Raw genomic sequence first — 60161 nt, forward strand, 5'->3', positions numbered from 1 at the left:
TTTAATGATTTTTTTTCTCTTCTTGTTTTTTTTTCTTCTTTTTTTTTTTTTGGTGTGTTAATTTTTTATAAAGCATACAATATTTTTTTTTTCTTTTTTTTTTTAGATTTAGATAAAGTCTCTAGAAGGGTAGAAGGAAAGAAAAAAAAAACATGCATAGAGGAGAGGCAAAGCGTTAATATATGCGACAATTTTTTTTTTTTTTTGGTTTGGGACCAGTTTAAGTGGCCCCATGCGCTGCTGTGAAATCGATATAATCACACCGATTGGATCGGATCGGATCGGAACGACAGCGTTTTGGTTAGAAAAACATTTGATCAAATTATGGCTTCATTCGGTTGTGCGCGGATTCTTGCCACACACACAGCAAGCCGAAGAAGAAGAAGAAGATGAAGAAGATCTGTAGCCACACACACATGCGTACACACACACACACACACACACCTTTTCGAGTGTGTACATATATGTTAATGCAAGTTTCGTTCAACCTTCGCTTAATTAGTCGTTCCGTTTGGTCTTATCAAATATATCAAAATGCCGTCTTGGAACGGATCGGATCAACATACATATACATAACTAGCAAAGACTTATTAAGTGAAAAAGAAACACAACTTGCCACTATAGCTTAACATTGATTTAAAACTGTTAGTTAGTTAGTTAGTTAGGTGGTTGGTTTAGTTAGTTAGTTCTCGCCGTTTGTCATGTTGCCAAATTTCAGTAGCTAAATTAATTTCCTTTCCCCATCTTAATTTTTTGTTGACAAAAAACAAGAGGGAAAGAGAGAGAGAGAGGGAGAGGGATAGAGAGATAGAAAAGATAGAAAAGAGAGAGAGAGGGGGGGAGAGAGAGAGAGAGATATTGCACTCATTTAAAAATAAAGTAATGTTTTTCACTAAACAATTCTCGACTTGGCATAATATATTTTCAATATTTTCAATCAACTTCAAATCTTGATAAATCTACAATAAATCGAACATTATCTCTATGCTAGTTATCTAGAATTCAGTTTCCAAATATAAAACTATTAAATTAAACTTAATTAGTATGAAATTTGAATACTTGTATACAAAACCAAAACAAAACTTTTGCTCATTAATTAACAAATAACAGATTCTTATTTATTTATAATTTTTTTTTTTTAGATTATCTCTATATTTACATGATTTTGTTTAATTTTTGCAATTTGTTTTATATTATTGAAAATAACTATAATTAAAAAAGTTTATAGAAATAAAGTTTGGGTGGGCTAAAGCTTAAAATTCTTGCATTAATTAAAAAAAAAATGAATATGAGTAATTATTCGGATCGTTCTACTCTATATATCACGAAACATCAGCGATGAGTTTATGAAATTTGGTATCAAGATAGTTTTAAATGTAAAACATCATATCCTTTAATTTAAATAGTCTATATAAATATCTAGATCTACCTAAAATTGCTACCTCATTATAAAAAGTTAGTTAGTTTCTTGAATATCTACTGCAAATTTTAAATAAAAATCTTTAGTTTTAATAGTAAAACTGGATCTGTCAAGATGTATATGTACATTCAGTGGTGGTCAGCAGGTTAGCCCCCTTTTTTTTAACTTTGAATTTGATTTTCTCGGCTTCTAAGAAATTTAATGAAGACATTTTTTCAGTTTTTTGCTGGTTGTTGTATTTACTGGTGCGTTTGAACGAAACGCCCCCCCAAATGCTGGTCAATAGTTTAGCCCGGTCTTTCCAAAATCTTTATTATAGTTAGACATGTGTATTCTTTGACGAAGTTGTAGATCTAGGTAATCTAAGATAAACTGCATACCAAAAATTTTCATTTTAGCCCCAGTATTTGTTTTGGGGCCAATCGAAATTTTTTATTTTTTGTATGTAATTCTGAGGTCCTTCGGTTTGACGCCGTTTTTCGATATCAATTTAACCTAAAGTACCTTTTTCTTGATTAACATATGAAAGTAAATTGAATTTCCCGTCAAATGATACATGTTTTATAAAAAACCTACAAAAATTCGACCGATTTCATCGCCCATCATTTCAAAAAACTAGCAAAAATTCCCTCACATCCTCCATCTCATCCATTTCTCTGCGTACGAAATTTACGTGTGGGAAATTTTGCTTACCTAGTTTTTGTATATGTAGTTATGTATGTATATGATCGGGTTTAGGATCAAATTTATCTTTTCGATTTGTCAATCAAAAGGAACATAGTTGAAAAAGTTTTAGTTCTGTTTCATAATTCTGTTTAATTATTGCAACTCTTTCGTTTAGATTAGTTTGACAATTTTCATTAGAAAATGTTGTCATATCATTAGGGAATTTTTGTTTTGTTTTTCTTCTTTAAATTCGAATAGAAAACATTATTTGTTAGTCCTCAATCCCTTTCATTAACCCCCATTGACACTACTTCCTTTAGTGTTCCTTCATCAGAGGGCAAACGACACCTACATCGGGGATCGAACTGTATCTATATAGAGGGATATATCTTTGTCTGTATTGTATATATGTATATTTCCAACTCTTATTTTGTTGTTGTCTTATTTTTTGCATATCTAAATGGCGAACCGGACTCAAATGAAAATTCATTAATGATGCTTTTTAATTTACGTTTTATGCTTAATAACATTTAAACGATTGCCGCACGGCATTCATTTTTCAGAATCAACCAAAATCAACAATAACAACAACATTTTGGTTTCGGTTTCTTGACAAATTATTTCGAAAAAAAAGGTAATTCGTAGTTAATGAAAACGTTAAAAGGGGTGGAGATGTGGGGGGGAGGCCTTTCAACAGCTTGTCATGCATAGATTTTTGACTAAGATGATCATGATGAAGATGATGATGATGAGTGTTGCCTTGGTTTTTGTGTTGATTTCTTCATTTCAACATTTTTGAACAAAAAATATCATAATCATAATCTAGACTGACATTATTAGAGTGATGGTGAGATATGATAAGGAACTATGAGGCTTAGATACATTTTTAACTGGGCCATTTGAACTCTTGTTTCGAATTCGGTCAGTCAGTCAGTCACTTCAACTTATAGATTGTTTAGTTACTTGCTAGTCTTGAACTATAATTGGTTAGATTCGAATAGATTTGTAACCTGTAACCCGAAACGAGTTTACAATGTCAAATAGCTGGGCTAGTTTCTAGCCAGAGAGGCCTCTAGAATGAGTCATCGAAAACACTTTAGTTTGGTTCCTAATTCATTGGAATTGAATTTCTTCGTAAAAGCTTTTTGCATATTCCTCTTGCCCCCCCTCCCGTTTTTCCCCTTCTTGCAAGCAACTTAAATAAGATCTATGCAAATATTATCATTATCACATTATTATTGCTCTGTTTTCGGCATATTGAACAAATGATTTGCAATTTTAATTAATTTTTTTTCTATGAAAAGAAAGTGTTTTTTCTTCTTGTTTTTTTGGTTTTTTCGCTTTGTGCAAATTAACAGTCCCCCAACGACTTGATACGCATCCATTCCCAGCTTCCCAACTCTTTGATAAATGCCGATTTTTTTTTTTTTTTGTTTTATGAATTAATTTAACTCGAAACAATAAAGAAAGATGTTGATGAACAGAGTGAGACGATGAGAAAGAGAGAGACACACACGAAGAGAGTGGTGGGAGGGAGGGGGCTAATAAATTAGCAATTATGAGGAAACTGAGAAACAAGATTTCCAACAATAAAAATTATTTACCCATAACAAAATATTCTTCTTCTAGTCGGTTTTTTTTTTTGTAAAGTTATGTAAACTTCGAACTAACTTACTAAATTTACGGTTTTGCGTCAAAGCCAAAGCATTTCGTTTCATTTGGCATGAAATCAGGCGTTATATTTGTAAGCCATGACTAACTTAACTGAACCATCAACCATCATCATCATCAATAACCAAAAAACAAACATCGAAGAAACCAAAACCCACACAGATAAAAAAACAGAAACACTTAAAAAATCAAATGCAATAAATTAGAAACTTGATTGAAAGTCTAAAAAGCATCTTGATTGCCATTTAGTTAAATTTTTTTTATGTCAAACCATTAAAAAAATCTCAATAATTTCAGTCGGAAAATGCAGCAGCATGAATAACAACAACAAGAACGTCAATAAGAAGTCTTTGCTATAAAATTTAAATCAAATAAAATTTAAATTAATTATGCCCTCTTACTCTAGAAGATTTGTTTTAGTTAAATATTTCCTTCCTTCTTTGATTAACCTTTTAAGTGAATACTTTATCCCATAATAGGGTGATGTGTCTCCCTTAAAGTATGCAACAGGCTGGAAGAGTATTCAATATTTTCAATAAATTCATTCAATTCATTTCTTAAGCTTCATACCTAAGAGGACTATAAATATTATTGTTGGTGTTGGTTAGCTAATATGTTTGGCAAAGCCCATTCTTTTTAGCCGTCTAAGAGGCCTGGCAGGTAGTAACCGTCTTGCGAGGATACTGCGGTGTCTACCGAGGATACTGCTATATCTGCTGGTGTGTCTACCGATCTGTTCCTCCACTGTGTGCAGGTTGAGGTCACGGTGAAATGTGGATCCACGCACATACCATAGACAGTTCGTTATGTTTGTAGTTGGATTTAGCCGCAATTCCCCAGATCTGCACACCGTACAGCCAGATTGAAGCAATGCAGTGCACGTAAACTGCTCTTTTGGCCCTGAGCGACATAGTGCTTTTCCTATTAATCAGCCACCTTAATTGCTGCATTCCATTCTTTGGCCACATTTTTTGCTGTGGCTTTAAGATGTTGGCCAAAGGTAAGGCGTTTATCGAGAGTTACGCCTTTTAGTTGCATAGCCGGTGTGTTGTCTCTGAGCGTGTTTAGTGTGTAAAAGGGATTTTTAGTCTTTTGTGCGTTGACTTTTAAGTTCCATCGCTTACACCAAGCTGAGAACGTGTTGAGATACTCCTGCATACAAAAAGCTGCCCCAGAGCGACATTTCGAGCTGTATTTTGTTAAATGGTTTAAAAAACGAATTCTTTGACTGCGTATTACATACTTAAGGGAGCAAGTTTTTCTTTTACTAGTAGGTAATTTGAAAATTTTTTGAAAATTGATTCTTTTTGAGAATGACGCCATTTCAAAATATGTTAAATTTTGATCACATTCAGATATAAATTTTTGAAATTGGTTAGAAATCAACCAAAATACAGTCTAAGCAAAGAGAATAGGAGGATAAAAGGATAATTGTTAGCATAGACTTCAGAGGATATTCAAACTGTAAAGTGCGAGTATCCGAAATTTGGCATCTGGCAACACTATCTCAAAATTGTACAGCTTCTTTTAGCCGGAAATAGCTACTTTTAGTTATAATCCCGCTAAAAACATAATTTTCCTTTTGCTAATTACACATAATAAATCGACAAGGCACACCTGAGGTCGTGATCGTGGAATTTTTCTCTATCGTTTGATATCAAATTTATGTAATTTAAAAAATTAAAAAAATTTCAGTGTGTTGCCATGCATTTTTCGTTGTGAACGACTACAGTCACACTATTTTGTTTTTTTTTTTGTATTGCTTCATTTGTCAAGTAGGCTGTGGCTTCAACTGGCATAAATAGATGTATTTTGTGGCATTAATATCATTCATTTGGGCGGCCCAGCAGAGTCAGCATCTATTATTTTCCTTAATTTTTCGCATCACATTAAAATTATTAAAGACATGATCTTTAAACAGATGAATTTTGTTTATTAGGTTCAACGGACAGTACATTTTGAATTCTACTATTTTCCTTATTTTTTCGCATCACATCAAAATTTATTGAAAAATAGTTAATACTATTCCAGTCCACAACGACAAATCATATAAAGTGACTCAAATTAACACTTGAGCAAATGCAGGGAACATTTCATTTTAGAGTCCATCCCGTCTGAATGCTTCAAATATGAAGACATGATCTTTAAACAGATGAATTTTGTTAATTAGGTTCAACGGACACTTCATTTTAGAGTCCATCCCTTCTGAATTCCACTATTTTCCTTATTTTTTCGCATCCCATTAGAATTTATTGAGAAATAGTTAATACTATTTCAGTCCACAACGACAAATCATATAAAGTGACTCAAATTAACACTTGAGCAAATGCAGGGAACATTTCATTTTAGAGTCCATCCCGTCTGAATGCTTCAAATATGAAGACATGATCTTTAAACAGATGAATTTTGTTAATTAGGTTCAACGGACACTTCATTTTAGAGTCCATCCCTTCTGAATTCTACTATTTTCCTTATTTTTTCGCATCCCATTAGAATTTATTGAGAAAGAGTTAATACTATTTCAGTCCACAACGACAAATCATATAAAGTGACTCAAATTAACACTTGAGCAAATGCAGGGAACATTTCATTTTAGAGTCCATCCCGTCTGAATGCTTCAAATATGAAGACATGATCTTTAAACAGATGAATTTTGTTAATTAGGTTCAACGGACACTTCCTTTTAGAGTCCATCCCTTCTGAATTCTACTATTTTCCTTATTTTTTCGCATCCTATTAAAATTTACTGAAAAATAGTTAATACAATTTCAGTCCACAACGACAAATCATATAAAATTACTCAAATTAACACTTGAGCAAATGCAGGGAACATTTCATTTTGGAGTCCATCCTGTCTGAATGCTTCAAATATGAAGACATGATCTTTAAACAGATGAATTTTGTTAATTAGGTTCAACGGACACTTCATTTTAGAGTCCATCCCTTCTGAATTCTACTATTTTCCTTATTTTTTCGCATCCCATTAGAATTTATTGAGAAATAGTTAATACTATTTCAGTCCACAACGACAAATCATATAAAGTGACTCAAATTAACACTTGAGCAAATGCAGGGAACATTTCATTTTGGAGTCCATCCTGTCTGAATGCTTGAAATATGAAGACATGATCTTTAAACAGATGAATTTTGTTGATTAAGCGCAGGGGAGCCCATCCCCTCTGAATGCTCCAAATATTATGCTTAAATAGATGTATTTTGTATATCCAATGAAAAGGACATTTCATTTAGAGTCCATCCCCTCTGAATGGTCCACGTATTAGGTATCTTGCAATGCCTATCTCCTTATTTTTTCATACAATTGAGGGTTTTGACATTTTTGAAAAATTTTTAATAAGCAATGGTATTTGTTTGTTCTAGTTTAATAAAATTTCGGCGTAGAATGCTTTACAAATCTTAATCCTACCATTTAAAGTGCTTTATTTGAAACTTACAATGTTTTGTTAAGTGTTAAAAAAAGTTAATGTGACCAGGTTATATTTCTGTTGAAATTTCAGCCATGTATTTTTCCTTGTGAATGACTAGAGTCACACTATTTCCTTTTTCGTATTCGTCCATTCATCAAGTATAATTAGATGAATTTTGTGGCATTTTAGGCAAATATTCAAGCTATTTAAGGAAACAAATTCAAATGAAATATGATTAGTAAGAAAATTTCAAAACACTTGATCATATTGAGGAACTAAAAAGTAAAAAGGGCAACAACAACAACAACCACAACAAGAGAAACTTACTCAACAATTCTGAAATTTGAATAATAAATCAGAATTAATCCGAAATATATCTTCCCACACTCTCATAGATAGATAAATATTAAATCAGCATCAATTTCCCATAAGCCAAAAGCTAGAACACAATCAGCAAAACTCATTTGCATGGGGACAGATCCACAATAGATCTTTGGCCCCCCCACCACCTTCCACTTGTCCACTGCTCCCTTGACCCACCTTCTGTACCGACACGTTCCGCCGTCACGCCCAGCCCCCCCCCCCCACCCCCCCGCCATAACCACCTGCTGCTACCCCACCCAATTAGTTGGATTCGAGTGAACCATTCTATTCCATTTTCGATTTCAATTTGACGCCTCTGGTTTTTGTCATATTTTTTTTTCATTTGGTTAATATGCAATTTTTTGTTTTTTTTTCCGTTTTTTTTTTGGATCATTTAATTTGAATTAGTTATTATTATGGATATTTTATGACTGCATTTTTTTGTTTTTTTTTTTTTTCGTTGGCACCAATTTTGATTGTGAGGCAGAACATATTTGTGTGTGTGGTAGGAGTAAGTGTGGAAGAGTATTGTAGACCTTTTTGTTCGACTGGTTACTAAGTTCGTTCATAAATAATAACTGTCTAAATCATTTTTTTATAGTTGGCTTAAGGAAATACGCCAAATAATCGAACAAAAGATAAAGAATAAAAAAAAACCAAAACATAACAACAAACGATACCGGAATCAAAATATGATGAACCGATATTATTTATACCCTTTTCATCTTAATTAAAGTTGATGAAGTTATTCAACGGCCGATAAGGTGGATGAACTCTCTAATCAGCAGATAGATTGGAATGAGATCTCTTTTAGTCTTAACGATCAGAGATCTAACCTTGTTAGGATAAAGAATGAATACTACTCGGTGATATTAGCCCCTTAAAATATGCAATACCAACTCCGTATGATTAGAATCCCAAGATAACAAGGGGAATCTTAGAGACAACATTATCTTGGATATAGAATTAATACTATATAATCAATTGTTTTATTGGTTGATCTAGGGATGTATAATAAGGGAAACATGACCCCCTTAAGTATGCAGCAACTAAGCAATTATTTCAGTGGTAGTTTCTTCGATCAAAAGACAGATTGGAAAGAAATCTCTTAAACTCGAAAAGATCTCTCCCTATTAAAAGTTAGTAATGGTTCTAGTCTCTGTATGCTTTTTAGGATATTGAATTATAAAGATATAGAATAAACTGTTTAAAAGACTGATCTAAGGATAAGGCCCTTAGAGTATCAGGATACAAATAGAGTTTCTGAAAAATGAATTCTGTGCCTGTCGATTTGTTACATTAGGGGCGAATTTCACCCTTTCTACATGCCTAGATCAAGTTTTGTTGTGACTCCAAAAACAAAAAGTTATCTATGGATCGCCAAATCGTTTAAGCCATCGCTTATTAGCCTTATTGAAAGTGGGCTATGATTACAAAATTAATTGAATTACAAATATACCCGCAGGTGAAAATCTTTCTGAGTGACTCGAATACCCGGAATACCCGAAGCTAGAGTATGAAAAACCATTTTAGAACTAGAATCAGAAAACCGAAACAGAGACTGGTATTTTTTTTCTTCGTTTTTTTTTTGACCGGTTATGCATATGAAGATTTAAAAAAAAGAAATATATATATACAAAAAATCTATTTTTTTTTTGCTCCTTTTTATGGCTGTTTTCTACATAGTTTTTTTTCGGTTTAGTTGTTGTTGTTGTTTTCTTCTCCCTGCTGCTTATATTTATTATGGCTTACAAATAAATAATCAATAAAAAATTTGCATAAGTTAAATAGAAAGCTAAACACGTTTTGCTTTTACCCCACAACACACACACACACACACACGAAAACGAGCAAAAAACGTAAAAAGTTCGAGTAACATTTTCGTGATTTTAGTGACCAGTTTTGGTTTGAATTTAGCTCGTAAATTTCTAACCGTTTCCCCATTCAAGACTGACTGACTGACTGACTGAATAACTGACCAATACGAACGAACTAAGGCGTGACAACAGGTGCAACCCAAACTTGATACCGATACAGATTTGCGGTTTCTTCCTTAACATGGCAACAGACTAATAAAAATATTCGCTCCATACCCCATACCCCACAACCCCTAAGCTTCTTCTTCTCTATCCTCTTCGGAGGGGGGATGGGGATCGTAAAGCCAAATTAACAGGCTATAAAAATGTAAGAAAGAAGGGAGAAGAAACGGCCATAAAAATGCTCTATTGTCTTAGAGATTTGTCTTTTATTTCTTGTTTTGTTTTTTCATTATATTTTGAATACTAATTATATTAAAATTTTATACCACACACACACACACACACATGCGTACATATATATATATATATTTAGTTGTTAAATGATTCAACTATTAATTCCAACAGCAATCAAATTCGATTTTACGTATCGTTTATTAAATTATAATTTATTTGAGTTTTCCGTAAAAACCTCTCAACACAACAAATCCGGACCCAAAAAAAAAAAAAACATAAAATAAAAAAAAGTTATGGCTAGTTAGTTGAGTTTTCTATAAATAGAACTCGACTACTCGAAAACACACAAAAACATCAAATTATACGATCGTTCGGCTTTATCATATCACCTGATGCCCTACAGTTAATTACTTTTGAAAATTTGTAAAGGGATTAAAAGGGATTTCATTTCCATTAAAACAATTTGACTATTTTATAGTAGAAAAATATAAATTTTTAATGACTTTGCTTTTGGTTTGTCTGATCCATGTTCCATTTCTATGACACATTTCTGTGATGGATTTCTATAGAATCTCCTATTAACTTTCTATAAACCGTTAAATCTAACGGTTTTCCATACCCAATTGAGGTTAAATTCAACAATCCCTGGCTAATAATCGCATTAACTGTAGGGGGGGCCTTCCCATCTAGACACACATTTTATGGAAGAGCCACTATAATGGATCTGGTTTAAAGTATAAAAAAGAAAAAAAAAACAACGACACCACACAAATTCTCGAAATTCATGCAAATGCAGTCAAAATGAGTTAAAGCTAAAGCCTTTTTAGTTGTTTCCCCCATAAAAAATAAATTAAATACATACATCAACAACTATTCGATACGCTTTTAACAGCGCCCCGTTGAGCACTTAACAAATCATCGATTTCCATAAACATATACATACACACACACATCTACATATGTATAAATATAAAACGGAAACCAATACCAAAAGCGTATATATATGTAGATCACTTAACATTCACATCAAATGCCCAACACACTTGCTCTACTTCCTTCTACGTGTTGTTGTTGTTCTTACAGTGCAGACAGAGCGACTCCAAAACTCCGAGTCACCATGTGCTCAGAGCTCAGAGCTCGGAGACAGTCAGGCGATCGATCGCCCTCCCCAACTTGAGTTGGCTTAGACCCAATGGAAAATAGAACATAAACTGGAGAGTTTGAGAATGGATATAAATTATATTATCTGATTGATTTTCTAGCTTTAAATCAATACAAAATATTTTAAAATTATAAATAAAGTCATATACAGAAACATCAGACTATCAACCTTTATATAAACTAATTTGTTAACTCCAAACTCAAAGGATTTAATACCAATTTTTTTGAAATGATTTGTGATCCAATCCAGAAAAATAAGAAACACTGTAAAATTTATCCTACTATTTTCAACCACCTTCAGGTTTTTGAATTCACAAATTTTTCTTATTAATGTCGCTTGTTCATTACATCATTTCCAAAAAAAAATAATTTTGGAAATATGTTCGAAACTATATATTTCGGAAATTGTTTTGATTAGGTTCTCCACCTCTGAATGAATCAAGTATTCTGAAGTATTCTTTCAAAAATTCGAGTTATTTTCAATTATGTGAAAGCAGTAATTGTCAGAGTGTTGGTAACTAACTGGTAACTAACCAACACTCTGACAATTACTGCTTTCACATAATCCCGGGCTTCAGGTCAATAAATCTTAATAGTCTAGAAGATTTAAAATCATGGGCAGCACAAAAGGTGAGCAGGTTGTCTATATAACTATTTCAAGAACCACAAATTTCTATCATCAGCAGACTTCGCTAAAGAATCCACCTTTGTAATGGCCATATCATATCTTCAACGCTAAAAAAAAGGTCGGCTAAAACTCAGTTTTGATTAACTTCATTAAGGTCAAAATCTAGACAAAAACTCTTTAAACAATGTTTGATTCGGGATTTTGTGTTAAAGCAATTTGCACTGCGTATTGCATACTTTAGGGGTCAAAATTTCGTCTATTTTGCTGCAATAGTCAATATCTTTGCATTACATTTCTAACCCCCACAACCTTAAAAAAGTACGTGTTACTATATTAAAGTCCCATTGGGTCGTTTATCAATCAAGCTTTCAAGTTGTCTATGTGAAAGAAAGAGAGGGATAAATAGAGGGGCGCATTAGCGCGTGCGCGCCAAAGGTACAGTTAGACAGACATGCGCCAATACAAATTAGCTCCATATTCATGTGTCTAAATGTGTATGTGTGTGTGTGTGTGTGTGTGTGGGAACGCGTGCGCCGCATGCGCAGCTCATTTTTTTGTTTAATAATTTTGTTGTTTTTGCCAACTTAACATTATTTATTTTTCTTTTTTGTTTTACACATGTCTCGTTTAATGAACCGATCGAACAGTATAATTTGCGCACGATTCGATTATTCGATCATAAATTATCTATGATTTGATTATCCATAATTGTGTCAGCTGCATCAGCTGTTCGATGACAGAAGGAAAGAGCAAAGAGCAATTTCATTTAAGAGGAGCGGGGAGGGGGGAGAGAACAGGTTTCGTGTCAATTAAGGAAACATCCATCAATTAAAGTGAACATCGATTGAAAATCTCACCCCAGGGTGAGTAAATCTACGCACTAAATTAATAAATGTCCCCCCTAATGGCAGCTAGTGGGTGCCCAATTTTGCGTTCAAAAAGTTTTCGAATTGAAAACAAAACCAAAACATTTCCGCTTACTTAGGCCCAGCAATTTATGAATTGACAGCTTCCCGCAGTCCAATTAATCTTACCAAAAGCAGCAAAAGAATTGGTCAAAAGGCCAAGCTAAGCTAATAATACGATTAAAACAAGTTGCAACGACAAATGGATACCCTTTACTACAACGGCGTAACAGAAATAAAGACAGTGGGGCATTCCTTATTTAGAAATGAGCGAAATTTCTACCTTAAAATCAAGATTTTATCTCAACTTAACTCAATTTATACATTATAAAATCTAGCTAAAAGTTAATCTATATTCTAAGAGCTACTTTAAGTTGATGTTAGATAGAGAGAGAGAGAGAGAGGAAGTCATTGTCGGCTCTTAGGATGTGAAATGAAGGAGCTTTGCCCATAAAAGTATGCAATGAGCAGTCCAAGAATTCTTTTTTTTTGAAACATATAGAAAATTTGGATTGTTCTGTAGGTTAAAAAAAGACTTATCGAAGCAAACATTGCTTATAGACAATTATTAAGTTATAAATTCTGGTTAAAACATACTTTTCCAGCTTATTGCATACTTTAAGGGGCAGTTTCCCCCTAACTCACAACCCTAAAAAGACTTTGAAATACAAATCACTTTAAAAAAATATGCCCATTTTGAAACTAATTTTTATAGCTAAAGGGTATGTTTTTTGTTGTTTTTTTTTTTTTGGATAAACAAAATCCAGATAAATTGTTATAAATGTCTTAAAATGAAGTTCATAAATTAAATCATAGCCCATAAATTTTTCAAGTTTCGAATATTGAAAGTTGTGATTTAAAAAAGAGGTTTTTGGCATTCAACTCTTGCTTTTGCCCACTTCACACCGACGCGTCCCAAATGACCAACGGGTTTGGGTTGAGATTGGTATTAGAAAATATATATATACGATTAAACATATAAACAAATAGCTTGAAATATGTACAGTTTACTGTTAGATATCTACTTTTCAAAGTAGATCTAATAATTCGGCAATTGCATTCTGAAGAGTTATATTCTTTTTTTCAGTTTAAGTTTAATTTGAATGAATTTTGTTTTCTTTTTATGGTCAATTTAAAAACATTATTATTGCGTCATGAGTTGAATCCAATCAATAACGACTCGAATCTGTTTGATTGCATCATTTGTATACAATTCGATCTTTCTATTTTGGTTAAATTAATGGACAGACTCATTAATTAGGTGAAAGGTGCTGATTGGCTTGACGCTCTGGCAAGATTTGCAGCAAATGCGGAAGCAAAATGATCAATTTGTTCAATTTAAGCAATTGCCATCGATTATTTTGCCCATGATGGATAGCCAGATGTGGGTGTTCCGTCATGCCAATTAGTTGTGTGTGGGCGCAAATCATTTAATTCGTCTAAACAAATAAGTAAGTTCCTCCCTCTTCCCTAAGAATTGCTACTGCCTACAATTTTAAATGGCATGCCAAAAAGTAGGCTACAATTTTTGCGAGAAACGGGAAAAACTTTGAATTCAAAGCGAAATTGGTTCTTAATTATATCTTTGATTTTATGCAATTATTTAAATGTTCACCAATTTTGCTGTATAGCGTTATAGATTTATGTTATCGGTGTTGGAGGAACTTTATTATTATTATTAAAGTATAGGATATAGTTATAAACTATCAACCTAACTATATTTTACAAGCACTGGCAACTTAGGCCTTCGGCTTAGACGAAAACTACATCCATACACTAGCCTGGGATTCGAACCCGGATCCTCGTTGTTCAGTTGACTAAATGACTGGGCCACTTAGACAACTCATCTACCGAGGAACTATTTTTTAATCTTTCAGTGAATTCGTTTATTAATTTTGAGTCGTTTGGTCCAACACTAGAACATTTGTTCTTAGATATGATAAGAAAGTGAATTGTATAATCATGAAGCAAATAGAATTTATTGAAGAATGAAGCGAAAAGGTCGCTTCTGTTGCTTCTTTCATTATCCTTTTACACTCTACTGATTCAACGTTTACTTTAATTCAGTTTCTGACCACTTTCTTTAATAATATTAACTATCAAATGAGCCCAAATCTTTCCTTTTGTTATACTTACATACAAATGTAATTTACAACAAAAACTAATTAGAGATTTTAGTCGAATTTAGTTTTCTTTTTTTTGTTTTTATTTTATTTTTTTTTTTTGTTTTGTTTTTTTTTTTATTTAGGATTGGTTTTTCTTTTATTTTTTCATTTTGTTTTTATACAATATAACTTAACATTTTGTTGTTGGTTTTTTTTTTTTTTTGTTTTTTGCTTGATTTTGTTTTTTGCTTTTGGAATCGGTAATATACAATATTAGATATTGATTTTATATGCTGGTTAGAAAGAGAATCAAGTCAAATTTTTTTGTAATTTGCTTGCATTTGCATTTTATTTTGATTTGATTTGGATCGAAGTAGTTTCAGCAGTAGATTTCAGATATTGCTATTTTGAATTTAAATTGTTCATCTCTTGGTATTATTATTAATTATATTTATATATATTTATTTCTTTTTTTAAGGTTTATCAAATGCAGCACATTAATGCTTAGGCTGTAGGTGAGTGTTTGTGTAGGTGTGTGTGTATATGTGTGTGTGTGTGTTTGAAGGTGTGGCGTTCCATCTCGGTGTTTTCTTTCTTTAACTATTTGGTTTAGCTTTATACATACATCATTTAGTTTACCCTCTCGATTGCTAAATATATATATATATATTTCTTTTTTGTTTACCTGTCTCGATTTTGATAATTATTAAATAAGCCAAGGAGGAAATGTGAATTTGTTTCTGATTTTAAACGGTGGTTCTATTTAGCGAAAAGCTAACGCTCAGCACCGATTACAGTGATTCAAAAATATCATTCAAGCCAAGTATGTATGTCTATATGTATATATATATATTTGGGGAGTGGAAGGGAACAAAAATATTATTCTCAAGACTTTTACACAGTCCTTATAAAGAAAACAAAGCACGACATAGACTTAGGTAATTGGATCTATAGATTCGGTTACTATATGTTTATTTTTGAAACTGATATCGAAAAACACAATATAGAACCTTTTAAATCACATGGATTATGTATAAAAAAAAAATAATAATAAACAAAATACAAACACCTTGAGTTACAACTACTCGTTGCAATTCGAAACGTTTGAAAATATCAATTGGAACTTGTTTCGATAGCATTTCAAAATTCGCAAATTAAGAAACATTTTCATTTCTAAACTAGATAACTTTCACATGTTTTCACCATATGGCAATTCGACATCGAAATAAACCTTTGGCAAACATACATACATACAAATACATCTAGAGGACATATAGACTATATAAACTACTGCTGATCCAATTACTTTTTATATATCCCTCTGCCTTTTTTTAAATAATTTTTGTTCCATATTTGTTTGTATTTTTGATTTTTTCTTTTTTTGTTGGGTGGGCTGTGCTTGTAGGGTGAATGTATGTATATGGTTTCTTCACTTTACTATATTATTTTAGTTGTTCATCATCTTTTTTATTGCATCGTTTCATATATATATATATATATGTGTGTGTGTCTGTATGTGTGTGTGTATGTGTATATATGTGTATGTGGTGTGTATATTTTTTTTAAGGTTTAAACATTTAATTTACTTTCATCATCATCATATCATCCATTTCGTCATACATATATATATCATATATATGTATATAAATAAAAATAAATACATTATTCTTTATGTTAAATTTGTTGCTTTTCTTGTTGTTGTTGTTGTTGTTTGCTTTTCTATTTTTTCTCTTCTAACTTTAAGCAATCAAAACGGTTTTTGTTTTTCTTTATATATTTCCTTAACCTTTTACTTTCTTCTTAAAAAGCCACACTAATTTTACAATTACGAAAAAATTATTATACATATATATATATATGTATATACATATATAAAAGTCGAGTCACATTACAAAAAAAAACAAAAAAAAAAGGAAAAACAAAAAGAATTTCATATACATATATATATATATACACATATATATCGTTCCATAATATTGAATTTGATCAGCTTCTCATACATTTCCCATTATTTCGCGTCTGAACAGACTAACAAAAAGTTTATAAATATATATTTATTTTAGATTTTTTAATTGTTTATACCCTTGCAGCGGGTAAAAATTGTTTACTAGTGTGTAAATTGTTGGAAGATTGTGAAAAAAAAACCCTCCAACGGACTAAGAAAGTTTCCCATTGCAGATATCACACATCGAGCAATGCAACAAAATCTAGGAAAAGATCAGTTCTTGATCAGCTACATATATCTCCACATATGTATGTATGGATATATAAACGCCGCAAATTGAACTTGGACATTGCAGTAGATTGGGCATTTTATGCAAGGGTATAAACAAATTCGTCTTGCCGAATTTATGCTTAATTTTCTTGTTTTGTTTTTGCTTCTTAGAATTCTGTATATTATTACAATTTAATATTATTTTTTATTTCTTTTAAGCTGTAAAACTGCGCGCACATTGAGTTCGAGTGAGAAAGCAGCATTCGTCATTCTGTTTCTGTTTCTGTTTCTGTTTCTATCTTTCTGTTGTTGGTCAGAGAGCTTTTGGTTTGATTTTTTGTTTTGTTTTTTCGTTTTCTTTTACAAGCAGAGCAAAGTGTAATCAAAGAAAAAAAATATATAGAAAATGTAAAAGAAATATTTAAATATCAACAGCTTGCAACAATTTTTTCGTTTCGTATTGTTATTTGTTTGTTTTTGTTTCTTTTCCAAGCATTTCTCAACCGTTTATCGCCCCCCGCGCTATGCATGAGACCAAAACCCCAGCGGCTGACCCCCCGTCTACCCCCGCCCACCCCATCGATTAGTCCAGTTGTTGTTGTTTCGCCATTTCTCAAGCTCTTCTGTCGATTATTGCAGCACACAGCATCCCTTTTTCTTGTTCTTCTTCTCATCGATAACCACATGACTAGCCGAAGTTGGTCCAGGTACCACTTGCTTTGAGACTTGAGCCAGCGAGGTGACTCCATTATTGCTCTCAGCACCCTTGGCTGATGACGATGTCACTCCAGCTCCACCTTCTGCTGTGGATCCCGACACTTTACTGCTATTACCGTGGGAATTTGTACCGTTTTGTGCTGTTGCCTGATTCTGCGAGATCTACACCAGGTGAGAGGGAGAGAGAGAGAGAGTGGAATAGGTAAGTTGGCCCAATAATTTGCCTTTTCTTCTTCTTACATTTGTCTTGGTTACACTCTCGCCGACTGCTGGCCCTCCATTGCAATTATCATCAACATGTTGTGCGCTACCATTGCCTATTGTACGATCCTCTGTGGGTGTGATGGGTTTACCACCTGCAAACAAAAACAGATTATATATAGTAAACAACTTTTATATATACATAACTAGATAGGAAATAAACTGATCTTTTATCCTTATTGGTGGTACTAACTCTAAACTTTCTTTATATTTGTTTTGTTGCAAAGTTCTTCTCGTTTTTATTTCTCATATTTTCAAAGCTATCTAGAGAGAAAAAGTTGTTTAGCCTTTTCGATTTAAGATTCAACTGCATCTTCATTTGAACTACTTTTGGAAAACATAGTATAATACAATTAAATACAATACAATTTAAATAAATATTGCAGTATTTGATAATTTGTAAAAATATCTACAGATATAGAATATGATATGTTATAACACGATACAATATTAAGCCCTTTGTTTATGTGTTTAAAGTTGGGACTACTAGTAACATTTATAATTATACATTACAATATTGGGCCCATTTTTTGACAATGTCATAAACCTGTAAACAAGTAAAAATCTCTCCTGTCTTCTTTATCATATTTGACCAATATTGAGTATGTGTATAATTTCTGTCACTAATTGTCCAGAGTAAAGTGAGTAAAATGTCACAGGGTAAGGGGCAATCTATTTCATTTGATTTGCTTTATCGTCAATAAATAACTCGACTCAACTCGATTCGATAAACTTTCAAGTGATTAATTATAGACAACTCCTTAGAGATTCTTAAAATCTTAATTTTTTAATGCAATCTTCAATAATTTTTCTTTAATAACTAAGCTTGTTCGTTCTGATGGGTAAGATCTATCAATTTACATTTCACAACAGAATTTTCACGGAACCTCTCTAAAAATATCGCATTCCGAATATAAACATTAAACTTTAAAATCAATATCTATCGAAGTTCTTATCTTAAAACATTTCTAAACCAATAAATTGTGCGTTTGCATATACTAAATACATAAATTTGTTATTTTCTATTAGTATTTCAGATGTATTGAGAGACTTTTGGTGCTTTTTGTTGACATCAACATGTCCAAATCGTCTTATTTCTTAGGGAGTCTTACCACGTATCATGTTGACTATTTCATCGGCCTCTCTGGACAGATCACCGCCAGGGCGAAATGGATTATCCCAGCCAGAATCAGTACTGCACAATAGGAGAGATATAACTTTGGATTAGTTCGGATTGGGGTGGGGGGGTTGAAGGAGTCATTCTACTTACCTCTGCTGTCGGTCGTAAGCAGCACCAAGACCCACTGCCGGCTGCATTGCTGCCGTTGACATTGTTGTAAAATCTATGTTACAATTGTAGCTACTACTAAACGAATTATCTAGATTATCTGCAAAATTTGTTAACAAATATTCTGTTGGTGGACAAATTTGTTGGGGTTGACTGCTTTGGTATATGGAAACGCGCACAATTGAACGTTCCGATCTGAAAAACAAGATAGAGAGAGAAAATATATGATTAAATCTAATGAGCAAATAAATGTGTTTTAGAATAGTTTTTGGCGGCTCCTTCCCTCCCCCAGTATTCTCAGATTCTCATACGTTTTCTCAAATTAGTTGGAAAAAAATCACGCAGCCAAACATGTGACCTTAAAATAGTTGAACAAGTACGTCATCTATGGTGGATATCATCTACATACACACACATACACATACATATATAGAGAAACGAGTGGCCGGCCGGACGTACGGAGAGACGAACAGACAGACGGACGGACGTATGATCAACCTCAACCCGTTCCCATTCAATGTCAATTAAATTAAGCCATTTGCCAATTGCTTTCAACAATTTCTAATTCAATTGATTGAAATCTCGTCAGTCAGTCATCAAGCCTCGCCTTCTCCTCCACCTCCTCCTCCTGCCATGCCTTCTCCATCATCTCAATCCTTGACTCGAAACCAGTTTTACCAAATTTAACTAACAAGCTAAAGGCTGTCTGACCGGCTATTGACACCTCCCGCCGATAGATGAAATGATTATCGATATGCCATTATTTGTATATATCTTTTTCTCATACAATTTTGACTTGGGTTTCGGTGAATTTGCTTGAATTTTCATTTGGCCCACTGTTCGATTTGAACATTTCTTAGGAATTGCTTTCTTGGTTTCTTGTTTATTCATTTTGTATCCTTTTTGTTTTCGTGTCGCGTTAAAAATATACCAATATTTTATAATTTTGTGTTAACAATTTACAAAACTCATGAAAATTGACGTGTTTGATATTCAAAATAAGATTGATGTTTGTTTTGTTGTCCCAATCTTATACATTTTCCAATGTTTACTTCGGTTTTGGGTAAACAAATATTTTGCCAGATAAAGCTATGAAAATAAAGTGTCAATTTGGTATTGAATTTGACTTTAGTTGATGTCTAGTCTATTTAATCCAAAGATGGATTTAAAGGAGAAATATCAATTTGATCTTCATTTGACTTAAATTTCCCAACTATCCTCTGTTTCTGTCAGATTACTCATAATTTAGTAATTTTTTAGCTGTCCTTTTTTAAATTCTTTGAGATGTTTCCAAAATACATATCAATTTGCCTATAGAAAATCAATGCCAAAGGACGAGAACACTCATCAAAACAAATTTGCATTGCATACTTCTGGGGACTAAAACTAATTTAATTTAGTGTCATGGGAAATTTATGGAGCAATTGGAAAAAAGGGGGGAACAGGTCCCCCCTCTCCACCCCATCCCGGCCCACTCATTTCTTCCTTAAGTCATATAAAATTCATCGTGGAGAATATGCGAATGAGGGGGAAGTGAGGGGAGATGGGTTTAGTGTGGGGAAGTTATAAATTTAGATATAAGATAAATACGTAAGGAAATGCTTTCATTTTCATGATGAAGAGGAAGCACAAAGCTAAAGCCTAACAAGAGGAAGAGAAGTCCAATAAATTCTTTGTAGACAAAGACTGAGATTATTTTTAAATTTACAAAAAAGAAAGAAAGCAAAAACCTGAAATCAAATAAATTGAACACATTAAAGAGGCAAAGAGAAGCGAAACGAAGAAGGCGAAGGCAAAGTCAACTGACTAGACTCAGTTCTACCTTCCTCGATCAGTCCCTCCCTACCCTCCCCCCTCCCTCTAGTCAACGTTCTGCTGTACGTACATACTTCTCAGTGAGTATTTTATCTGTTTACATTTCAAATACACTTCATAATTCGAATGTTGCCGTTCTTGTTGTTCTTATTGTTTTTGTTGTTGTTGTTGGGCCAATGAACATGTGAAGAGATTACGTCATGTGCCGAAATTGATATGCGAAACAGCTACAACTACAACACCAACAACAACTACAACTATCTACAAACTGGAACAAGAACAAGACTTACATATGTACAAGTAACTTTACAATTGAAAATGCCCAACCAAAGAGATACCCTGCAATCTGCCTTGTACGCGAAATTATCAGTTTTTAGAAAGGATTTCGTAGTGGGTATTTGTGTTTTTTTTTTTTTTTGTTTTTTTGAAGGAAACAATAATACTATCAATTCTCTCACCTATCTTAGAGCATTCAATGACATAGTCAACTGAGCCAACAATTGTGTCTTTATTCCGCACTAAATTGGTCAGCAAATATGCAAAATGCAAATATTATTCTACTTGCAAAATATATGATCCAATACTTAGATAGTTAATATTAATATCGAGCCTAATAACTAGCTACTCTAATAGGGATAATCTTTGCGTGAAATCGAGCCTGCGATAAGTACAAATCTACCCTACTTTTAGTCATTTTGTTTATAGGGTATCCAAAGCTCAAAACAAGTTTCATCTTGTTACTGCTTGTCTCGAGAGTCTCGTAAAACAAAGAACAGCCAGAAGGGTCGGAAAGGGGGCATACGGGGGGATTAAGGGTTAACACTCATAAACTTTACTTCCAAAACTTGTTGCCAATTCTCTTTTTAACACTACTACTACCACATTGGCAAGTTGGCAAGGGCCAGGGCAAACAGCCGGTCAGCCAGCGAGCCAGTCAGTCCAGTCGGCAGAGGCAGAGGCATTCACGGCGACGCATTTTCAATTAGTTGGTCAGCCACAGGCCAGGCCAGGCCAGGCCAGAGGCAAGAGGAAGCAGAACAAGCAGAAATGAGAGCAAGAGTGTGAAGACGCAAAATTAATTTAACAAATTAAACGCATGTCTGTGTGTGTGTGTGTGGGTGTGTGTGTGTGCTGCTGCCCCACCCGCAAGCAAACAATCATTAAATAACAGAGAGCATGAAAAATAGAAGAAATTACTAAGAGAAAAAAAACACCTACTGAAAATGTTAATTGAATTTTTGCACTTGAAAATTGGCCAATAAACATAAGCCTTCAAAAAGAAAAAAACGCAGCAGCAGCGGGACGAAACGCGTTTAGAGGAGAGCGTGAGTACGTCAGCAGCGTGAGTGAATGATCCAATTCAAAAAAAAAAAAACTATGCAAAAGCGATCCTCACTGAAACAAGGAAGCAATCGATGGAGGAAAGGTTGCACATTTTCGATATTTTAGCTCTTAAACTCGTAAAAGCGGATTTCCCTTCTTATATATTCTGATCCCCTATATTTAGATCCCCCAATAAATAACTAATTGAGAATTTATTGCAGTTTAGGCCGAATTAGTGATCAAGGACCTCATTTTAGCAAGGAAGTGCCCTTATAAATGAAACATTATGATACAGTTACGTAGATAAGGGAATATAAAAGGAAAGACAATGACTTTAATACGAATTTCCATTGAAATTAAACACAAAAATATTGAGAAAGACAACATTACTCTCTCTCCCTCCCTCTAAATAATTTTCATTTATAGAGCCTACTTTTGGGGGCATTTTAGCTTACGAATTGTGGTAGGTTTGATAAGACTTATATATTGTATTAAGTTGCCTAAAGTTTCCATATGGTAACAGGTGAACAGGTTTTTCACCTTTCTTATGTTATTGTAGGTCACGAGTGAGGCAATCCATTTATCACGCGCTCATCTCTAATAACTCGGTTGTTGTTGGCGGCATTTGATTTTATAATTTCAGCAACACACAGACACACACACACTCGCACACAGTCGCACATAGACATGACGAGATATATATTTATATATATAAACATATATTGTATAATATACACCATATAAGTGAATATATATATAAATAAGTTTCAAACTAATTTATGTACAAACAAGGCACTATTTTAACACACAAACACACACACGGATACAGATACACACAACCGCTGTACAGAGAGAAAGAAAAAGAGCAATAGACACAGAGAGAGAAAGAGAGAGGCAATGTATTTTAATTGCGTTCGTTGGAGGTAGCGGGGGCCGGCCGAGGGGAGGGTGGAGGCACACAGCGGGTCACACTCTCTGTGTATATGTATGTGTGCCTATGTGTGTGTGTGTGTATTATTTTTTGCGATGAACTCACTTGTGCGCATCCCACCATGGAACACACACAACAAAACCAACAACAACAACAACTACTACCACAGAGCAACGGTACGGCAGGCAGGCAATAGGCAAAAAAATAAAACAAAAAAAATAAAAAAAATTGACTTTCACATTGTTTTAAAATTTCATTTGGCATTTAAATTTTTGTGCAGAGCTCTGATACACATTGAATAGTGGGAAGGCTGAGCGTGGAGAGGGAGGAGTAGGTGTTGGTGTTTGTGGTGGTGGTGCAAGCAGCACACCCACCCAATACACCGACCGACCGACCAACCACTTGCACTTGCCTCTCTCACCCACTCCCTTACGAGCGCTCTCTTTCTCACTCTCGCGCTCTCCCTCACTGATTGAGTAGTTCTCCCGCCCCCACCACACACACACACACAAACGCACTCTGGAACACACTTTGTATGTGTGTGTGTGTGTGTGTGTGCCCAGTGCTTGCTCTCTTCGGCACGCACAATTGACTCTTTCTGCGTATTGAAATGGCAAGGTAACGGTTAACTATAACTAACTTCTTTTCTTGTGGCTCTTTTTTTTCCTTTAATTTTTTTTATTATTTTGTTTAGCACAAATTTGTATATTACTTTTATTGCACGCACTTTTTAATAGGACATCTGCTGGATTAAATTACTACGCGCGTTTTCAATTGAACAACAATCACGGAAAAAAATAGCAGAATATACTGTGGAATAGAGGTAAGCGCGCAGTTTACGGTTGTTGTTGTTTTATTATTATTTTCTATTTATTTATTTCTTATTCGCTGCTGCCTTGGCGCTGTAGCTGCGTTTGCCTAGCTATAACTGACTGCCTGACTGTTTGACGATGCTTGCTGCTAAAAAGTAAAAGATACAAAACACACACACACACACACATGGAGAAGCAAGCACACGCGACTCGGCGCTCTCACAAAATGTTTGCAGGAGCGGACAGCGCATTTGAGAGAGAGAGAGAGAGGAGAGAGAAGCGTTCTCTCTCCGCTTTTGAAGTTCATGCCCAGTGGATGTGGGGGCTTTTTGGCGTTACCAGATTGTTGGTCAATTCAACTGTTTATGTACCCTAACACAATGTGGGATATACCCAATTCATTCAAACACTTTGCAAGTTGGGGGAATATACATACTTTTATATATACTTTTGACCAAGCAAGTTTAAATTGAACCATTTAATATAATTGTAAGATCGTATATTCATATTTAAACTACATTATAATATGGAATAAAAAATAAAACAAACTTCAAGATGGAGTGGGAAATTGGCTTTGGATGTAGAATTTTAGTCGCGAAAACGCATAAAGTGGGATATATGGGATATAATTTCCTGATCATCACAATAAACTAAGCTTTTAAGATAATTTCTGGATAATTGCTTCCAACATTTCTATAGCTTATACAAGGATTTTAACATTAAAATTATGTATATAAAGGGAGGGAGGAAAAATAAGATTAAAATCCATTTTTATTTACATTAAGTATAAGTCTACAAATACTTTAAAATAAAATTTTTTTTTTAATATTTGTTCTATGAAATGTGTGGTATCTTGAAATCGAGTCTTTCAAGCAACAATTCTTTGCACCTGTGTAAAGATGATATAGACATTTTTTTTATTTCTGGCATAAATATGTGAAAGAATTTTCGTTCCATCCATGCATGACAAGAGAAAAGAAATCCCAAAAATCCAATCATACCTATATTTAAATAAATTATAACGTCCTCCTCCGCCCTCCAAAAGGTCTCAAATTATCCAAAAATTTGAAGCCGACCATATAGCATCTTGTAGTCTGATGTTTGTGCCAAACTTTATTTTATGTTCCTATATGATTTTCACCTCTTTTAAATAGATTTTGTTTTGGGATTAGCAAAGCATATTTTGTTGATTTTTTTGATTTGTTTTGCAGTTCCCCGGTGACGTATGTAGATACGTGATGTTGAATGAAAATGATTTTAATGCGTTCTATTTTCAGATGAAAACAAAAAGTTTTTCCAAATTTTTCATGCATTTCCTGTATTTTGCCAGCCTCACCTTCTCCCTCTCACTTCTCCTCTGTATTGTATTGCCAAAAAATTGCGCGCCAAACAAAAACAAACAAAAGACAGACCCGGCGAAATTTCCTACAGATTTTCGGCAGCTGTTACAATAAAAGCCAAAAGATCAGAAACTGAATAATAATGGAAACAAAAAGCCCCATTGACACATACAGTCAACTCGCAGTGTTTTCGGCCAGGTAAAATTTCCATCCTTCTTTTCTAACTATCTGAGATACACTCCATAAAATATTTCATAGCATACTTATGGGCAACAATTTGTATGATTAAGATATCGCAAATATATTTTTCTAATTGATAACCATTCAATTTTGTTTGTCCATTTACTTTATAGATTCACTGTGCACATATTATATACATATACCGTGAATTTTTTGTTTTTTGCGTCGTTGTTTTTGCTGGCTTTTGTTGGTTGTAAAAGATGTGCGCAATAGCAACAATAACAACAGGCACAACAAAAGTGTGTGTAATAAGAACAACAAACAAACAACAATCAAAATGAAAAAAAAAAAACTAAGCCACATCTGGCAACGTTGTAAAAACCAACAAATATGACATCATTTGTTTTTGTTTTTGCGCACTCTCAAAAATGCAAAGTAATATGAAGGGAGTTAGCCCCAATGAGAGAATGATAGAGTGAGAGCGAGAGAGAGAGAGAGAGAGCGCGCGAGAGAAACAACTTAACTCTCTCATAATGTTATACACAGAACGAAAATAAAAAATAATAACAAAAAGCTAAAGAAGATGAAGAGAAAAACATAAACACATAACTACATAAAAGGTACAAAATAAATACATATGGGGAGCAGAACAAGAACAAGAACAACAACAACAACAAGAACAAGAAGCTGAGGATGAGTGATAAATGGAAATAGATAAAGAACATCTACAACAACAACAACAAAAGCAACAAAACATCAGCATTAGCAGGGGAATCAAAACGGGAGCAACATAAATGTTTGCGGCAGTGTGGGGAGCTGATGGAACAGGGTTGCCAACTGACAGATATGACAAGAAGAGTGGGGGGATAGGGGCAGTGAGAAAGAGAGAGGGGTAGGGGCAGGTGGAGAAGGGGCAACACACAGCGGCTAACTGGCACAGTGGTCGCCGGCACACCACAACTAAAAATCAAAAAAAAAAAAAACAAAAAAATTAAAAAAAATGATGCTGCAGGCGGGGGTAAGGGAAGTGGTGGGGCCATGGCCCCAAAGTATATTCTATTGTTGTAGTCGACTATGCCGCCGTCGCCGCCGCCACACAAAAACTATTTAGAACGCTCACACACACACACACACACTCACAAATTCACGCACACACACACCGCTGAGACTTCAATAGGCATTTTTTGATGCCACCCTCCTGTACCCTCACTCTGCCCCCCTTGCCCCATGTCCCCTCCATATTCCACGTAAATAGGTAATAGGGCTGACTGACTGACTGACTTACAGTGGAACCAAAACTAAAAATTGCTTTTTATACAAATTGTTTGTTTCATTGATAAAGAACTTTGCTAAATATAGACCAAGTACCTATGCAAATTGATAAGAAAAATGCTTCTAAAGCTTTGCTATGCTAATTTCAATTGAATGAAAGTGAGAGAGTGTAAAAAAAGTATAGCAGCAGTTCAAATAGAATACTTTTTATTTTTTTTTCCTCACTTGATAAAATTTATCTTTGAATCGTAAAGATAACGTTGTTAAATCTAGGGAAATCACACCAAAAGAAAAAAAGATTATCCAACCTGTAATATGAATTACTTTATATGTAGATCATCCAGTGATCTTATCTTTATGATTGAAGCTGGTTAGATACCACTGTGACCCCCACTGCGGTTGGTCGTTACGGAACGAAGGGGGAAGGAAAAACAAAAAAGAACAACAATTATATACCGCTGTCAATCGCTGCTGCTGCTGACCAACGGCAGTGGCAGGCGGCAACACACAATTACCGTTAACATTACAAACAATGTGACAATGGGCCTTAAAGCTCACGTTGAATGTAAATGTGAATGCGAATGGAACGGAACGAAGCGGATGATGAGATGATGACGATGACTATGGGCATGGGAGATGGGAGATGGCGCTCTCTTTTGGTCTGCGTTGTTGTCTATGCATGTCAAGTGTGCCGGTCCGGGGACGGCCCATGCCCAGGCCCAGGCCCAGGCCGAGCCAGACAGACCACCGTACTGTGCCTGGCCGTGGGTACCGGAAAATCAATTGAAACTTGACTGACAGCAGTTCGAGATGTACTTTCACAATACAGTATAAAACAGATGAGGTGGAGATGGGGCCTGGCAATGGGATACTTATCATAGGTGCCTACATATGTACATACATACATATCAAGGCGATCGAATTTCATTCGTGCATGTACATATGTATCTAGCGCACACTTGAAAGACAACAAAAAATCATGTCATGTCATGTCATGTCGTTTTGACCAGCTGTTGAGCTGCCTCTAACTAAGACCCCCATCATCACCTTTTGCTCTATCTTTTATTATACAATAACGGTTGAAAGTAGGGTATTCTTCAGCTTAAACATGGCTGAATAAAGCTAACTAACGAACTAACTGTAAATGTAGAAAGAAAGTTCTATTCTATAGAGCAAGTGTCGCATTAGCTCAAGCTCGAAAAAGCTGATGACATCACGTTTCACGCTCGCTCCATTGGCAAATTAAAGCTCTCTGCACACACACAAACACACACACCAATAGAAAGGTCGAAGAAATGTGAATGTACATGTGTGTGTGTGTGTGTGTGTGTGGTGTAGCTTAATCTAACTAACAAAAAAGAAACCAAAATTTAACAAAATGAATAGCATGTTACTTTAGTTTTTTGCACAAAAAGAAATAAAAGATCAAAATCTAAAATGGGAAAAACAAAATAGTTAGTACATCTTTAGATACCCTTCACTTTTTGTTTTGGCTGAGCATTTCGGATGATCCCTAATGGGAACGACAAACTTTCTTGGAAGAATAAGTCTCAATATCAAAAGCCAAATTGAACAAATAAATAGTATACCAACAGTTTTTCGGCTGATACTTTGGAAAACGATAATTTAAGGATATAAAATCAGTCTTGTATATCGAAATTTGGTTGGGACAGGAGAGGAGACGAATTTCACAAGGATTCTCAAGAACAAGGATACTTCCTTGAAACGTTTTCAATATAATAGGTTTATATATTTATATATGTATATTTTCTTTAAATTAACCCCTACTATATCTAATTCATTGTTTACTTTCTTTTCAAAGTAGTTTTCCTATATCTATCTCATAGAAACCATGCTGACAGAACAATTTTTTTATAATATAGAAAAGATATGATCTATTATCTAATAACAACTTTTTTGATCATAAGGAAAGTTTCTTCTTTCATAGCGAATTCATTTTTGCTAGACCTAATATGTTTTAAGAAGTTTATATAAGTATTGAAATGAATTATGATTTCTAAATACATGGGATTCATAATTGGAATTATTAATTAATCTTTCTTTAACAAATTTGTCAAAAGTTTTTTGGCGCGTTGGTGTCTGTTCCGAAACGATAAGCCTATTCGATTACTCAGCTTAAGAGCTTGGGTGGGCGTGTGTGTCTGTTATCGATGAATCGCTTTTGATGACAGTTTTTGTGTCCGTGTGTGTGTGTGTGTGTCCGTGTGTGTGTGTGTAGGGGCTTCCAGCGCTGTATGTGCTCTGGGTGCGGCATATATATGTATGTATGTATATTTATATTAGATACGAAGTGATACAACGAAATGCAACCGAAAAAGATGTGGGTCAACAACCACCAAATGAAGTTGACCTACAAACATTATGGTTTAAAATGCACACACACACACAAAGAGAGAGGGAGATAGAGACAGCTGACACAAACGACGACGACCACAGTCATTATGTAATCAAGCCAAAGACGAAGTGTAGTTTAACGGTATTCCCGAGCTGCAGCGCCGGCGCATTTTCAAAAAACTCCAATTTGAAGTTGAAAGTCGTTTATATATCTTCTCTCTTTGGTCTTCGGGGAGGTTGGCCAAAATGTTTACCAATTTTAAGGGAGTGGACTTTTAACGAAAACAAAAAAAAGGGGGAAAGAACGTTTTGGGGGGATGATTGAGGTTTGGCTTTGGGGGGGAATGTACAATACATAAACAATACAATGTATCACAATTGGTAAACAGAACCGCCGTTCGTGTGCCTTATCGCAAAAAACTAAAGCCCCGAAATGAAAATATATAGGAAACTCACTCAAGTTTCTGTTAATTATCGATTTAAATACATTTCGGTTTTTTTTTTCGGCACAAAGTTCATTGCATGTTATTTAGGTTGGATAATGATGATGATGTGAATGAGGATGGATGGATCATGGTGGCGTCAGTCTGGCTAATTCTACTTTTGCTTTTGGGCTTAGAGCTTAGTGTTTAGGCCCACTATTGTTTTTAGTGAAAGCGCAGCCAAAAAGTCATTTAATGTCGGAATTTTTAATGAGGTAAAAGTAGGCTTACTTCAACTATAAACATATCTACGCGTACGCGTACCGAAAACAATAAGCAACAACAGTAACAACAACCAACTGTTACAATTTTAGAGTAGGTACATCATAAAAAAACAGAAGAAGAAACCGGAAGTTAACATTAATACACCGAATGCCTATATACTCTTTGTGCAGTCAACTCTCACTGCCTGAATGAACTTCAGGAATGCTGTGTAGTGCAGAGTAACAAGAGGAATGTTGTTTTTGAGCCATTTTCCTGGGAACTTTTAGTAGTAGTCAGTTGTTAGCGAAATTGGATCGCCAGAAACAGGAAACTAAGCTTCAGTCTAAAGTACTTCTCTCTTTTTTCTTTAGGAATTCGAACCCATGCTACATTCCTTTTTATTATTATATTATATAACAACTTGGTGGCATCATCAACATCATTAGCAGCAGGTGAATGATAGCTACCCAAAGGCAAGAGTATATAATAAAGGTTTGGTTTGATTCATTAGTTTATGTGTTTTTATGGCATTTAGGCTAGAAATCTGATTTCTTAGTTCTTTCCTCTCCCCATTCTATCATTAGTAAATTAGTTAGATTAGATGGGGGAGATGGGGGCTTTTGATGATACTCACTCTTCTTGAACCTCAATGCCGCTGTCATCCATATTCACTTTTGCATAGTCACCATAGCTGCTGCTGCTGCTATTGTTGACTAGCGGTAAATGTGAGGCCGTAGATGATGATGATGAGTGCTGCTGCTGTTGCTGGTGCTGTGCCTGCTGACCAGCGGTGGCATCCGCTGCCGCCGCATCAAATCCAAATGTCGATTCCACATGCTCCGATAGTGGCGTTGGCGTCTCAAATACTAGAGTCTCCACCATGGAACCTTTGGATGAGCCAAAGGATACACTGTACACAAATTAAATTAAAAAAAAAAAAACAAAAGAAGAATATTAGATTTATGTAAAAAACAGAGGGAAAGTCTGTGATTTTAACTAAACTTCACTTATTATTTCAAAAACGTAACTAAAATTTTAAACGAGGAAGATTTCTTAGCTGCAGCAAAAGTAAAACATCCTTTGAATTTTGAAAATTGATAAAAGGTCTCAAAGAGATTACTTACTTTTGGCTAATCAAATATACTTGAGGCTGGAGCAAACTCAAATCTCGTGCAAAGTTGGAATGAAATTGCTAACATTTCTTCTTAAAGCTTTGGGTCCTTTGAATAAAGTTAATAAAAGGACTTAAAGTTATACATACAATTATGGTAAACCGTCTATCGGACGTACATACTTTGTGGCGAACCGGGGTTTATTCTATATGTTTTCTGAGAATCATTACCTTGTGGCATGCTTCACTACAGAAATGACTATGCTTTGGTTTCGAAATCTCTATTGGATGCCGATTCCTTCGTCAAAAATCATATATCATATCAAATTGTGGGTTTTTCTATCCTAACTTTTCTTTATTTTATATCTAAATATCCATTCCTGTATGCTTAATTGGTAAAAATACTGATAACGAAATTAACCGAGAATTTCTTCGCTAAGAAACCTTAAATCGTTTTTTATCTCGATTTATTCTCCACTAAATAACAATTTTTTCTATGGTATTCTTGATTCGTTTACGATTTCTTCGTCAAAAAACCATTATCATTGTTAATTGCTCTCGTCCTTTAAATTAAAAGCTTATTTAAAGATTGTCAAAGGGTTTCTTCACTTACCGTTTAAGACCGACACTTTTGTTGCCCAATTTACTGAGTTTGGGCTTCTTTTGATTTGTGGGCGGGCGTGGAAATTTATCACTTAGATCGCTGGACAGATCATCGCCAGCATCAATGTTATTATCCTGTGCCGTTGTCGATGAATTTGCCATATCGTTGTTGTTGTTGCTATTGGTCCTTGGATTGGCCAACAACTGGACCGTTGCATTGTTATTGTTATTATTAAGGGACGGATGCAGCGTTATTGTTGTTGCTGTGGCCGTTGTGGTATGGACAAGTGGCAACGTTGTGGGCGGTGATGGTGATGAGGCATTTGCGGCAGCGGCGGCGTCGGAGGATACAGCGTTTGCTGCGGCAACATTACCAGCTGTCGATGTAATGTCTTCGCTACTCAAGAGACGGGTTCGCTCATCGCAGGCTTCCACCACTAGAGATTGGGTGGGCGATGAGGTTGACGGTGTGGGAGAGGAGGATGCCAGCATTGCGGTTAACGGTGTTGCAAACTTGAGATTCAAAGTTGAAGCATTTTGTTGTTGCAGAGACTCGATTGAAGCTGGACTCGGTCGGGTTAGGGTCAGCATGTGAGTGTAAGTGTGACCGCGAGAGAGAAAGAGAGAGACAGAGACAGTTGAATGCACTCACGCGGCCCTGTGCACTCGCGCAATAATCACGTAACACACGACACACACACACACCTCACGGTGCTCACGAAATGATACTAAATAACGGCACACAAAACGCAAGGGACACGCACGGGACACACACACACACACAGTTACAAACAAATAAACAAAAACACACAGGAGAAGAGAGTTTATGAACGTTTTACCGCTTGATTGAATTTAAACCGGACGTTCAAATAGAATAAAATCAAATGACGACAATTCTTGCATACGAATGCTCTTATTGCTCTTCTTCTTCCACCTCTGTTGCTGCTGCCGCTTCTTCTTATTCTGCTGCTGCTGCTGCTCTGTTCGGTTCTACCATTTCTTTACATACACTGAGACACACAGATACATATTCACACACACATACATTGAGGGACGTTTTTGCGGTGAGACTCAATTTCCGCAACAAAAAAAAAAAAAGAAAAACAACAACAAAAAACCAAGTACAAAATAAATTATTTTTTCTTGAATTCTAACACATTAGCTCTACGGCAAAAAAAGAGATAAAAAAAACATCAAGCTAGAGCGAGATGGCGAACACTTATACTTTCTTATTAGAACTTTTTTTTTCGTTTTCGTTCTAGTTCTTCCCCCGTATTTACTTTAACATTGATTGATAAATTCGTTTGATTTTTCCGATTTTTCACTTCAATATCTTTCGTTTTAGACCGATTCGTGACTTTTGCGGCTTGTCTTCTGTTAAAAATTTGCGGTTCAACTGCGTTTTTGCCGTTGCGTTTGCGGCTGTTGCTGTTGTTTTTTTGTTTGCTAGTGTGCGTGTGTGTGTGTGGGTTTGTTGGTGTCTGCATGTGTTCCCATGTTTGTGTGTGTGTGTGTGTGTGTGTGTGTATCTTTGTCTCAGTATTACCTCGTTGGGATGAGCACAATAATACCAAATACCAAAAAGAATGTAAAAATACTAGCCCGGAATTTAAAAGTCAACTGTTTCATAGTTGTTTGAAACGTTGACTAGTCATTATTATAGTTGTTTGAAACGTTGAATAGTCATTCTCATAGTTGTTTGAAACGTTGACTAGTCACTTAACAAATAAAAGAAAATTATTTATTTATATTCAAATAAAATCTTACGTGTTCGCGAGCCAAATTCTGAGTAAACTTGTAAAAAGACACAAAACCATGGAACGTTTGCGCGCCAAGGAAGCCCGAAATGTGACCATCGGAAGCTATAAATTTATGCATAAGTTCGATGCCGGAGCATTTGGTGATATTTACCTGGGCACCAATATCCTTAATGGCGAAAAGGTGGCCATTAAGGTGGAGAGCCATCGTGTCCGTTATCCCTACCTGGCATACGAGTGGCGTGTATATAAGGCTCTGCAACCATCTCCGGGATTGCCGCAAATCAAGTACTTTTGCAAGGAGCCCAGTTTTAATGCCATGGTCATGGAGCTAATGGGTCCCTCGTTGGAGCATCTCTTTCAAAAATGTCACCGATGCTTCACCCTGAAAACGATTCTAATGCTAGCCGAACAGATGCTGCAGCGCCTGGAGTATGTACATAATCACGGATTCGTCCATCGCGACATTAAGCCAGAGAATTTTGTAATGGGTCGTGGCGGCAAGAGCAAAATGGTGTTTCTCATTGATTTTGGATTGGCCAAGAAATTCTGGAATCCCAGCACCGATGTTCATATACCATATCGTGAGGACTGCGGTCTAACTGGAACGGCGCGCTATGCCTCTTTATGCTCTCACGATGGTATGGAACAGTCGCGTCGAGATGATCTTATGTCTGTGGGCTATGTCCTTATCTACTTTCTTCGTGGCAGTCTGCCTTGGCAGGGGCTGCAGGCATCGACAAAGGAGCAGAAATACAAACTGATCCAGCAGACGAAGCAATCAATTAGCAATGAACGACTCTGTGAGAATATTCCCAGTGAGTTTACCATGTATCTGAATTATTGTCGCGGCCTGGGCTTCTATGACAAACCGGACTATGTCTATTTACGTGCAATTTTCAGGCACCTGTCGCAGTCAATGTATTTTAACAGAGAAAATTTGTACGATTGGGAAATGCTAAGAGTGGTTAAAACGAGTCACAACAATCCTGGCACTGGTAAACAAGTATTCCCACCCAAACTTCCCTCAGATGATGGAGACAGTGGTCGTCCAATTGTGTAAAATTCAAAGTGCAACAATCTAAGAAATTACTTTTTTGGCGGTTTTTCAATTTTAAGGATTTTTTAGTCTATTAAACTAAAATTGAATCAAAATTTTCTAACGGAAACAGCACAAAAATTAAAAAAAAAAACAAATACTAAAATACTACGAAATACCATCTAGTATAAACACGAGAATGTTGGTCACACTTCTCAAAAACAACATCCAACTCACCCCTAATACAAAATTACAAATTTCACCGCAAAGACAATTGACCACAATTTCGCAAACACACACAACACAAAATCAAAATAAACGCTTAACAAGGAAAATGTAAAAAATTTATTGCAGTGAAATGTTTAAAAACAAATGCAAAGTGCTTAATTGTGTTAAATGAGTTAAATTTTTACTGCAATCTCAAAAAAAAGTAAATGCGCAAAATATTCACTTTCAGTAAGTTTTTTTTTGGTAGGTGCAATAGTGTTGGGCTTAAAAAAAAACAAAGGCTAAAAATAATAACTATATCGAATACTCTCTCTTTTTGCTTTTCTTATTTGGAATGAGAAAGTTATATAATTATATACGAATTAGCTATACTTGAGTTCTAGTTTAGTCTCGGTTTAATTTGCGTTCTATTTGTTGTATTAAATTACACTGAGCTAACAAAAAAAAGTTATAGTGCCAACACTATTGGCTTATTCGCGCATGGGTGCATGTGTGCGTGTGTATATATGTATGTCTGTGTAGGTGTGTGTGAGTGTCAGTTGTTTTTGTGGCGTGCAAAACAAAAACACACCCAAAAAAAAGGAAAACAAAGGGGAGAAGAAAAATGGGGAGAAAACAATTCCTATGAATTTTCTTTAATTCTTTTCATTTGAAACTATAAACTTTGTTATTCACGCTGACTTTGCACATGCAAAATATATAAATTTTTGTCTCCTTTTCAAGTATATGGGTAAGTGTACTTGTGTGCGTGTGTCTGTTTGGAATAGTGAGCTTGTGAGTGAGTCGTTGGCGGTGGCATTAGTGGGGGAGGAGTATGAGTCACTATCCATCAATCTATATGTACATATGTATATGTATTCATAAACAATAAGAGTTATCTCGCAATAAGCCGAGAAAAAACATTTGCCGGTTAGGTAAACATTCTCTATGAAATGTTATGTTAACAGTGCAAAATGGGCTGTTACAACGAAATAACTGTAATGTTAATTTCAAATGATCTTCAAGTTTTTGATCATGTTACCAATAGTCTATAAAGTAACCTGATCATGAAGCTATAACATTATATTTGCATGACTCTTTTTCTTTTAAGTCCTAAACATGAGTTTGCTGATGAAAAGAAATCTCTAAAAGGGCAAACACCTCTTTAGAAATATGATCAGAAAACAATTGAAGGAATAGAAAGATATTTTACTAAACCTTAAACCCTTAATTTAACTATATCCTATTAAACATTCACATAATAAGGCCTATATTAATCTGAATTCTCTTAACTTTTTTGTATAGTTCCCCTAATGGTATTGGAACCATGACAAAAGACTACGATTATCTACTGAAAGTTCTCCTTGTTGGCGATAGCGATGTGGGCAAACATGAGATACTTTCGAATTTGGAGGATCCAACCACAGAAAGTCCATTTTGCAGTAATAATGGTAAGTATCCAACGCGATCGACCATTGATAGAGGGGTAATGGGAGGGGTTTCTATCCATACATGCATAAAATTCATGATTAATTAAGAATCGAATTCAGATTGCCACTCATCCTCTCACATCCTTCAAACGGTAGCATATAAAACCACAACCATATTGCTTGAGGGCAAACGGGTTAAATTACAACTCTGGGATACATCCGGCCAAGGACGTTTTTGTACCATAATACGTTCATATTCACGTGGTGCTCAAGGTATTATTTTAGTCTATGATATAACCAATAAATGGAGCTTCGATGGCATCGATCGTTGGCTCAAAGAAGTCGAGGAGGTGAGTAATGATAAGTAAAAGCAATTACAATACTAATTATATATGTATTTTATTGCACAGCATGCTCCTGGTATACCCAAGGTCCTGGTAGGCAACCGTCTACATTTGGCCTTCAAACGTCAGGTGGCTGCCAAGCAAGCCGAGTCCTATGCCTCCCGTAACAATATGTCCTGCTTTGAGATATCGCCACTATGCGATTTCAATATACGCGAATCGTTCTGTGAGCTGGCACGCATGGCCCTTCATCGCAATGGCATGGAGCACATTTGGCGCAGTAATAAGGGTGAGTTAATGATCAGAACAGGTAACGAGACTTGCTCATTCTGGGCTACAAATATTACGAAAATAGAAGTGAAATACTACGCAATGCTTATCTCTATTACAGTACTATCCCTGCAGGAGCTCTGCTGTCGCACCATTGTGCGTAGGACCAGTGTCTATGCCATCGATTCGTTACCCCTGCCGACGTCTGTGAAATCAACACTCAAGTCATATGCCTTGACCACATCGCAGTGTTTCAATTCGTTGACACAGAACTCAAAGAGTCGAAATCGTTGCAAGACACCGACGAGCAGTAGTCGAAATAGTTGTACAATCGCGTGATTGCTGGGGCCTGTAGGTAATGGTTATGTCCTTTGCATACAAGGAATCATCATTTGCCTACGCAACAGCCTGAATCTAATGATAATGATAACAATAATGATAATGATATATAATGATAACGATAACAATGATTAACTGACATGATGAGATGAGAATGAAAGATATACTTTACTACTCTTAGGCTAACACACACCCACACACACATACACAAGACACTTTTCATTCGCCCTCTTACTCTAACGCATTCTTTCTCACTCTCTCTCATGCATTGCTTAGTATTTTGTCTCTATAGTTTTATTTTTATTTCTCTTGTTTTTTTACTTAATTAAAAATTCGCCATCAGCATTAATATATTTATTTTATATTATTTTTATAAAAAATTTAATTTCCCCATCTATGGATTAATGTTTTTTTTTTTATTTGCATTACTAAATAATGTTGTTAATTTCTATTATTATTATTATTATTATTATTGTTTGCATAATTCTAATAACATAAAACACTTTTTTTTCGTTGGTTTTTATAAGAAATTCTTGAATATTCTTAGAATTATGTATGTAATTTAAAAACAAAACTATAATTATAATGATTATGAAGAAAATTGATGAATGAGGGGAAGAAACTAAAACTTAAAAATCAAACTATATTATTGTTTTTGTGTGTTTTCTTTCTCCTCTACGAAATCGAGTCCTTTACAGAAGCTATTTGGAAATAATCGTATATTTGTGAGCGGAGAATTGGAAGTTTTGATAATATAACTAAATCAAGAAGTTGAAAACCTTTTAAGGTGATAAAAATATGTTTATGATGCGCATCTTTTGTGTTTTGTGTATTTCTCGTTGTTTACATAGGACTATAGCTGTCCCTTTCATTTTCATAAAGTGAAAGTTGACTTTGTTAATACACAAAATACACACGCAAACACGCACATACATTTATATAACAAAAATCTATATTACTTCAAAAATTGGAACTTGGAAACAAAAAAACATGAAAAAAACACATGCTGATAACTAAGATATATAAATATATAAAAGCTTGATCAAATCAGTAATATCTCTGTTCCTATAAAACTCAGTGAAAGTTTTCTACTGAAATTGAAAATTTCCTTTATAAACAAACGTCTTTCAATAATTTCTACAAGCTAAGTAAAAGTAAACCGATTTTGATAGTGTTTAAACAAAAAAGGGATAGATATAGAAGAAAGGATAAAGAAAAGATTTATACGGAATTAAGTATGGAGTTATCTCAATTTCTTCATATCTCATCTCAATTTCTTCATGTGATATATTGCGAATGTTGAAGTAAATCGGAGGAGAAATTACCAAGATATAGCTTGTCAAGCGACTGTGTGATAGGCTAAGCGTTATAAAAGATAAAGTCGATTGCCTGATAGAATTTTTTCTTATAAGTTATAACCTGAAAGCTAATAGAGGAGATCTTTTTATGGATCAGAAGTAAACTAGAAAGTGAGCCATCGTTAAGTTTCTGTTTTCATTTTTGGAAATATTATTAATTGAAGCAAGCAAAAGAAAACATTCAAAGAAAAACATTATGAAAAGGGCTTAAAATCTTAAGATATTTTTCCCCCACCAGCCAACTCGCTTAACCTGCCCCAATTAGCCCCCGCACTCCCTTCTCCAAACAGACAGATCGTTTATATTTGTTTTTGATTAATTGCTTGACTGAAAACCCAATTTGATATTGTAATATTATTTAAATATTTTAATTGGTCACTAAATTATGCAGAAGAAAAAAGAAGGCTCGATTTCATTTTGAATTCGCAGCGACTTTTTACACAATACATAAGCCCCCCGATCTCGATTGTTTGTTAATCAAATTCAAATTATTCCAATACATCTTTACGTTTATATATTTATTTGGTTTTTGTTGTTTTCAATCTGTTTTCGTTTTTGCAGCTTCATCGTTACACATTAAACACAAATCAGGGAAGAGGGAGAGCCAATAAAATAGCTATAATAAAAGCAAATCAAATAAAAAAAAAAATACACCAAAACAAAAATTGTGGCAAAAAATTTGCATATTTTTTGTCTTGTTTTTTTTTTGCTTTGCCATTTCTTCTCGAAATTAATTTTGAAAAACCAAACTTGATACGCTAACAAGAAGGGAATTTTGCTATTTTCGATCTTTATAATAAATTGAATTATATTATCTTAGATATGCGAATTTCATAAAGGTAGCAATAAGAATATGTCTTAATTTAGTTAAATTTTGAAGTGAAAACATCTTTGGGTAACAACAAAGAGAGACATAAAAGTAAGAGTATATATGATAGGATCTAGGTATAAAATTTGGTTTAATTTCTGAAACGTTTTCGTTTTGATTCTTTCAAAAAAGTGAATAACGTTGATAAAGGAAAGTTTAAAATTTGAAGTTGTTAGTCAGGGTATCACAAGTTCGTTACTAAAATAAAAATTGTTTTTTTTTATCTTTTAATGTTGTTAGCAAACAATTTACAAGTTTGTGAGAGTGTGAAAGAAGGCTTCTGGTCAATAAAGAGAAAGTTTTTTTCCTAAATCAAGTGATTAATGTATAAATAATTATCAATTAGAAATGATTTGAACAAAAGGAATCAATAAGTAATGCCATTTCTATATAACATTATAGATGTGATATATTGTTCCTGATTAATCTCTTTCAAAATTATTATAAGTTTGAATACATTTTATTTACAAACTATTTATTTTAGAATTTCTAGATATATTTGCATTGATTCTTTATAGATTTGTGGAGTAAATATGGGAGAATCTTTCAGTTTAAGCTTCATGATCTGAGCTTCTGAAATGAATAGAATATTTCCTTCAAAATGTGAATGGCAAAACAAGAATAGTTGGCACTAAGTATTTAAACTTATCTCAATTTACTTTATTTACTCAATTTACTAAAGTCAGTTTTCCAATGGAAATGGTGAACCTTGTGATCCTTAGAAAGACTACAAAGTTCTTTAGTCTTAGATGCTGCTACAAATGATTCCAAAATATCTCCAAGATGCAAAAGTTAAGATGCGTTTGATAACCAATTCAGTCGATTTTGAGGTGGGCAGGTAGATAGGTATATGGCCTTTTGCGGATTATGTGTGTGTAAACGTTTGTGGCTTTTATTGATGCTGACCTGCTCGTCGGCAACGACCTAATTATGGAAATGCCCATCGTTTCGCGGCTGATTTGCATTTTTCAATCATTTATTTCACCTTCCCTCCATCACCATCACCATCATCATGGCTTCTAATCCGTTTCTACGGCCGGGGCGGGCAACGCATCCATCGATGACGAAATGAACGCTATGCAAATGGAGAGACGCTGGAGGCGAAAGCATTGGTCCATTGGCCATAGCCTAATCATGATGGGGTATAAAAGCGTGGAGCTAAACGAAGATTGTCATCAGTTGGCTGCATTCTCCGGCTTAGTGAAGTTCCATTTAAGGTTTTCGTACCCCCAAGCAAGAAACTTCCAGCAATGAGGGTAAGTTTTGGGAACAGATGGATGACTAGACGACGATTAATGGCAATGTGATTCCTTTTGTAGATCTTTGTATGCATTTTGGCTGCTTTGGTTGCCACCAGTTCTGCGGGCTTCATCGGTGGCAGCGGAGGCGGCGGTGGAGGAGGAGGCGGCGGTTACAGTTATGGAGTGGGTAGCAGTGGCGGTGGATACAGCGGTGGCCATCAGGAGGTCAAAACCATCAAGGTTATCCATCAGGAATCTGGTGGTCATGGCGGCGGCTATGGCGGTGGCTTTGGCGGCGGCTATGGCGGCGGTGCTGGTGGCGGACACTATGGTGGTGGTCACCAGGAGATCAAAACAGTAAAGGTCATTCACCAGGAAGCCGGACACGGTGGACACGGCGGACACTCGCACGGCGGCTACTCGGGTCATGATCATGGTCATCAAGAAGTCAAGACCATTAAGGTCATCCATGAGGAAGGACACGGCCATGGCGGTGGTCACTCTCACGGCGGTTTCTCCTACGGTGGCGGACACGGAGGCGGCCATGGTCACCAGGAGGCCAAGATCATCAAGGTTATCCATCAGGAAGAAGCTGGCGGACACGGACATGGACATGGCGGTTACTCTGGTCACTCTCATGGCCATGCCGGTGGACATCAGGAAATCAAAACCATTAAGGTCATCCACGAAGAGGGTCATGGCGGACATGGTGGACATGGAGGCTTCATTGGCGGCGGTGGCGCTATCGGCGGTGGCCATCACGAGGAAGTCAAAACCATTAAGGTTATCCACGAAGAGAGCCACGACCATCATGGACATGGAGGACATGGCGGTTTCATCGGCGGCGGCGGCGCTGTCGGCGGCGGTCATCACGAGGAAGTGAAAACCATTCAGGTCATCCACGAGGAGGGTGGCCATGGTGGTCATGGCGGTCATTCGCATGGTCCCGCTCCCATTAGCAATGAGTATCTGCCCCCTCTGGTGGTGTCAGCTCCTCAACCTGGTTACCTGCCCCCAAGTGGTGGCTGGAAATAAGCCACAACCTCATCCCTGATCTGTGATCTGTTAACTCTTTCTCCCCATTTGTTAAGTAGTTTTAGTTACACCAATTTTTTTTCACCCATTTTCGTTTGTTCCCTTATTCCAACACAAAAAAGAGAAACAAATAACGTTCACTAAATATATAAATTATAAAGTTAAAGTTATGATTTTTATTCATTTCATGGTTATTTTATGATCGTCTTATGTAATTCGATTCAAATTTAACAGTTTGCTTTGTGATCGATGACTAAAGTCAAGATTAATAAATCAGCAAAATGAAATTGTTGCACCGACTACGGTATACCGTGCATAGTATAAAACAAGATGAGCAATTTTAGCTCTTTAGCGCTACCACCGGCCAATTTCGCCCTCTTGTTTCATCCCCATAACTTGGCTACATTTTGTATGATTTTTTTAAAACAATATAAAACGATAGATAATATTAGCAAAATTAGTGTACCAAATTTTTTAAAGATTGATCGTTTATTGAATTGACAACATAATACCCAAACCTACATTCTGAACTTAACCCCAATTTGGTGAATATTTATCTTATTATTCATTGTGTAAAGACAAATTCTTGAGTAAATTTAAAATATATATCTAGAATGTCTTCAAAATGCATCGTGAGGGTTTTTTGGAATTTCAATATATTAACTAAAAAACCCAACTAATTTGGGGTTACAAAATTGAAGGGTAATTAACTTTTCTCTGTGAAAGTCATGGCATAGGCCTAGTCTGTAAATCTCTATAATTAACTGTACTACTAGCCAGCTTCACTTAGTTAATAATAACTACTTTTATAGTTGGCCATCTCTCAATGGGGGGAAGGCCCTTCTTAAAGGCTATAAACTAAACCAAATTGAGTCATAAACCTAACATTTGTATCAACAATACTAAACAAAAAGGTGGCAGACAAAAACTTATGGCTTTAACAAACTGAGATTTGGTTGACAGAAATCTCATAACTTGAAAAACATTTTCATGGACTACAATCTATAATAGATCAGAATGTTTTCTAATATTGTAAATTAAAACATGTTTAAGCACTTTATAGGAAAGCTGTTCATTTGACTTCTTTTCCATTTTCATTTCGTTTGTCGATTAAGTTTTTTAGTTTTCATTTCGGAGGTTTTCACTTTTCTTTCAACCGTTTATCATAATGGGAATAACTAAATCAGCGGTAGCCTAACGATCCGATTAACTGTCGAAAATCAAAGACCAATGGAGTCATATTCGTTAGGTGAATGTATCGCTTATATATAATTTATTTTCCAAGATGTGTGTGTGTGTGTGTGTGTTTGTGTCACGTTATATATAATATTATGAGATTTCTTATTTTACAACTAACATCACTTATATGGCCAAACTTTTTGCGGCTTAAACGATCGACGCTCGGCCTCATTCAAATGATTGCTGGTCAAATATTGATGAAGCGGCAAAGGTTTTGGCGACGATGAAGTGAATCCCATTCCCAAAGCCACTCCCATTGCCATTGCAGATCTTTCGGTTGTGGGCCGCCATTTGGATGGCAACCAGGGTGACTCATTGCCATTGTCATTGTCATTGATGATGCTATTACGAAAGGAGGCAGCAGCCGGCACTACATCTGTGTCTGTATGTGGATCTTTGTCTGCGCCATGAGCACCCTTCACTCCGTCATTGTGGACACGTAAATTGAGTAATAGTTCACCATCATCGTCGATTAGATTGTACATTTGCATGTCAGGCAGAGATTTGGTACGTTCCAAACGCACTTGTTGCTTTGGTTTCTTTTTCAACTTGGTTGTCCTATGCTGATGGGGCAGAACATGACGAGAACGTGAGGCACGATCCTGGGCATGTTGCAATTGCCTGAGTATGCCCAATGGCAATAGCAAATCCGATTCGAAGGGCAAAAAACCACTGGCACGCACTTTGATTATATTCCGACGCATCGGCAGGGGCAGATTGTAGGCCTCGCTCAGGCTAACTATAACACCGAGGATCATCACGAGCCACACAATCAGCACCATCATCATCATCACAAATTGTGGGAGCACAAGCAAAAAAAATGATTGATAAGTTTGTTATTATTATTATTATTATGGTTATTGCTGGAGCCAGAGGGGCAGAGCAGCTTATTCTAGGCGCGTATTGCACCAACTGACGCCAGACAAACAAAAAACCATCGAGTCGACCGTGCATCGAGCGACACTACAAACACTAGCACTAAAAACGAATTAATTAGAGAAAATACCGTCAACTTTTCAACATAACCGTGCATGTTTTTCTAGGTATATGTCGGTGTCTTTATGTGTATTTGTCTCACTCGCTCTCTCGCGCTCTACAGTGGCACAAAATCATATGAATATGTATTGAAACTTTGGCTTCCTTTTTTGTTAAGGCAACTGGCTTAGTTTTATCTGTCACTCATACTTAGTTTGGAATGAAAATTACTACTTGGTTAACCTATTAGCAAGGACTCATATACCCAGCAACTGGCTTAGTTTCGTACTTAAAATAGGCCAGTAGTTAGAGAGTCGGTTAGTTTAAACCGGAGCAGCAAATGGCTTGATTTTTGTCTGATCTTCTTAGATCTTTTGCTGTTTTAACTTTTGCTGCTTTCAAAAACATTTCTTATTCCTATATTATAATCCACATCAACTGAAACTAATGCAATTTCTGCAAAGCTAAGATTAACTTTTGTTATTTTCAAAAACATTTCTTATAGGAATAAGTTGATGTAGATTATTCCTAGATTAAAATGCAGCAATCAGCTTAGCAATATATTCTTAGACATGATTTTGCTCTGGTTGGTCTTATGGATATGGTCTACGAAGGCTCTGTTTGATATTATATACACAGCAACTGACTTGGTTTTAGCTATTAACTTTAGACAACATAAAACAGCAAACGATTTGGTTAAAATGCAAATTGGTAATAAGCAGCAACTAGCTTAATACTATTTGGTTTAGATAAGAATAAATCTCGGAAAAAGCCAAGCCTATTTTAAGGCCTTCTGTGGATTTCGAACCACTGTGCATTAAATGCCCAACGCTTTTCTGAATTGAATAAAAAAAAAAAAAACAAAAAGCCAACATAACTGCCAAGCTTTAACGTTTATTGTTGTTGTTGGCGGTTTTGTTGCTCGACTATGGCATTTGTTGTCACTGACATTTCTTTTCTTCTAGATCATTTTATGGCCTCAACACAAATTTATGAAAATGTCTCTCTCTCTCTCTCCCTCGCTCTCTCTCTCTCTATCTCTATCTCTTTTGTTTTCTCTTTCTGTTAGTTGGTTTATAACTGATTTATGCTACACTTAACAAGAATAATTCTTTTAATGCTTTCAAACTGGTTCAACACTCGGACAATGCTAACACGAGAGATTTAAGTAGAGGTGGCAAGGTGAGGGGCACTGTGGGGGAGGGGCCAGTGGTCACTCTAGCTAAACAAAAACCCCACGAAAACAAAAATTGTCACTGACTGTCATTAGCATTTGAACAAATGAAATGAATATGGAAATTTTGAAACAAACGGAAAAGCGCCACAAAAGGCATTAAGAATGCATTTTCACTTGGCCAGTTTTGCACTTGCCTACCAATGAGCCATTGAGAAAGAACGGGTCATCACCCAGAGATCAGATTCTCTTGACTATCTCTCAGAGAGTCTCTACTCTCTACAGTTTGCTGCAGTTAATTATCTCGAGTGGAGGGAATGGGAAACACAACAGCATGGGGAAACTTTTTTCGGGTCTATATACTCGATATCTACTCTGATCTGATCTGTCTGAGAATCTATGCCCAATCACCAAAATGATGTGCACAAATCGTCTATGTTTTTCGGCTTGTCCATTTTTTATTTAGCTTAGAGGTTACACGCATGTTTGTTGGATTCTTGACGCAAATCTGCAGATCCTGAAGTTTCTCCGTTCAGCCTTGTGTGTAAAGCGAGGGGAGGGGATCCGGTACCGTCCACATAAAAATCGGTGACAATTTAATCCAACTTTCCATGAGCATGTGAAGAGTATTGCATTCAGATGTTCGACTAATAATTAGAAAAAAAAAAAACATTTATTGCACAGCAGAAACTAAAAACAAAAGGAAGTGACTTACCACAAGTTTTTTTCACGGTATACAATTTTTTCGTAACATTATAAATTTTTTCGTCGCTTTATAATTTATAATCGTTTCCCATCTTTATTAAATTCAGTCGCAGTCCTATAGTATTTTTTTTTAGTTTTTTTTTTATTAAAGTTTTTTAAAATTTTTATAGTTTTTCAAGTTTTTCTTTAACTTGGCTTGGTTTTTTTTTTTGTTTTTTTGTTTGCAATTTTGTCCTTTTAATTGTTAAACTTCTGATACTTAATTCTGTAATTTTTGAATTTAATTTTTTCCAAACATTTTTCCGAAAAAGGATAAGCCAAAAGTTGTTTTTTTTACTAATAAATTTAGAATTTTGTGTTAATTTTGTTTAATTCCAAAGGTGTTACTCCAAACACAGTTGGATACAGAATGATTGTTATGGAGACCTCAAATCAGTACCTTGCCTAAAATAATGACATTTCCATGTCATGTCCTACTTTGATTTGAAAAAAATTTAAACAACTTTACTTTACTGACTTTTACAACACTTAAAAAAAACCTTTGACGCCAGACAAAAAAAAATCGGCCAACTTATAATAGTTAATTCATTATTCATAAAATAATCTTTCTTATATAGTTTTATATATATTTTTTCTTTAATTGTATTCCATAGATTTATATAGTACGTACGACTTTATATATATATACTTGCTTTTGAGTAGAATAAGATTATTTTTATATATATACAATTTGAGTTTCCTTCAGTTATATAGAGACTTAAAGACTTAGATATACACTGCGCGACAACGGATTAGCACACCCTGTTACCTCTCAGAGGAAATATAAATAATAGGCATCTGCATGAATGTCAAAAAAGTGACATTCGGATATACTACTCTCAAATTGAGTTGAGTGAATAAGAGTGCGAAACGGAATAAGTATGAGTGAGTGGATAGGCTTGCTTTATACTCGGCCGCACAATGTCAAAACAGAGAGTATAAATGAGTATGTTTCGAATGTATCCGAATGACAGGTGCCGACACAGCATTATATGCAATATTTGACTACAGCAGTTTTTCCTCCTTCCATTTTTGGGACTGCTGTGTCTCAACGATGCAAAGAAAATAAATACACAAAATATGTACCCTGATACTTAAATAACTCGAATGTTTTTAGATGTGTCAAATTTGCCACTCAGTACTCAGTCAGTACTCAGTGTCATTCAATTTGTTTTGTATGAGTACCAAAATATACTAATACTCATACACACTCACTCATTGTGCGTCTGTCACTCACTCTATTCAATTCTATCCGAGTATACTCTATTTTACTTATTAAGCGAATGAAGTCATGCAGCTGTCTAATAAATAACAAGTAACTGTAAACCTCTATCATGCTCTTTATATTTTTCTATCATTCTTCTGCATTTGTACTTAGTATAAAAGCAAATAGCATGCTCTGGAAGTTTACCGTTAGTTAGTCTTAATTTTTTCTTAGAAATAGATGAAAAAATCATGCCTTTTTTCTGCGACAGCCGATTAGCACACTTCCCTTTTAGTGTGGATTTTTGTGTGAAAGCTGTCGGATCTTACTACTTAAAGAGATTTATTATTTAATTTGATCAATTTTGAATTGAATAAATCGAAATTACTTAATTATGGGAAAAGCAAAGCAGTTAGATGAGGCAGAAAAAGGTCGAATAAAGGCTTACATAGAGTGTGGACTTTCAATCTCACAAATATCGAAAAATATTAAGCGCAGCCGTAAAGTTATTACCTCATTTTTGAAAAACGAACACTCTTATGGGAAAAACATGAAAGATCGGCCTTCTTCAGTAATAACAGAGGCTGACAAGCGACTGATTCTGAGGAACGCGTCTAGCTCACGAGACTCTGCGGCTAAAATCAAGCAAAAATCTGGTGTTAAGTCGAGTGTGCGGACTGTGCAACGCATTATTAAAAACGCGAAATACATAAAACGCCTTAAATTAAAAAAAAAAACCACCTCTAAACGCAAATAAAAAGATTCAGCGGCTTGAATTTTGTCGATCGAATATGACCTGGACTAAGGAGTGGCGACTTGTTGTCTTTTCGGATGAGAAAAAATTTAATTTAGAGGATGGCTATTCGTACTACTTTCACGATCTTAGAAAGGAAGAGCTTGTTTTAGATCGATTGCACAGCTGTGCTGGTGGTGTCATGGTGTGGGGAGCAATTGCCTATTATGGAACCATAGAACTTCAATTTCTGACAAGTCGAATGAATGCCACAGCATACAATGGGGTATTGCAAACGGCTTTTCCTGCAATAAAGGAAATTTTTGGACCCTTGAAGTGGAAATTCCAGCAGGATAACGCACCTATTCATACGTCCAGAGTTGTAAAATGCCTGGAGCACCATTTCATTAGACTACATTCAACAATTGTATGACTCTTTACCCAAAAGGATGTATGAGGTCATACTTAACCGTGGTGGCACAATACATTATTAATTTTGTTTATAAATAAGGTAAAACAGATTGAATTAACAATAAAAAATTTTATGATGCGTGGGTGGGTGTGCTAATCGGTTGTCGCGCAGTGTATATTGAGTATTTCTAGAGCATGACTTGACTAGCATTGATTATCTGAATCTGATGGAAATCTAAACCTAATGGGACAACATAAAAAACAAAATAAATAAACAAATGAGGGAATAAATCAACAAAAAAAAAAAATATATATGGAAAACCACAATTAATATGTACATATACAAATACTGTGTTGTACTAAGAAGAACGAAATAGTCAAAACAATAATTTAACAAAGTTATGTATAGATAGAGTATCTCGAGTGAGGGGGAATGGGATAGGCAAAAACATGGGGAAACTTGTTTCGGGTCTATATACTCGGTGTCTACTCTGAATAACTGATCTGTCTGAGAATCTCTGTGCCCATCTCCAAAACATGAAGTCAAGTTGTCTTGGCTTTTTAATTAGTCTATTTTTATTAAGCTTAGAGGTTACACGCATGTTAGTTGGATTCTTGACGCAAATCTGCAGATCCTGAAGTTTCTCCGTTCAGCCTTGTGTGTAAAGCGAGGGGAGGGGATCCGGTACCGTCCACATAAAAATCGGTGACAATTTAATCCAACTTTCCATGAGCATGTGAAGAGTATTGCATTCAGATGTTCGACTAATAATTAGAAAAAAAAAACATTTATTGCACAGCAGAAACTAAAAACAAAAGGAAGTGACTTACCACAAGTTTTTTTCACGGTATACAATTTTTTCGTAACATTATAAATTTTTTCGTCGCTTTATAATTTATAATCGTTTCCCATCTTTATTAAATTCAGTCGCAGTCCTATAGTATTTTTTTTTAGTTTTTTTATTAAAGTTTTTTAAAATTTTTATAGTTTTTCAAGTTTTTCTTTAACTTGGCTTGGTTTTTTTTTGGTTTTTTTGTTTGCAATTTTGTCCTTTTAATTGTTAAACTTCTGATACTATATTCTGTAATTTTTGAATTTAATTTTTTCCAAACATTTTTCCGAAAAAGGATAAGCCAAAAGTTGTTTTTTTATTTCTGTTTTTTTTTACTAATAAATTTAGAATTTTGTGTTAATTTTGTTTAATTCCAAAGGTGTTACTCCAAACACAGTTGGATACAGAATGATTGTTATGGAGACCTCAAATCAGTACCTTGCCTAAAATAATGACATTTCCATGTCATGTCCTACTTTGATTTGAAAAAAATTTAAACAACTTTACTTTACTGACTTTTACAACACTTTAAAAAAACCTTTGACGTCAGACAACAAAAAATCGGCCAACTTATAATAGTTAACTCATTAATCATAAAAAAATCTTTCTTATATTGTTTTTATATATTTTTCTTTAATTGTATTCCGTAGATTTATATAGTACGTACGACTTTAGTATATATCAGATATAGATATATATATATATATATATATATATATATATACTTGCTTTTGAATAGAATAAGATTATTTTTATATATATACAATTTGAGTTTCCTTCAGTTATATAGAGACTTAAAGACTTAGATATATATTGAGTATTTCTAGAGCATGACTTGACTAGCATTGAATGGTTTAGATTATCTGAATCTGATGGAAATCTAAACCTAGTAGGACAACATAAAAAATAAAATAAATAAACAAATGAGGGAATAAATCAACAAAAAAAAAATATATATGGAAAACCACAATTAATATGTACATATACAAATACTGTGTTGTACTAAGAAGAACGAAATAGTCAAAACAATAATTTAACAAAGTTATGTATAGATAGAGATATGTATGTATGTATAGAGTAAAGTATATTCTAGGGCTCTAATCCAGGGTAATGTGAGGATTTGTATAGGTGAAACCGTGAAACTGTTTCTGATCCACAGATGCTAGGATTTTTTTTGCATTTTGCACTTGAAATGCCGTTTTGCCTACCACTGATCCATTGAGCCAAAGAACGGGTCATCACCCAGAGATCAGATTCTCTGGACTCTCTGAGAGAGTCTCTATTGTCTACAGTTTGCTGCAGTTAATTATCTCGAGTGAGGGGGAATGGGATAGACAACAACATGGGGAAACTTTTTTCGGGTCTATATACTCGATATCTACTTTGATCTGATCTGTCTGAGAATCTCTGTGCCCAACTTCAAAATGTTTGCGAGTTTTTTCAAAACAACTTATTCCTCAACGCAATATCGAGCAAGTCCGTATCCTTATCATTTAAAAAAGGCTAATTGCATTTTCAATCCAGTGATTGATGAAAGTTCTCTTCTTAGCGAACCTAAACTAGTTAAACCTGTTTATTCTCCGGGGCCAGATGGTCTTCCTGGATGTGTACTCAGGTTCTGTGCAAACGCATTATGTAAACCCATTTTAAAATTGTTTCTATTGTCTATCGAATCTTCCTCATTTCCATCTATTTGGAAGAAGGGGTATATCATTCCTCTGCATAAAAATGGCAAAAAGTCCGAAGCCTCTAAGCTGATCTTAAAAACTTTCAATCCTGGTGCCAGTTTAATCTACTAAATCTTAACACTACCAAATGTAAGGTAATGACTTTTTTTCGTAACTCTCCTCAACTGGTCACTTATTTTCTAAACAATAGCCCTTTAGAACGTCTAAATAATATGAATGATTTGGGCGTACTTATGGACCATAAGTTCAATTTTAACACCCATATTTCCACCACGGTCGCAAAGGCCATGAGTGTCATGGGTTTCATTAAAAGATGGTCAAGAATTTGATGACCCCTATACAACTAAAGTTCTTTTTACTACGCTTGTCCGTCCTATTTTAGAGTATGGATCTTGCATTTGGTCACCTCAATATGAGTCGCACCAGATTAGACTAGAATCCGTTCAAAAGCAGTTCTTGCTATTTGCTCTTCGTGGCTTAAGCTGGGATCGCAATGTCAATTTGCCTTCGTATTCTAGTAGACTTCTCTTGATTAACCTTCCGTCCCTAACTAACCGTAGAATTATGCTTGGTGTCACTTTTATGCACAAGCTCCTAATTGGTGATATCGACTCGCCTCGTTATTAGCTCAGGTGAATCTGTCGGTACCATGTAGTCGGAGTAGACATCCTTTGATACCTTTATCCCTTAGTTGTTGTTCTTCTAACTATGCTATGCATGAACCTTTTAGGGTTCTCTGCTCTGATTACAACTTTCTATTCCCTGTAATCGGCTTAGAGTTTTCTATTAATATGCTTAAAACATCCATCCTATCCCATTTAGTTAATAGATAGCTATAGTATTATTTGTTTGTCTGTTTTTTATACCCTTGCAGAGGGTATTATAAAATTGGTCAGATGTTTGTAACGCACAGAAGGAGACGTTTCCGACCACATAAAGTATATATATTCTTGATCAGCATGAGAAGCTAAGTCGATATAGCCATGTCCGTCTGTCCGTCTGACCGTCTGTCCGTCTGTCCGTCGGTGCGTACGCGTTTTACTCAGCCATCTTAAGAGCTATCGGGATGAAATTTTTTTGGGAGCTTTTTTTTACCCGGGTGAGATAAAGTATGAAAATCTTTGGGATCGGACCACTATATCATATAGCTCTAGAAGAAACATTTTTGCAAAAATTGGAGTATCCCCATGAAATTTACCAATATGATAGTAATAGATATAAAATCTCAGATCCCAAAATTTGAATCTGATCCGATAAATAGAACACAAGTTACAGTCAATATAAATCGGTTCAAACGCTGCCGGCAGCGCTGCTTGCTGCCTACTACTGCCATCATCAAATCAACAGAGCACACGCATACACACACAGACGCAACGCTACATGAACTGTATGTGTATGCGTGCCGTGCTTTGCTTAGAAAATGATGGAAGAAGAAAAACTTGTGGTAAAAAGAGAAATAATATTTTGTTTGTGTATTGATGAATTGAGTTGCAGGGAAAGAAATTTCAAAAAGGAAAAATATTATTGCCAAGTATACTGCAAGGGTATATAAACTTCGGCATAGCCGAAGTTAGCTTCTTTGATATTTCTATTGTGTATTTGTCCACGTGATTCGTGCCGTGCGTTATTCGGCTGCATCCCTCGGTCGGTCGAGTGGGAGGTGGGCAGTTATCTGCTTGGGCTCGTGCGTAACAGGCTTTGTCCTGGTGTCGTAGGGGCCACTTGAACGTACTGTGCATCTTATCGTCAACGTCCGCTAAAAAAAATGAAGTCAAATTGTCTATGTTTTTCGGCTTGTCCATTTTTTATTTAGCTTAGAGGTTACACGCATGTTTGTTGGATTCTTGACGCAAATCTGCAGATCCTGAAGTTTCTCCGTTCAGCCTTGTGTGTAAGTCGAGGGGAGGGGATCCGGTACCGTCCACATAAAAATCGGTGACAATTTAATCCAACTTTCCATGAGCATGTGAAGAGTATTGCATTCAGATGTTCGACTAATAATTAGAAAAAAAAAACATTTATTGCACAGCAGAAACTAAAAAAAAGGAAGTAACTTACCACAAGTTTACTAGTTTTTTCACGGTTTACAATTTTTTCGTAACATTATAAATTTTTTCGTCGCTTTATAATTTATAATCGTTTCCCATCTTTATTAAATTCAGTCGCAGTCCTATAGTATTTTTTTTTAGTTTTTTTATTAAAGTTTTTTAAAATTTTAATACTTTTTCAAGTTTTTCTTTAACTTGGCTTGGTTTTTTTTTTTGGTTTTTTTGTTTGCAATTTTGTCCTTTTAATTGTTAAACTTCTGATACTATATTCTGTAATTTTTGAATTTAATTTTTTCCAAACATTTTTCCGAAAAAGGATAAGCCAAAAGTTGTTTTTTTATTTCTGTTTTTTTTACTAATAAATTTAGAATTTTGTGTTAATTTTGTTTAATTCCAAAGGTGTTACTCCAAACACAGTTGGATACAGAATGATTGTTATGGGGACCTCAAATCAGTACCTTGCCTAAAATAATGACATTTCCATGTCATGTCCTACTTTGATTTGAAAAAAATTTAAACAACTTTACTTTACTGACTTTTACAACACTTAAAAAAAAACATTTGACGTCAGACAAAAAAAAAATCGGCCAACTTATAATTGTTAATTCATTAATCACAAAAAAATATTTCTTATATTGTTTTTATATATTTTTCTTTAATTGTATTCCATAGATTTATATAGTACGTACGACTTTAGTATATATCAGATATATATATATATATATATATATATTTCCTTCCTTAGATACAAGGATTGGACTTGGGAAACTCGGGATTCTTACAGTGAGACACAACACAACACTTGATTTATAACGTTATAAGATTTTATTTAGTTGTACTTGACATAACTAGTTCTACGTCTAAACTAAGACTGCCGGCTCTGTCGAGCATGGTCCTTTAAATATACCCCGAGATGCCCAAAGGGCGCTGGCTGCGGCGTCGTGCCGCTGGCAGCGGCGTTGGGATCGTGTCAGAAGTGGGTCGCAGCTTCCGGCGAATTCTGCTTACCGGTAATATTCAAAGAATGGCTAAAAAGTGCTTATGCTAGAAAAGGGAAGTGAAGTACCTAGTGTGACCAACGGGGGTCGTCTTGGGTCACATATTTTGGTAGGGTCGCATAAACACTAGGAAACATAAGTTGCTTACTTGGCTAAGTGTGTTTACAGGAAATAAAAGACGTAGGTAGCTTAGTTGACTAAAAGTGATATGGGTCGCGATGCACGCGTGCTGTGTGTGGTCTGTTGGTTTTCCTAACATGTGTGAAAGGTGTGTGTATGGTGTTGGTGTTCCTAACATGTGTGAAAGGTATGGTCAAAGGCTGGTGTTACTTAGATCGATAGGGGGTATTTTGCATCGGGGCTCGTTCAGGCGTTTCTGGTAAAGTGTGTTGATCGAGTCCCGTTGTGATAGGAGAAGCCGGGGTGCGGGGCATGGTCTGGTAGCTGAAGGACAAGGCGTCCCAGGGGCGCTGGTTGTATGAGAGGAGGCCTGGCGTGAGGATGAGTGTGCTAACTCCTCCCCCCTCAAAAATCGACGTCCCGGAGATCCTTTGTATTTGTGGACGGTGATTCTGGGGGAGGGTGGTGTTTCTGGTTTTTGGAGCATCTTCTTCAGAATCCAACCTATGGAGATGGCGAGAAATACAAAGATGGCGCAGCCGGCCGTGATGGTGGTCCCTTTTGTTAGAGTGTTAAGGCGTCGTAAATTGTTTATGTGCAAGTTGTGAATGTATTCCACATTTAGTCGGTGTCCTTCGTTTACGACTTCAGACAAAGTGGAAGGTATTGCCACCATCCTTGTAACCGTCTGGCTTCTGAAGGTTTTGTTACCGATTGTCACTGATTCGTTCGAGAATTGAATGACAAAGGTCCCGTTTAGGTTTGATTCTACAACGCCGTTTGTCATCTTTCCTCTAAAGTTGGTCGTGAATATGGTGCCATCTTCCAGTAACTCAATGGGGCTTGCCGTGTTGGTTATTGAATGGCATTTTGCGGTTCCTCCCTTTATTAGTCTTGGCAGGCAAGACTCTTCATCCAGGTGAGTGAGGTCTGATTCCTTACAAATGGTGATATTGCCCATGGTCTGGCAGCTCCTAGATATAATGTAGGTGTCTCGTGGTCCTACCAGGATTTTTCCAGAGGGAATGTCAAGTTGCTGATTATTTGTTATGGTTGGCCTGATGATCTGCACCGAATACTCCTGTTGTAGTACCCGTGGCATCGCTATGTTGTAAAGGAGTAGGGTACCGTTCACGAAGATAGTGGGTTGGGCAAATTCGATGGCCTCTATGATGTTGTTGTAAGGCAGGCTTGGTGTGGTGTTGATGATGTCCTGCAGCTCGTCTATGTCCAGCAGGTTCGAGTTAATCACGCCGACTTTAGCGAGTTGGCATGCTCGCACAATTTCGTCCAGCTTCCGTTCAAGTAACAAGATTTTGTTCAGTAGGATGGATAGTTCGGAGTCGTTATCCTTGCTTATTGTGTTTAGAGTTCCTGCAAGTTCGTTTATTTTGTCGAATGCCTCTTGAATGCCGGACAGGAATTGTTTATTTATGGTGAACTGTGGATTATTCTCTCTAATCAGAGAATCATGGGATTGTAAAATCTGGTCCCAGTCAGCTGCGTCTGGTGATCCTGCTACCCATTTCCAAGCTGAGCCTAACCATCTGATTGATCGTCTAGCCCTCTTGTTGGAGACCGTGAGTTCCTCGATTTTTGTTTTTAGATCTTTGATTTTGAGAGAGGCCAGTGTTTTCAGGTCACAAGAAGGGTACTGGTCCAGGGCTAATGACAGGTTCTCAGCAAGGCCCGCGAATGAGTCAAGAGGAATTACATGTACCAGATTTGAGTGTCCTTCAATTCTCCATCCTTTTCCTTGCTGTAGCGTCACGATTGGGGACTCATATTTAAAGACCTTGTAGCTCTCCACCGATGAGAGACACAAAATGAGGGGGCTTGTATTGTATTGTATCGGAAGTAGAAGGGTGTTTTTAGTGTGATATTAATTTTAACTTAGCTTCTTGTTGCTTAAGTGCTATGTGTATAAGTGTGTTTTTACTTAATGTGTGACTTGTGTAGCTTCTTCCGTGTTATAATATTACTCGGAACATAATTATTTTTATTCTTTTCCTTTTTGTTTGCTTTTGTGATTTTTGTTACTTAATGACTGCATTTTCCCTTATTTCTGTTAAGTTTCGATTTTCTTAAACTTGATTCACTTCTATTACATTTTCCTTTAAGCTGTCTATCATGCTACCTCTTGTTTTATACCAAATAGCATTATACTTGGATATTCATTGGTGCATCTGTTTCTTGTGTTATTCATTGTAAACTGTATGCCATTGCTTATTGTTTTCACTGTCAACTAACTTCGCAATCATGGGTCCTAGGTCTTTATTGACTCTCTCAACTTGTCCATTAGCCTGTGGTGATGCTGTCGCTACTTTTATATGATTAACATTACATTCCTTAATAAAATCATCGAACTCTTTTGAGGTGAAGCAACTGCCTCTATCTGATATTATATTCTTGGGTCTACTATATACTTTGAAGTATTCTTCCAGTGCTTCGATTGCTTCACTTGATTTCCTACTCTTTGTAGCAAATAACCGCACAAATTTAGTACAAGTTAATAATTTCGTTGCTTTCCAATTTATTTAGGTTATTTATTTAGTTAGGTTAATTTATAAGTATTAGACATCTACCGCTTTAGCATTGCGTGTAGTGCCTTTTGAGTTCTGTTTATACCATACACCCATAGGGTGAAATGGTATATTAAAGTCGCCAAAATGTATGTAACAGGCAGAAGGAAGCATCTCCGACCCCTTAAAGTATATATATTCTTGATCAGAGCCACCAAATTTGGTATGCAGTCTCGTGTAGTATGTACGCTTATCGAGTTTGTTTCAAATTTTTGCCACGCCCCCGGAATTCACATAAAACTGTTTTTCTTAAAAAGTATGGCAGATAGAGACATCAAATTTGGGTTATATACTTGTTTAGTTAGCGCGCAGAAAATAATTGTTCCAACTTTTTGCCACGCCCCCTTCCGCCCCCGGAATTTACATAACTCTGATTTTCTTAAAAACCATGGAAGCTACCGACATTAAATTTGGTATGTAAGCTAGCTTAATAGACGCGCAGATATTGACTATTTAAAAATTTTGCCACGCCCATTTCCGCCCCCGAAAATTAAACAAAACTGATTTTCTCGAAAACTAACAAAGCTAAAGTCACCAAATTTAGTATGTATATTGGCTTAGTATGCGCGCAGAATACATATATTTTAATATGTTGCCACGCCCACTTCCGCCTCCATAATTTAGAAAAAACCGATTGGCTCAAGCAATTTTTTGACCATCGCGATCAAATTTGGCAGACTAATAAATCTTATCTATTTCTATCAAACTACCAAATTTGATTGAAATCGGACTAGAAACATACAAAATATACGTATGAACGTATTTTGCTACGCGATGCATAAGGGCAGAATTGGCCGTTGGCTAGTGGCGGCGCTAGAGTGCTTGTGTGTTTGTAGAGTGAGCGAGATAGCAAATGGTATGAGGCACATAAAAACAATTTAGTAGACATACATTTGGTTTTCGAAATTTTAAATATTTGTTTCACCTGGTGTATGGTATACCCAAGTCGGCGAGACGACTTACTTACTTCATTGATACTGCTTTCGCACACGTGGGTGCGGGTTTCAAGCTTATCGAGCTCAAGCTGCTATCAGCTGCAATATACAAGCTTTGTGGGACCAAAGCCTCGAGTGATAACTGTAGAGCTGGATATCACCTGCGATCTGCGCAAGCTTTGGAGTCTTAAAGCTTTATATGATAACTTACATGCATCTATTACGACTAATATGTGTTTCATTTTGCTATCTTTACTATGTATCGGTCCATAGTGATCTATATGTAAATATTGAAACGGGTTATCTCCTTTGGGTATGGAGTGAAGAAATCCTTCTGTTTTCCTGATTTGTTTGAAAACGCTATACATTTGAGACAATTTTTTTACAAGCTTATCAATTTCCTTTCTCATGCTGGGAAACCAATAATTTTTACCTATCAAGTCGGCTACTTTGTCTACTCCTACATGCCCCATTTCATCATGATACTTAAATATTAATTTTTCTTCCATCTCTAAAATGCTGCGTTGGCATTCAAATTGGGAACGTAGGTTTTTAAATTGAGTATTCCGGCTTGACCGGTTGACTCGACTCGGGATCTAGGTTCGCTATTGGTCACAGGGGTGACTGCTGGTGGCGTATTTACCATGGTATCACTGTCCAATGTGACGTACGTGGCATCTCCTGCGGCTGCTGTTAGCACACTCATCCTCACGCGAGGCCTCCTCTCATACAACCAGCGCCCCTGGGACGCCTTGTCCTTCAGCTACCAGACCATGCCCCGCATTTACAAGACCATGCCCCGCACCCCGGCTTCTCCTATCACAACGGGACTCGATCAACACACTTTACCAGAAACGCCTGAACGAGCATCGGGCAAAATACCCCCTATCGATCTAAGTAACACCAGCCCTTGACCATACACACACCTTTCACACATGTTAGGAACACCAACACCATACACACACCTTTCACACATGTTAGGAACACCAACAGACCACACACAGCACGCGTGCATCGCGACCCATATCACTTTTAGTCAACTAAGCTACCTACGTCTTTTATTTCCTCTTTTTTTTAAGGCCCGTTGCCAGGAACGGGAGCGTGTCATTCCCCTTCCGGTTTCTTTTATTTACATGTTCACGCCAAAAATGCAAGAGGCGCAAAAATTTCCCTTCGTTTTGCTAATTCCACCTTGCCTGACTCTGTTGGCGTGAGAATGCGGTCTTAGCAAAACGCGTTCGGGATGGTTACTTGAAGAGCCAGCAGTTTTATGCAAGCCGAGGCACGCGTTGGTTTCAAATATCACCATGATCAGGTGAAGCATATGCCGTTGGCCTAGTGGCCTATATTATTATTTTCGTGTTTTGTTTTTTTTTTGATATTTGGGATAGGTCAGGTTTGTGCCTGAGCAAATTATTATTTTTCTTTAATATGCGTTTTACTGACATGGCTTGCATTCAACTGTGGAGCTCTTCCTGTTATTGTCTAGACCCGTAATGTTTCTAGATTCCCCCCGAAGGGCGGTTAGCACTATCATGGCTTCTAGAAAAATTACGGGTCCCTGCTCGGGCGCCAGTTATGAGTTTCCATTTCCCTTATAGGGGAATTCTTACCATTTCCTTCCTTCGATACAAGGATTGGACTTGGGAAACTCGGGATTCTTACAGTGAGACACAACACAACTTGATTTATAACGTTATAAGATTTTATTTAGTTGTACTTGACATAACTAGTTCTACGTCTAAACTAAGACTGCCGGCTCTGTCGAGCATGGTCCTTTAAATATACCCCGAGATGCCCAAAGGGCGCTGGCTGCGGCGTCGTGCCGCTGGCAGCGGCGTTGGGATCGTGTCAGAAGTGGGTCGCCGCTTCCGGCGAATTCTGCTTACCGGTAATATTCAAAGAATGGCTAAAAAGTGCTTATGCTAGAAAAGGGAAGTGAAGTACCTAGTGTGACCAACGGGGGTCGTCTTGGGTCACATATTTTGCTAGGGTCGCATAAACACTAGGAAACATAAGTTGCTTACTTGGCTAAGTGTGTTTACAGGAAATAAAAGACGTAGGTAGCTTAGTTGACTATATATATATATATATACTTATATATATATATATATTGTTTTTGAATAGAATAAGATTATTTTTATATACATATATACAATTTGAGTTTCCTTCAGTTATATAGAAACTTAAAGACTTAGATATATATTGAGTATTTCTAGAGCATGACTTGACTAGCATTGAATGGTTTAGATTATCTGAATATGATGGAAATCTAAACTTAGTAGGACAACAACATAAAAAATAAAATAAATAAACAAATGAGGGAATAAATCAACAAAAAAAAAAAAAAATATATGGAAAACCACAATTAATATGTACATATACAAATACTGTGTTGTACTAAGAAGAACGAAATAGTCAAAACAATAATTTAACAAAGTTATGTATAGATAGAGATATGTATGTATGTATAGAGTAAAGTATATTCTAGGGCTCTAATCCAGGGTAATGTGAGGATTTGTATAGGTGAAACCGTGAAACTGTTTCTGATCCATAGATGCTAGGATTTTTTTTGCATTTTGCACTTGAAATGCCGTTTTGCCTACCACTGATCCATTGAGCCAAAGAACGGGTCATCACCCAGAGATCAGATTCTCTGGACTCTCTGAGAGAGTCTCTATTGTCTACAGTTTGCTGCAGTTAATTATCTCGAGCGAGGGGAAATAGGATAGACAACAACATGGGGAAACTTGTTTCGGGTCTATATACTCGATATCTACTTTGATCTGATCTGTCTGAGAATCTCTGTGCCCAACTTCAAAATGTTTGCGAGTTTTTTCAAAACAACTTATTCCTCAACGCAATAACGAGCAAGTCCGTATCCTTATCATTTAAAAAAGGCTAATTGCATTTTCAATCCAGTGATTGATGAAAGTTCTCTTCTTAGCGAACCTAAACTAGTTAAACCTGTTTATTCTCCGGGGCCAGATGGTCTTCCTGGATGTGTACTCAGGTTCTGTGCAAACGCATTATGTAAACCCATTTTAAAATTGTTTCTATTGTCTATCGAATCTTCCTCATTTCCATCTATTTGGAAGGAGTCGTATATCATTCCTCTGCATA

At 35.8% G+C, this 60161-nt stretch overlaps 5 protein-coding genes and 4 long non-coding RNA genes across 13 annotated transcripts; 4 read left to right on the forward strand and 5 right to left on the reverse strand.

Annotated features, from left to right (window-relative positions):
• Positions 1–17332: 17332 nt before the first annotated feature.
• Positions 17333–32912, reverse strand: LOC6644732 (myosin-G heavy chain). The gene is made up of 6 exons (XM_015177944.3): positions 31477–32912; positions 30387–30662; positions 19021–19233; positions 18863–18945; positions 17730–17845; positions 17333–17651 (listed from the first exon to the last, which is right to left on the reverse strand). The coding sequence occupies exons 1-6, from the start codon at positions 32055–32057 to the stop codon at positions 17403–17405; spliced, it is 1518 nt and encodes a 505-aa protein (XP_015033430.2). The 5' UTR covers positions 32058–32912; the 3' UTR covers positions 17333–17402.
• Positions 22953–24464, forward strand: LOC124460520. Its single transcript, XR_006954433.1, has 4 exons — positions 22953–23283; positions 23388–23725; positions 23845–23930; positions 24016–24464. It is a non-coding gene; the product is annotated as an uncharacterized LOC124460520 (long non-coding RNA).
• Positions 32913–33109: 197 nt separating the features above from the next.
• On the forward strand, positions 33110–34256 carry LOC6644687 (casein kinase I). Its single transcript, XM_023176978.2, has 2 exons — positions 33110–34041; positions 34127–34256. Exons 1-2 carry the CDS (start codon positions 33282–33284, stop codon positions 34183–34185), a joined length of 819 nt encoding a protein of 272 aa, XP_023032746.1. The 5' UTR covers positions 33110–33281; the 3' UTR covers positions 34186–34256.
• A 340-nt stretch (positions 34257–34596) lies between these two features.
• LOC6644686 (ras-related protein Rab-40C) lies at positions 34597–37163 on the forward strand. 5 transcript variants are annotated; one of them, XM_047011511.1, is made up of 5 exons: positions 34597–34692; positions 35775–35920; positions 36056–36249; positions 36310–36532; positions 36635–37162. In XM_047011511.1, the coding sequence occupies exons 2-5, from the start codon at positions 35797–35799 to the stop codon at positions 36850–36852; spliced, it is 759 nt and encodes a 252-aa protein (XP_046867467.1). In that variant the 5' UTR covers positions 34597–34692; positions 35775–35796; the 3' UTR covers positions 36853–37162. The 5 variants fall into 5 exon arrangements, with proteins under 5 accessions (XP_046867467.1, XP_046867465.1, XP_023032747.1 ...); XM_047011509.1 differs by having other exon boundaries at positions 34627–34733; positions 36020–36249; positions 36635–37163; XM_023176979.2 differs by having other exon boundaries at positions 34627–34718; positions 36020–36249; positions 36635–37163.
• A 2712-nt stretch (positions 37164–39875) lies between these two features.
• On the forward strand, positions 39876–41520 carry LOC6644685 (glycine-rich protein DOT1). Its single transcript, XM_023177059.1, has 3 exons — positions 39876–39908; positions 40230–40334; positions 40398–41520. Exons 1-3 carry the CDS (start codon positions 39876–39878, stop codon positions 41352–41354), a joined length of 1095 nt encoding a protein of 364 aa, XP_023032827.1. The 3' UTR covers positions 41355–41520.
• Positions 41521–42712: 1192 nt separating this feature from the next.
• Positions 42713–43381, reverse strand: LOC6644684. The gene has a single exon (XM_002067522.3). It carries the CDS (start codon positions 43379–43381, stop codon positions 42713–42715), a length of 669 nt encoding a protein of 222 aa, XP_002067558.3.
• A 1795-nt stretch (positions 43382–45176) lies between these two features.
• LOC111518879 lies at positions 45177–45612 on the reverse strand. Its single transcript, XR_002724129.2, has 2 exons — positions 45458–45612; positions 45177–45389 (listed from the first exon to the last, which is right to left on the reverse strand). It is a non-coding gene; the product is annotated as an uncharacterized LOC111518879 (long non-coding RNA).
• Positions 45613–48387: 2775 nt separating this feature from the next.
• On the reverse strand, positions 48388–48821 carry LOC111518880. The gene is made up of 2 exons (XR_002724130.2): positions 48666–48821; positions 48388–48599 (listed from the first exon to the last, which is right to left on the reverse strand). It is a non-coding gene; the product is annotated as an uncharacterized LOC111518880 (long non-coding RNA).
• Positions 48822–52136: 3315 nt separating this feature from the next.
• Positions 52137–52566, reverse strand: LOC111519154. The gene is made up of 2 exons (XR_002724257.1): positions 52414–52566; positions 52137–52349 (listed from the first exon to the last, which is right to left on the reverse strand). It is a non-coding gene; the product is annotated as an uncharacterized LOC111519154 (long non-coding RNA).
• Between the last annotated feature and the right edge of the window lie 7595 nt (positions 52567–60161).

The sequence above is a fragment of the Drosophila willistoni genome, assembly GCF_018902025.1.
Source record: "Drosophila willistoni isolate 14030-0811.24 chromosome XL unlocalized genomic scaffold, UCI_dwil_1.1 Seg142, whole genome shotgun sequence".
Lineage (NCBI taxonomy): Eukaryota > Metazoa > Arthropoda > Insecta > Diptera > Drosophilidae > Drosophila > Drosophila willistoni.

Excerpts from the sequence above, each read along its gene's own strand:
- LOC6644687 (XM_023176978.2), top strand. The coding sequence starts at position 33,282 with ATGGAACGTTTGCGCGCCAAGGAAGCCCGAAATGTGACCATCGGAAGC. Across the intron at positions 34,042-34,126 it reads ACTCTGTGAGAATATTCCCA|GCACCTGTCGCAGTCAATGT; the intron begins GTGAGTTTACCA and ends TGCAATTTTCAG.
- LOC6644684 (XM_002067522.3), bottom strand. The coding sequence starts at position 43,381 with ATGATGATGGTGCTGATTGTGTGGCTCGTGATGATCCTCGGTGTTATA.
- LOC6644685 (XM_023177059.1), top strand. The coding sequence starts at position 39,876 with ATGCGTTTGATAACCAATTCAGTCGATTTTGAG. Across the intron at positions 39,909-40,229 it reads CCAATTCAGTCGATTTTGAG|CGTGGAGCTAAACGAAGATT; the intron begins GTGGGCAGGTAG and ends GGGGTATAAAAG. Across the intron at positions 40,335-40,397 it reads AGAAACTTCCAGCAATGAGG|ATCTTTGTATGCATTTTGGC; the intron begins GTAAGTTTTGGG and ends TTCCTTTTGTAG.
- LOC6644732 (XM_015177944.3), bottom strand. The coding sequence starts at position 32,057 with ATGCTGACCCTAACCCGACCGAGTCCAGCTTCAATCGAGTCTCTGCAA. Across the intron at positions 18,946-19,020 it reads GCTTACGACCGACAGCAGAG|TACTGATTCTGGCTGGGATA; the intron begins GTAAGTAGAATG and ends CCTATTGTGCAG. Across the intron at positions 17,846-18,862 it reads AATAGTCAACATGATACGTG|GTGGTAAACCCATCACACCC; the intron begins GTAAGACTCCCT and ends TTTTGTTTGCAG.
- LOC6644686 (XM_047011509.1), top strand. The coding sequence starts at position 35,797 with ATGACAAAAGACTACGATTATCTACTGAAAGTTCTCCTTGTTGGCGAT. Across the intron at positions 35,921-36,019 it reads TCCATTTTGCAGTAATAATG|ATTGCCACTCATCCTCTCAC; the intron begins GTAAGTATCCAA and ends AATCGAATTCAG. Across the intron at positions 36,250-36,309 it reads GGCTCAAAGAAGTCGAGGAG|CATGCTCCTGGTATACCCAA; the intron begins GTGAGTAATGAT and ends TTTATTGCACAG.